Genomic DNA, 72,089 nt, shown 5'->3' on the forward strand with positions numbered 1-72,089 from the left:
AGATGAGCTGATCCTGCATTTCTTTGAGTTTGACGGTAATATCAGCTTGCTGCTGTTTATAAATCTAACAGACATTTTTTGGTTTTTTACTTGCAATTCAATTCAGGCAGGAAGTGTCTTACCTGTCTTGTATTCATGACATATTCATCTGTGTAACAACTGATTTTTTTTTCTTGTCTTCTCTTTCTTATGTTCTTTTTTATTTGTTCAAATTATTGAAACATGACTGATGCTTTACAGAAGTGGGACAAGGAAGCATAACCCTACAAGATTTAAGGAGAGTAGCTGCTGCCCATGATTTTACTTGGTCAGACAAAGAAATGGCATATATGATTCAGATATTTGATAGTGATGGTGATGGAAAGGTCATTACCTGCTTATATAGAGTTTTGGACCCTTGATTTCATTTGTGTGTGTGTTGTGTGTGTGTGTGTGTGTGTGTTGGGGGGGGGGGGGGGGGGGGTGTACTGGTTCAAGTAGATAAACTACAAAAAATGGCGGGGGCAAGAGTTTTCCCTTCTGGAGATCCAGCACTGTTGCAAAATTGTTTGTTTAATATATTAAGATAAATTAGAAGTGTTAAGTCTTCCTGCAACCTCTTTCCATTTTAATAGCTCATATTTGGAATTTTTCTCTTTGTAGCTAAGCCTTGAAGATTTTACAACTATTGTTGGTCGGTGCCAGATGATGCAACCAGTGACAGGCTCATAATCTGATTAGGCACAGGTATATTTAGTTTATAGTCTTTTAATTTACAAAATTTTGTTTACTGCACCTGTCTTTTCTAAGCTATTTCAAATCTGCAACACATGTTAGCCCAGTCTCATCAACTCACTTGGTTCTGGTTATCAATTATAAGTTTTGAGTCCTAACATATTCTGTTTACATACAGTATACATTGTTGATTAGTTTTGGTGTTTTTTTTTGCCATCAAATGAATTAAGTAATTTTTGTTTCCAAATTTTGAAATCTCTATGGTATTTCCAAATAAAAATGCTTAGGCAAGTTTGGTTGATATAAAATTCATGCAAGATTTGGTATAAACTTACATGGATCATCAACATAGAAGAGTTGTGATTTATCCAGAAAAAGAAGCAAATTGAGACTTTACAAACATATTGAAAAAAGAAACTGGTTCTGGAATTTAGTTTATAATTTGAAACTTTTTGGAGATATGTATGTGGTGGCACTGCATCATTCACTCAGTTCTTCTTGCATTGCAAAAGAAATTGATGTGTACTCTATGCTTGAGTTTTCCTTTAGTATATGTAACCTGTATTAGATATAGGGTTTGTCTAGTGTGTGCCCATGGGCACATGCTAAGCATGGAAACTCATAAATTTGGTGTGTTTTTATTGGTGTGGTTGGTGTGAATGCAGGGGGGCCATCATTATTAAAGGAGTGTAAGCCAATCAAAACACAAAAAAATTATCAAATTTTGTGCTTATTGTGTGCCTATGGGCACACACTAGAAAAACCGTAGATATATATATTCATTTATTCAGCTTTGAAATTATCCTGGTAAAGAGAAGTGCAAGTTTTGTCAAGGTTTAATATGTAAATGCGTCTCTGGCACTGCAGCATTTCATTTAGGTCGTGATTTGTAACTCAAGGGCCAAAAACCAGTTCAATTATGCGCAGCACGGGATATGAGTTATTTGTCTATACCTCTCAGAAAATGACACAGATTTGTGTATATGGGTTCTTGTGAACTTGTGCATTAGTCAATATTTTTAGCAGTTGCTTATAGTAGTTTTAAATTGAACGTTGAACTAATCCAAAAGTGTTGTTTTTTGGGCTTCTGAATTCTATTGACTCTGTATATTAAGTTCATTCGTAACTAATGTTGTTTTTATATGCTTTTGTTGGTCGGACATTTGAACAAACGGTTTGTTTTTTCATGACCTACTTGGAAAAAGGAGGCCGAACTCAGATTGCTAATAATGCAGTTCTAAGTGGTAAATCTTTTTCGGCGTCTCGCTAAGCTTTTTTTTTTTCAAGGGCTTATTTATTGATGAAAGTACATAAAACTCTATTTATTTTTTCTAACATAAGCTCTTATTCTTTTGTCAAATAAAGAATATGAAATACATGTTCAATATTTATATCTAGACATATTATTAAAAAATTCATTTTTTTGTAAATCTACATTCTACCGAAACTGAATTAACTGCATTCTTTATAAAAGGGAGGCGAATGGAGAATATAAAGACATCTTTTATTCCCTATTCTTCGTTCGATGAAATAATAAGACATGTCATTGTTAATGAGATAGGAATTAATAGAAATATTTCTTAAAAAAAGGAATCAATAGAAATCAAATATTTAATTAAAAAAATTGTATATGGGCCTGCACTGGAAAATCCATAAGCTTTTCCCTCTCGGCCCAATCATTTTTTGAGTAAGAAGGACGTTGCTAAATACATTAAAAAATAGAGCAGTTCTTTGCAAAATGGGTTTCGATAACTTAATCATCGAACTGTTTATGAAATGTGTGACTACAGCTCGATATAAAATCTCATATGGCGGCAGGGAGTTTGGAAATATAATACCGGAGAGGGGCCTTCGACAAGGCGACCCACTCTCATCTTATTTGTTTCTTGCCTGTATCGAGGGACTGTCAGCTATGGTGAAGGAGTACGAAAACAGAGGGTTGATCAGAGGTATAAAAGTGGCTCGGGGGGCTCCAACGGTGACACACATGTTTTTCGCCGACGATAGTTACATATATTGTCGTGCTAGCAAGGAGGAAGCCATCCAAGTAATGAATTTGTTAGCAAAATTCGAAGCAGCATCAGGGCAGAAAATTAATGTGGAAAAATCCAGTGTGTTTTTCAGCAGGAATGTACGACCAGATACAAAAAATGAGATCTTAAATGTCTTGGGGTTTCATGAAGCAGGCGATAATAGTCACTATCTGGGCTTACCAAACTGCATAGGGAGGAATAAGTCAGCTATGCTTGGTTATCTAAAAGAGAAGATGAGGGCTGGTATCCAAAGTTGGGATGGAAAATTGCTAAATAAAAGTGGTAAGGAGATCTTATTAAAAACTGTTACGCAGTCGATGCCAAATTACGCTATGAGTGTGTTTCTCCTTCCGCTTGAGATGTGCAAGGATATGGAAAAGATGATGTGCAAATTTTGGTGGAAAACATCTAGTAAGAAAGATAAAAACATTCATTGGATGAGTTGGGAGCGGATGAGTAAATCTAAGTTGGTTGGAGGCTTAGGTTTCAGATGCTTACATGATTTTAACGTCGCTTTACTAGGCAAACAGGGATGGAGGTTAGTAACTAAGCCGAATAGTCTGATGGCCAGAATGTTTAAAGCAAAATATTACCCTCATGATACTTTCCTGGGTGCCAAGTTGGGGGCGAGTCCTAGTTACGTTTGGAGGAGCATGTTAGCAGCACAAGACATCTTAAAGCAAGGTATGGGGTGTAGAGTGGGTGAAGGAAGCAGTGTGAGTATAGTAGATGATCCTTGGCTTCCTGATAGCGAAAATCCATATGTTACTACAAGAAATGAAGCCATTATGGGAAAAACAGTTTCAAATCTGATGGTAATGGGTGAGAGGAGGTGGGATGTGGACTTAGTACGAGACATTTTTGAGCAGCGAGACACAAGCCTAATCTTAGCTACTCCGGTAAGCGAGGATAATGATAGTTGGTACTGGAGAAAGGAAAAGCTTGGTCAATACTCGGTAAAATCTGCATATGTTCTTATTCAAGAAAACAAGGGCCAGGCGGATACTATTGGCAGTCCAAATTTTTGGAAGAGAATGTGGAATCTAAAAGTGCCACCTAAAGTAAAGAATTTTATCTGGAAAGCGTGTACAGGTTGTCTCCCCACTAAAGATATGTTATGTATGAAGCAAGTGAACGTTAATATTCTCTGCCCATTATGTAATATGGAGTCTGAGAGTGCAAGGCATGTTCTTGTTTCTTGTACTTTTGCTCAGTCTTGTTGGGACCTGATTGGAGGTAATGGAGATTCAAACTATACAGGCGATTTTCTTGCATGGATAACAAATGTTCTTGATACTTGGGAGATTGAAAAGAAGTGTACAGGAGTCCTGCTATGTTGGTCTATATGGAAATGTAGAAATGATTTAGTTTGGTCGCAGAAGGGTATGGAAGCTAGGGAGGTAGTAGAGTCGGCTAGAGTGGTTCTTAGTCAGTGGCGTGATGCTCAGGATAAAACTTTCAACCGATCGTGGGGATTGCTAGAACCTCATGATGGGGACGAGCACTGGACACTTCCAGAGTTTAATAAGACTAAGGTAAATACCGACGCTGCCATTTTTCTTGCATCTTCATGCTATGCTTTTGCGTTTATAGCCAGAAATCATCAAGGAGATTTAGTGGAGGCTAGATCGAGCTGTAAACCAGGAACCGTGGCGCCAGAATTTGCAGAAGCAGTTGGGATACGTGAGGCACTGAGTTGGATAAAGTCCAAGCATATGGTCGATGTTGCTGTGGAAACAGATTGTTTGGTTGCTGTGCAGGCCATTAGAGGTGCAACAGCCCTGTTTTCATATTTCGGGAAAGTTATCGAAGAATGCAGAGCTCTGTTGAAAGAGCTTAAAGGCAAAGGAGTTATCCTTAAGTTTGTTAAGCGATCTGCGAATGGTGCAGCTCACTCTTTAGCGAGTTGTAGTTATTCAATAGCTGACCGCGTTTGGAAAGCAAATGAAGCTTGTCCAGATTTGATTCATGTACTTGCAAACGATTTGAAGTAATGAATATTATTCTCTTTTCCGGCAAAAAAAAAAAAAAATAGAGCAAAATGTAGATTGTGTACGCAAACGTGTGTACCTGAACTAGTGATTAAACACATTGTGTACCTCTGTAAGTCTAAATATAAAGACAACCCTATTTGTTACATAGGGATGATAACTCAACAATAGAACAGGACAAGTAAATAACACTACGCCTGCACCGGAATCGGAAAATACGAAGACAAAGGTTGAAGAAGCCATCTACAGTCTTGAAGGAATAAGTTCACTGGAAGAAGTTCATCAATATGTTCATGCCTCAGTGAAGAATAAAGATTGAAGTATTCAAGATTGTGGAAGCAATGAAGATGTTGTCCAAGTACTCGAAAAATTTCAGTGCAACCCCTGAAGCAAGATATGTCTATATCTTGGTTGGTTATTTATAATCAACAAACTGAAGCATAAACTAACCCGGAACCGACTGATCAATGTTTGCTGACAAAGAAGGTACAATGTGTGACTTCAGTGTTAGTCGCTTGTGAACCAGACCAGTGCACTAAGCGTCAGCACGTACGGAGCTTTGCAAAGTATTTATCGATCGAAGAATTGATCTAGTTATAACAAGTCATTTGTTCCAAAGCCAAGGCAAGTCAAATGTCTAGTCTCCATCATCTATGCCAAAGTCTCTGCTCAAATGCCATATGAGGAAGTGACCTATCTTATATATGTGTGCACTTATATATTTGTATATGTACAAATATATTTATATATATATATATATATGTATATTTAATTAAATATAATATATATAGTATATATGTATATATGTTTTTAAACATATGTATATGTATATTTATATGTATATATATTTAAATAAATATATATGTATATAATATATGTATTTATATTTTACATAAACATTTATATATTTAAGTGTATATATATATTATATTATGTGCATAAATATATATGTATATTTAGAGAGAGTTATATATATCTTTATATATATATTTATATTTATATTTACACATAGTTATATGTATATTATATATATTTAAATATATGAGAATATATTTAAATATATGTGTATATATATGTTACTATATGTTTATATAAATATTATATATATGTATATATATATACTTTTCTTTATATATATTTATGTTTATATTTATATTTATAAATAACTATATATATCTCTATATATATTTATATATATATTTTTACATTTGTATTTACATATAATTATATATTATATATATTTAAATATATGAGAATATATTTAAATATATATATATATATTATTATATGTTCATATAAATAAAATATATATATGTGTGTATATATTTATATATACTTTTATTTATTAATATAATAACAACATAATATATTATATATATTATGCATGCATGTGATGATGTCAGGTGTCTAGGGCAACCTAGGGTTTGCATATGGTCATGTGTCTAGTACAAGCTAGGGTTTCACTCTCTCTGAACGTAATGGAGGCCATGCATGCATTGTAGCATCAGTACACACTCTATGGTGCGAGTTGTGGATATACTAGCAGGAGACTAAGGCAGGGATCACAGTGCACACTGTATGTGTAAGTTGTTGGCGCAACTTGCATGCTGATGAGAGATAACAAGGAGATTCACTCAAGGGGCGCAAGTTTGTATATCTTAGAATTTCTTCTAAGTACACAACAATGAGAGCATCACCTGTGGCGCAACAATTGACCTCACTAAGCGCAGGTGTTGACTTTCTTTATTTGGCGCAACTTCATTCTCCTGTGAGAATTCTAAGTCATGGCCACAGTGGTGATCTTGGCGCAAGTTTATGTGAGCGCAAGCTTTGACCAAAAAGTCAAAGTTTGCGCCACTAAAATGTTCCAGGCGCAACTTCTGAATTACTTAGATTTATCTAAGTTAATTCCACTGTATCCACTTGACTAGCGCAACATTTGACCAGGTCAAATGTTGCGCCACTTGCCTCTAAATCTTGTACTGGCGCCATTTCAAGACTTGTGGAGTTAGATTTATTTTTATAAATCGAATCCGTCCAGGACGAACTCAAGTCGTCCAGGACGAACTCGTTAACCATGGTTAGTTTATGAAAGCCTATAAATATGTGATTGTGGTTCTCACAATTAACACATCATCCTTCGGGATGGATGGCCAAGTGCTATGCACAAACTCTCTCAAATATACACACACCCTAGCCTAGTTTTGTACCATAAATATTTGTAGTGGATAGGGCTTGTAATATTTAGAGGAGTGGTAATTGTAGCCAACCTTCGGGTTTGGATTTGTAGCACCTTCGAGGTATTTATCAATATACAGATATACCTTGGAAAATATTGTGTGTTGGTTTAATATTTTTTATATCCTCAGAAACCAACCCAATAATTATCCGGAACACGAAACCCATTACAGGACTACAATTTGTTTATCCGCAAGATTCGAAAGAATTTTAAATTGTAGTGAGTATCGTATTCAACCCCCCCTTCTACGATACTTTGGACCTAACAATTGGTATCAGCGCGAGGTTGATTGATATACAAATCAGGATCCTAATCGTACGGAAAATCAAGAACCTAGCTTTTGATATTTGATTAGGGGAAATGTTCTTCCGGTTTGTGTTGCTGAATTTGTCCGTAGGCCTAAGCAAGGAAAATCTGTCGGATACTGAACTTTGGACCGGGACTTATAAATTTATACTTTAAATTTTAATAAGTTTATTTTATAAATTTGACTTAATTTATTTTAAACTTATTAATTGAGTTTATTATGAATTAATTAAATTTATCTTATAAACTTAATTAAATTTACTTTATAAACTTTACTAAATTCAATTATTAAATTTGTTTAAATTTATTTTAGACTTGTAAAGTTTACTCTTAGACTTACCAAGCTTATCATAAATTTTTATAAATTTATTATTTAAATTTGTATAGTTTATGATTTAAATTTAAGTTAAAATCTAGAATATAAATTTTAGAGGATTTTAACTGATTATGGATATAAGTTCAAGTTCAAGGGTTCAATTTAGTTTGTTCTAGGGCTGAGCAAAACCGAACCAAACCGAACTAACCGAACCGAACCGTCCGAATTCGGTCCGGTTTGGTTTGGAGTTTTCTAAAACTCCGGTTAGTTCGGTTTTCGGTTATAACCGAACTAAAAGTTCGGTTCGGTCCGGTTTTTGAAACACAAAAGTTCGGTTTAACCGAAATAACCGAAGTTTTAAATATGTATATAATTTTTAAATTATATTTATGTATATAAAATATAATTCATACTATGAGCAGAATATCAGATCTAAACACTAAACCTAAACACTCGCCACGCTTTGCGTCTCCACTCCACCACATCTCCGATCTCCGATCTCCGTTCTCCGATCTGATAATTGCTGCTACTTTGCTTCACATCTTATTCAAGACGATACAAGACAGAATCAAACACGATTCAGTTCGCGCCTCCACTTCCAAGTTTCGATTCAGTTCGCTACTGGGAAGATTAAAACTGATGTGTATGGATTCTGGATTTGTTGTGATTGAATTTCTGTGAGCAAGAGTAGCAGACCTTGTTTTCCATGGGTACTGATCGCTCATATGGTACCTACTTTTTGATGGGTACCACTTTAGTTACCTGCTTTTTCTATGCTGAATTTTTTTTATGCTGAATTTCTTTTAATATAAAATTCGGTTTTAACCGAACCGAACCGAAAAAACCGAAGTATTTTCGGTTCGGTTCGGTTCGGTTTGAACGCCAATTACGGTTCGGTTCGGTTTCTAAAAATCTGAAAGTTCGGTTTTCGGTTATTTCGGTTCGGTTCGGTTTTCGACCGAACTGACCGTTTGCTCAGCCCTAGTTTGTTCTGGAAGCTATGATTTAATTGGAGACGAGACACTTGAATATTTTCAAAAATTAAATTTATCTAATAAATTTTAATATATTTACTAAATGAATTTGAAATAAATTTGTTCTAAACTTATTCAGTTTATTATGAATTTATTTGGATTTATTTTTTAAATATAATTAAATTTACTTTATAGATTTAACTAAGTTTATTTTATACTTTATTTTCTTTCATATTTTAAAACTTATTTTTAAATTTATTTTCTTTATAATTTAAACTTAGTTTAAATAATCAAGTGTCCCGTAACCTTTTTAATAATTCTACTCCAAGACAAATCAGATTGACATTTAGTTGAGACAGATCAGGCTGACAGATTACAAGACAAACACCGGGCTTTCAAATACCAGATTCTCAGAACCGGTAATGGAAGTACATTGATGACCCAATCCAATTGATTACTCAAAGGATTATTAGAAGCAGTTTTTCTATGTTCAACAAAGCTGATTGTGATTCGAAGAAGATTCTATTGAAGACTGATTGGACACTATTGACAGTGAATTTGAAGAAGGTACTTCAGGCCTTGATCTGAGTAATTACTCCGACTTGATTATCAGATCACCAGATCAGGATGGAAATTTGCTACATATGCAGTGAAGCATCTTTCTAGGGCTCGGAATGTCAACTTTGAATGGCACCACTGGTAGTAGGAAAAGAGAAGTTTTTACGGACGAATCTTCAAGGGATTTCAATCTAACTCAGTGATTCAGGGATATACAATTACCTAGTGAATTGTATCAATGCTAAATCCATCCAGAATCAACTGAATCAAAGACATAGAACTGTGGAGGTTTAAGGATATAGTTATCGAGTTACTACCGCACCAAATCAGTTTCGTGCATTTATGTCAAGACCTTAGGATTGAACAGAAGAGTCTGTAACTGCTGAATTTGAGGAAGCTCAAGTCGACGAAAGTTAACACTTTTGAAGAATGTGAGGACAGAACTTCAAGGATTAGCATAACACTGTCTGAGAGGTTTAGTCATGTCAGATTCAGATGGAATCCATTGGTTTCAAGTGGTGACTCTTCAGGGTTCAGTTCGATAGGTTGTTTGAAAACTGAGTTGGTCAGTATACACAATATTGATTAGTATCTTTAGCAAAGAAGGGTTGCTATATATATTGAAGCCTCGACAAACAAGGATGATAGGGCTTGTCTGAAATTCAAGTGGATGGTTTGAACGAAGCATCACAACAAGTTCTTATGCTACTTAAGGAAAGGTGTGAGCTGGATCAGTTGCTGATGAGAAGGATGATTATGGTTATCTGGCTCCTTAGCATTCTCTAAAGATGACTCAACTCGCACATCTCAAGTATGAATTCTTTCTAACTATGCAATACATATTTCTTAATATTCAAAGCATGTTATAAATTTCTGAGTAGAATTGTTTAACACACAAGCACAAGCATGATAGCATCACAATAGATAATGATTGGACTAGTATGCTAGATCACTATTCTGGTAACTAGGATTGATGATAATCTTGTGCATGTGTCTTTAGCAGATTCTTAACATGTGTATGAATATTTAGGATTTGATTATTTGCAATGGTGAGATTAGAAGCTTTCCTTTGGAACACGACTCTTAGTTTTAGGGGTTATGATCCTAGCATGTATAACTTTGTTAAAACACTTACTTTCAGATTCCCTAGTACAATTAGATTTGCTTATCTAATCTGAATTGTTTGTTAAGGAATTTATTTGTTCTATGATGGAATGTCTACCTTATGTCAGTAGAACTATTAGAACTTCATGTTAGATCTAAAACTGACTTAGGTAATAGAGATAGTATAATGCCATATAACAACAGATTGGGATTAGTATGAATTGATAATGTGATTATTAATTTCTTGTGTCTAATCCATATGCTTTTCGAAGATTATTGAATATATGTAATTCTACTTGCTACCTGTTGCACTTGTGTTAATTGGTTTAAGTAGAGAGTACTGAATCTTCTGAATTGCATAACTTCCTGTCTTGCTCTTGTCTTATCTTTGATTGTTTGCCATGTGTATTCAACATCATGTCTGCTTATTTTCATGAATGCATGTCTTTGCACTTGCATTGATTTTAGAAAAGCATGTTTGAGAATCACATTAGGGCAATGTCTAAATAAGAATTAGCATGTTAAGGTTGCTTCTGTTGTTACCACTGTTAAAGAAAAATCTCTAATCCATCCGGACCCAGTTATGATTGGGGACCATAGAACTCTTTCCATTTGTGATTGCAGATTACATATGATCCATATGATTTTTGGTGCACTCTGTTTGCTGAGTAGCTGAAATCATATGATTCACAAAAAGTACCCTGTTAGCAAATGTGATTGTGTGAGCAGTTCCGTCAATAATCTTTGAAAGATGACAACAAAGATTCTCTTACGGGACATGCCTGTTTTCCTGGAATGTCATCATGAAGCATATCTTTCTTGGAAGAGTCAAAGCACACAAATTCCTAGTATCAGACTGTTCTCTAACAAATGACAGTATGTCAGTTCATGGAATAGTGTTTTATCTCAAATCAGGAAGGATGTGAATTCTGCTCGTAGCTAATATGGAACTTCAACTGAAGATGGAGTGAGCTGTTTTGATAGTGAAGCCTCATCAGATGAGTATTAGCTATGGCACTTGAAGCTCTCGCACTTGTATGTCAAAACAAGGAGCTCTTTTTATTAGTAAGAAGAGATTTGGTGAGAGGACTGCCTCATCTGGAATTCATTATGGATGAAGATTATGAGGTATGTCAATAGGGAAGTCAAAGGAGCATCGCACAGAAGCAAAGATATGATCTATATTACTGAGCCGCTTCAGATGATACGTATGGATTTCTACGGATCAGTTAATGTCATGTCTACAACAAAGCCAAATATCTTTTTGCGAAGATCATTGACTACTCTAGATTCTTTCGTGTTGTTCGTATGTGTTCGAAGGACAAGACGTCACAAATGAAGGTTGATCAAGATGAACCCTGATCATTGATAAATCCAGAAAGGTACCATTCTTAGTGGCCAATCAGAAGCAAACACTAACTCTTGGTATGTGTTTGGAGGAAAATGCCTCTTTGCAAGTCTTGCATTTGAAAATCAAAGAATACTTTCCTCGGCTACTCAATGGAGTCTACAGTCTACAGGGTGATTATGATTGATCAATAGAAGGTGATTGTAAGTCTAGACAGGACATTGAACGACATTTTGCTCCAAGCTGTTAAAGGTGATAGTATTAGTTTAATAATGATTCAGATCCAAGCAGAATCTCTTTGCAAGGATAAGGATTATTAAGGAGATCCCAGCAACAGCTTAGGGGGAGCATTTGGTGGATCCACTAGTCAAACTCAACACCACATTGAAGATGAACAGGACATATCAAGAACGTATCTGCTTAGACAAAGGGTTTGGAGTCAATATCATTCCCGGGTTCTAGTTCTTAAATGTTCCGAATGGTGAAGTGAAGACTAGGAGAGCTATTGTAAAAGGATGTTATTTCTTTGGGTTTCAATCTGAAGTGAAACTTAAGGAAGATTCAGAAGCTCTTAAAGGGATCCAGATTGAGTGATTGCACAGCAAGATGATCTCAATCAGTTTGAAAAGCAGATTGTGCGGATTCTGATACCTTGACCTAAAGACAATTCTATACCTAGTACTTGTCGGGTATTCAGATCCCAACTGGATGTTTTTGGCTCTGTTACGAGGGACAAGCCGATTTGGTTGCTTAGGGTTATTACAAAGGAGAAGGTTATGAAGATGATGGAAATAGAATCTTCAAGTTCAGAACTCTACATCTTAGAGGACTCAACGACCTTCATGATTGAACTAAAGCACCATTGACGAGACTCGGGTTCAGGATATTACAGTGAGCTAGAAGATGAAGCTTCATGCAACATTTCGAGGACTTTGCAGTTGCAGATCCAACGGAATTTGTATGCTCTTTCTTCACCAGCTCTCTATGAGTTTTTATCCAAGACTTGATGATAGTCACATACATGGTATGACTTCTGACTAGCATATTATTTTAAATATCTGTTTGCTAGAGTCATATTTGGTATTCAAATCATTCTCTCTCATGATACAAGGCACACACAATATAACTATTTGTGCTGTGATACCATGATTATATTATATGTGGACTAACGTCACTTGTGCAAGATAATTGCTAAGTGAATGCAGATTAGTGACATGATGAATTTGTTGGAAAGTTGCAATTCTTTATGGTCTACTAGTTAGCCTAAAGAATGATGGCAATAAAAGGAAGTCAAAGATCTTTTGAATATGCGCAATTTGGAAGATTCTAGACCTGCCAAGACTTATGCCAACAACCACTGGACTTGATCAGTACAAGAAAGGTACATCAACTGAAATGTCAAGTCTCAGAGGCATTCAACTCATCACTTTACTCAACTGCAAGTGGATCACATACTATATTTTTCATAAGGTATTACTTCTTTCATGAGCATGTCTATCGTATTTCTTGAATGAATTCATGAGTATTAAATTGTCTATACATAGGACTTGTGAATTTATTTAAAATCCAGTACCTCGTGCTTTTTGCTATTATATATGATTGTCATGTTTATTGCTTTGCATGCTTAGATGGTGATTATATGTTTTAGCATGAGTGTTTGTTATTTCAATTATTTAAATTGTGTTGCATGACAATTAAGTGACTTATTTGTTCATGATTTAAATAATTAGGGATGACATGAAGCATGACTTAATTATGTTATTTTTCTTGATCTATACCTCTTCAACCATTGGTATCTAGTAGAGAACTTTGTCATAATCTAGTCGTGATATATCTGTATTTGTGAACATACTTAGGATTATTTTCTAGGTTGAATTCATTTTTATAGGTATAAAATCTGAAGCATGACTTATTTGTTTCTAGACTTATGACTTGTATCAGTAATTGGTATCTAGTTTGAATCTATTTAGAATTTAGTCATGATATACTAATATTTGTGGAGTTACTTAGATTCTCTCTAGGCTGAATCCATTTATATTAGTGTATATACTTGAAGCATAACTTTTTGTGTTGGATATTTGATGATTTATTAATTGATATTTTGTTTCATGTCTAACTGCATTAGTTGTGATACTTATAGTGTTAGTGATATTTTTGCATGCTTATATGTTGATCACTAATATTAATTGTTAATATTTTCTGCGAGGAGTTGTGTGAGTTTACTTGTACTTAAATGCTTACATGTATAGGACTTGTGAACTTTTCTTCAACTTTCCCTCGGGTTTCCGAATATCATTGTATGATTGTCATGATTTTAGTTGTTATTTGCTTATCTGATAATTATATGATATTTCGTAAGTAATTTTTATTTTATCTTAGTTAAATTGTGATCCATGACAATTATATGCCTATTTGTTTCATGATTGACTTTGATAGAATAATAGAAGCATGATTAATTCATTTTTGAAATATTTAATTGGTATCTATTTCTGATGCTTTATTGATGTTTTATTTGTGAATTGATTGTGATGTATTGGCACTGGTGATATATTGTTGCATATTTCGTAAAACCACTGGTGCTAATATATTTTAGGTGTTTAATATTCTGAGTACAAGGGAGACAACATAATCTTTATTCTGTCTCATATTTATGTTCTGGAGTGGTGAGTTTCTTCAAAGAAATTTTCTTATCAATTGATTTCAACAATTGGTATCCACTACTCTATTTCATAAATACTTCTTAGAATATTTTGCATCTATACATGTAGCGTCATAAGACGAGATATTGATTATCTTGTATTTGTGTACTTGGTGATCTTTGTCACTTGCAGCGTCTGTTTTGACGATGTGCTAGTATGTGGCCTTTTCACTAATTAGTGTGGCGAGTGCTTTATACACTGTAGCGCATAAATTTTCTTGTTTCCTTTTTAAAATTGTAGTGAGAAACAGGAGTCTGTGTCTTTTTCAAAGACAAGCTCATTTAAACCTTTTATGCATAGATTCAGACTCTCGTACTCAAACCAGTTTTTAATGGAAAACTTTGATTCTTTCATCGATTGTGATTGTCATTCTTTATGAAAATCATTTTTTACAATCACAACTGATTCATTTTTCCTAAAAAGATTAAATGCAATTGCTTTCATTCAAAATCATAGATTTTCTAAAATGCATTTATATCTCTTTCTGTTCTTTGGAACTTAATCAGCCTCTTGGCTTTCCTAGATAGTCATAAGGTTGAAAACCAACAATCTTTATCCCAGACTATAAAACCAAATTCAGAACACATTCCAACTTTCCTCCTGGTGTTATAAGGAACTTTTCAAACAAAAAGTCAATGAGGGAGAAACTGTACTTGTTGCAGCAAATAAGGATGTGAGGGATAGTGTACCCACAGCTCTACCTCTCAAGGAGAAAAGGTGTTTTCAAACATGAGGTAACTGTTGCTCATCTGTATTCTCTCAAAAGAATATAGAGCTGAAAAGGCAATAAAACAGTCTCTGGAATCATTCTCTCAACAGGATGAGTCCATTGAAATTCGCTCGTCAGCCAGAGCATCTTGTATTGATTCAAGCACATCATCAGTAATCACTCTGATGAAGAGCCTAAACAAAAATCTTATGGACACAATACAAGAGAGTGCACAGTAAGGTTAAAGGTTTTGTTCCAGAAGCAACTCCTTCATTTACCATTTTACGGTAGATAAGATGGTTGATGCCTTTACAGGTGTAAGGAGGAAACGAGGATCTCAATTGCCAAATCTTCAGGATTCTCGTCTCCCTCCCTAGATAAGAACAGATCTGGATCCAATCGGAATGGATTTCCTATTTATAGGAGATCGGCAACTCTCTGACTATGAGTCAATTTATTGATGAGTCAGTTGAGGATCGGGGATTTACGAAACCCCATTGCACCGCCAGTGACCTCTCTTGAAGGGGCTATGGTGATTTTCTCATGCAGGTACAGAAGACCATACTTTGAGTGCTGAAAGAAACACTGTGAGCCAAACACTGAGAGTTAAACACTTGGTGAGATTCTGAGAAGGACCAGTGAGATATCAGAATGAGAAATATGTGAGCATGAGTGAGGGCAAACACATAGGATTTTGAGAAGAGTGAAACACTTGTGAGGTACATATAATAATAATTGGTATTGAAAGCTCACAAGTTGTTGAAAGAATTGACGGAAGCAACTACGGTTCATTCCATTTCACGTTGTGAACTTATGGTTGATGATTCTCTTGAATCAAGTGTCTTCACAGACATTGAGGAGGACTTAGGCCTTTGCCATAATTAAGCCTTTGTCTAACCTCCCAGAGCAAACAACTCTGGATCCTTAATTGGATAAGCCACTTAGTGGTTGGCAACTTGTGGACCATGATTCGGATTTATCTGATGAGTCTGCAGGGACTGGGAATTACGAACTCCCATTGCACCACCGGTGACCCCCTTTAAGGTTGGCTAAGGTGATTTTCTTGCAGGTACTCAGCATTTTGGAAGCTCAGTATTTGTGTGGAGGGATACACTTACAGATCTCGTGAGTGACACCCTTACCCAAAAACCGAGAGAAAATTGAGTGTTGAGTGATACACCTGCAGAACATTTTAGTGAGACACCTACTAATTACCAAATTTATACCTAAAGACAAAGTGGATGTTGTTACTGGAATGTCCGTTTTTATTCCTTACTTTTCCGTTTGGAACCTATTCTTTCAGCATAGGGACCAACCCAATCAAAGTAAACCCTTCTTCTGAACTCTTTCTTCGACCCCAGCTTTAGCGTTGTTTAGTTCTCTATGGGGAGATTATCTTTTGGTACAGGAAGTATTGTACACGTTCCTTGACCTATTTGATACCACATATCCTCGGAGGATTCCACAACTAAGGGGGAGAATATATTTAGGGGGAGAATATATGAAAGGGGAAAGAAAAAGTAAGTTAGCTTTCTTCTGCTGTCTACAACTAAGGGGGAGTAAACTACTCTTTAGTGGTGTACTGCTGAGGGAAGATTTATCTTTCAACTAAGGAGGAGGATTGATCTTTCATCTAAGGAAGATAGCTACTTATCACTAAGGGGAACCTGATCAAGGTAACGGGAGGAGAAGTATAAGGTGATACAATTATTCTTCAGTAAGTGGTAGACAAGAACTTATTCATTACCACTGAAGAATTCAATGAAGCTGCTGATTGTTCTTTGCATAATGGAATGTTTTGAATTCTCTTCAAGACAGACTATGAGGATACTATTGGCAGTCCAAATTTTTGGAAGAGAATGTGGAATCTAAAAGTGCCACCTAAAGTAAAGAATTTTATCTGGAAAGCGTGTACAGGTTGTCTCCCCACTAAAGATATGTTATGTATGAAGCAAGTGAACGTTAATATTCTCTGCCCATTATGTAATATGGAGTCTGAGAGTGCAAGGCATGTTCTTGTTTCTTGTACTTTTGCTCAGTCTTGTTGGGACCTGATTGGAGGTAATGGAGATTCAAACTATACAGGCGATTTTCTTGCATGGATAACAAATGTTCTTGATACTTGGGAGATTGAAAAGAAGTGTACAGGAGTCCTGCTATGTTGGTCTATATGGAAATGTAGAAATGATTTAGTTTGGTCGCAGAAGGGTATGGAAGCTAGGGAGGTAGTAGAGTCGGCTAGAGTGGTTCTTAGTCAGTGGCGTGATGCTCAGGATAAAACTTTCAACCGATCGTGGGGATTGCTAGAACCTCATGATGGGGACGAGCACTGGACACTTCCAGAGTTTAATAAGACTAAGGTAAATACCGACGCTGCCATTTTTCTTGCATCTTCATGCTATGCTTTTGCGTTTATAGCCAGAAATCATCAAGGAGATTTAGTGGAGGCTAGATCGAGCTGTAAACCAGGAACCGTGGCGCCAGAATTTGCAGAAGCAGTTGGGATACGTGAGGCACTGAGTTGGATAAAGTCCAAGCATATGGTCGATGTTGCTGTGGAAACAGATTGTTTGGTTGCTGTGCAGGCCATTAGAGGTGCAACAGCCCTGTTTTCATATTTCGGGAAAGTTATCGAAGAATGCAGAGCTCTGTTGAAAGAGCTTAAAGGCAAAGGAGTTATCCTTAAGTTTGTTAAGCGATCTGCGAATGGTGCAGCTCACTCTTTAGCGAGTTGTAGTTATTCAATAGCTGACCGCGTTTGGAAAGCAAATGAAGCTTGTCCAGATTTGATTCATGTACTTGCAAACGATTTGAAGTAATGAATATTATTCTCTTTTCCGGCAAAAAAAAAAAAAAAAAATAGAGCAAAATGTAGATTGTGTACGCAAACGTGTGTACCTGAACTAGTGATTAAACACATTGTGTACCTCTGTAAGTCTAAATATAAAGACAACCCTATTTGTTACATAGGGATGATAACTCAACAATAGAACAGGACAAGTAAATAACACTACGCCTGCACCGGAATCGGAAAATACGAAGACAAAGGTTGAAGAAGCCATCTACAGTCTTGAAGGAATAAGTTCACTGGAAGAAGTTCATCAATATGTTCATGCCTCAGTGAAGAATAAAGATTGAAGTATTCAAGATTGTGGAAGCAATGAAGATGTTGTCCAAGTACTCGAAAAATTTCAGTGCAACCCCTGAAGCAAGATATGTCTATATCTTGGTTGGTTATTTATAATCAACAAACTGAAGCATAAACTAACCCGGAACCGACTGATCAATGTTTGCTGACAAAGAAGGTACAATGTGTGACTTCAGTGTTAGTCGCTTGTGAACCAGACCAGTGCACTAAGCGTCAGCACGTACGGAGCTTTGCAAAGTATTTGTATATGTATATTTATATGTATATATATTTAAATAAATATATATGTATATAATATATGTATTTATATTTTACATAAACATTTATATATTTAAGTGTATATATATATTATATTATGTGCATAAATATATATGTATATTTAGAGAGAGTTATATATATCTTTATATATATATTTATATTTATATTTACACATAGTTATATGTATATTATATATATTTAAATATATGAGAATATATTTAAATATATGTGTATATATATGTTACTATATGTTTATATAAATATTATATATATGTATATATATATATACTTTTCTTTATATATATTTATGTTTATATTTATATTTATAAATAACTATATATATCTCTATATATATTTATATATATTTTTACATTTGTATTTACATATAATTATATATTATATATATTTAAATATATGAGAATATATTTAAATATATATATATATATATTATTATATGTTCATATAAATAAAATATATATATGTGTGTATATATTTATATATACTTTTATTTATTAATATAATAACAACATAATATATTATATATATTATGCATGCATGTGATGATGTCAGGTGTCTAGGGCAACCTAGGGTTTGCATATGGTCATGTGTCTAGTACAAGCTAGGGTTTCACTCTCTCTGAACGTAATGGAGGCCATGCATGCATTGTAGCATCAGTACACACTCTATGGTGCGAGTTGTGGATATACTAGCAGGAGACTAAGGCAGGGATCACAGTGCACACTGTATGTGTAAGTTGTTGGCGCAACTTGCATGCTGATGAGAGATAACAAGGAGATTCACTCAAGGGGCGCAAGTTTGTATATCTTAGAATTTCTTCTAAGTACACAACAATGATAGCATCACCTGTGGCGCAACAATTGACCTCACTAAGCGCAGGTGTTGACTTTCTTTATTTGGCGCAACTTCATTCTCCTGTGAGAATTCTAAGTCATGGCCACAGTGGTGATCTTGGCGCAAGTTTATGTGAGCGCAAGCTTTGACCAAAAAGTCAAAGTTTGCGCCACTAAAATGTTCCAGGCGCAACTTCTGAATTACTTAGATTTATCTAAGTTAATTCCACTGTATCCACTTGACTAGCGCAACATTTGACCAGGTCAAATGTTGCGCCACTTGCCTCTAAATCTTGTACTGGCGCCATTTCAAGACTTGTGGAGTTAGATTTATTTTTATAAATCGAATCCGTCCAGGACGAACTCAAGTCGTCCAGGACGAACTCGTTAACCATGGTTAGTTTATGAAAGCCTATAAATATGTGATTGTGGTTCTCACAATTAACACATCATCCTTCGGGATGGATGGCCAAGTGCTATGCACAAACTCTCTCAAATATACACACACCCTAGCCTAGTTTTGTACCATAAATATTTGTAGTGGATAGGGCTTGTAATATTTAGAGGAGTGGTAATTGTAGCCAACCTTCGGGTTTGGATTTGTAGCACCTTCGAGGTATTTATCAATATACAGATATACCTTGGAAAATATTGTGTGTTGGTTTAATATTTTTTATATCCTCAGAAACCAACCCAATAATTATCCGGAACACGAAACCCATTACAGGACTACAATTTGTTTATCCGCAAGATTCGAAAGAATTTTAAATTGTAGTGAGTATCGTATTCAACCCCCCCTTCTACGATACTTTGGACCTAACAACCTCTAATATACAATAAGCAACAAAGTGTGTACTAACTCACTTTTGCTGCTAACAGGAGCTTTTTTTTTTTTCTTTTTTTTCAGAAATTCACGTCAATACTCCGAGAAGTTTTTTTCATTAAAAAAGTTTATTATCTAACCGAAAGACAATAAAATGTCTCCGGAAGTTTAGACAATAAAACTTAATTTCCAAAATAAAACGTCCCAAACTCTAAATCCATGCTACTTCCACTTCATCCCTGAAATGATACGATTCATTAATAACTGGAAAATAAAATTTAATTATTAAAATTAAAAAATGTCAAAAGATGGTAAAGTGGAAGAATATAAAATAAAAATAGTTTGTCAAAAAATATGATAAATATAAAGAAACACAGAAAATATATACCTAACCAAAGGGAGACCCTTTGGCTAAATATATAACAAGCTGAATAAATACTAAGAATATAATTAATAATATAAGTAACCAAAGTATAAAAGTTAAAAAATAAATTTTAATCTACAAAATAATATGTAAAATTTAAAGAAACAAGCTAAATATAATAAACGAGCCAACAACATGGCACCAAATTGCCGTCTACTAGGCCAAGAATATACGCCATCAATCATGGCCAACCATAAATGCTACAAATAAAATCCATTAATCAAAATGCAAGTGATCATACACCAATTAACAAAATGCATTAAATTCTAATCAATGAGAATTAAAACATTTAGAACATATATTTATTAGTCATTACTCAAGAAATAAAATAAAAATAAAAATCAAATCAACGACAATCAAGCTCTGCTAACAGGAGCTTAACTCTGTTACTTTAGTTCCCTACATTTCCCCCTCCAAAACCTCTCAACAAACTATTTTAACCTTATAAGGAATATATGGAAAGTATGCTGTTTTCTTCGGACCCTGACATACCCTTTTCTGCATTCATTACTAGATTTCTTTATAAAGATGGAAAGTTTTCGGGAGTCCACTTCTCTGGGGCTTTTCCAATTGATTTTTGGATATAGCATAGGTTTTCTGCCATGGTTGGGCCAAAGAGCAACTTTCCTGCTTTTGAGGAATAAAATTTAACAATTTCAGGATTTATGTAGAATTTAGAAAGATTTGTTTTTGAAGCTAGAAGGTCCTATCAGATTGTCGAATCTGTATTTATTTATTTTTTCTTCTGTCTTTGGACACTTCCTCAATAAATAGCTTCTCACTGAACTTACTTTTGCAACCAAATGAAGAAAATATGTTCCTCAGGTTATAAACATTAATAAAAATATTTATATTCACATACCACATATCATTCTGTCTTGTTTAGCTAATAGAACTTCTACACTCTACCAAACATACAAGAAGTACAGTGTGTTTCTCATAAACACACTGATGGCTCCCAGACCTTGTAGCGTTGTTTCGTCTCTAACAGAAGATATGCTATGATTCAAGAGTGCTTCAGCACTGAATCTACTAGATTGTCCCCTATTAACATTTGCATTAGCCTTGAACGAAAAAAGCTTTAAAAACAGCCATGTTTTGTGGCATTGTATCAGATGTCCCAATTGATGCATCCAAGTATAATGCAGACGAGTCACTGGCTGAACGCCTATGCGTTTTCGGCTACACTTGCTGCATTTCTGGCTCATCGAGTAGGTCAGCAAGCCAAGAGGACTGCTCCTCAGTGACCACACTCTCGGATCATGGACAACAACAAAGACATGTAAAGTATATCAGTTAATTGCTATATTACACCATTCAAAATCAATATCAATCGAATATAAAAAAACCCAAATAAACAGCAGGAATGAAACAACAAAGCAAATCCATCATACATACAAATACAGAGCATCATACATACAAATACAGAGCATCACACATAAGTTGTTATGAGAACAATACTATCATTACAAAGCTGCATGAGCAAGGAGAAGTGCGGTACCAGGGCCGGCTCACTTAAATTTGAGGCCATAAGCAAAACTTAAAAATGAGGCCCTTGCATACTTATATATAAACTTTTTTAATATAATATAAATTTGTTAATAAAAAGATGCTTATAAAATACAAAATCAAAACTAATTTGGACAATAAAACCATAATAACTAAAGATTCCAATTCTTTCTTCAATCTTCAACTTGATACATTGAAATTTTTGTATTAAGTGCTCCTTTTTTTTGATTGAACTTGTAAGTATATGTATATATCTCTTACTATTACGTTACAATCTCAATATTTCCAACTCCTTTCTTAGGTATACATGCTCTCTATTTATTCTAGTTGTTTGTCTAGTACTTGTGTGTAGTTTGGATGTAGTGATCTTGCCACCCTTCTTGTTACCGGAGAACTTGGTGCGGAACTTATCCTTTAATACCGTCAAGAGTCGATGGAGCGAGGTGGCAAACTGTTGAACCACTTAAGTGCTGTGCCCTTGAGGCATGTGTAAAAGGAGTGACACCTTGTCACGTCAGAATTTCCGAAGAAACTCATTATGCCATCGTATAAGTTAATGAAATCTGATGGGTCTGTCGATCCATCAAACTGCTCAATCGATGGGATCTTCAAATGTCTGTCTATTTTTGCATTTTATATGTCCTCTTAGCGAGGGCTTTTTTTAGGCACCTCCATACCTCCGGAGTGGGTGCACATAAGGTCCTTGAAAACAACGATGTCATCTTGTCATACCTGTAGCCTTGTACTTGCTTGCTTCAGCGGATCGGGAGCTTACTACCTGGTACGCCTCGTCAGTCTCATCTGTCCTTTTTCTTCTGTGAGAACTATATGAGCTTGCGGAGTCACCTCTCCTGGAGTATACACTGCGCGATGGCGCTTTGTACGAGTAATCCTCATCACAGGTTTAATACTCTGAAGAGGTTCCATGGAGTGATGTTTTTCTTAGCTCGGATTTGAGACTCATTATTTCCTTCATTTGCCTGACTTTAGCCTTCCTAGCGGCCCTCAACCTCTCTAAATGGAGAGCGTTTTCTCCGGAGTCACAACAGAAACTACGGTGATGCGCACGGCGGAGTCAGAGTCGCGGAGACAGCGTACAACGGCGGCTAGCAGCTTGGAGAGATGCAAAGAGAGAACGAGTGTAACATCCCGACTTTTCGGAATATTAAAAACTAAATCCAAAACTAAAATACAACACAATTTTAATAATCAAAAATACTTTACAAAGGTGACTATTACAAAAGCGCAGCTAACGGAAGTCCAAACGTCAATCTACTCCAAATCTAATATCCTCAAATTTCAAATCCAATGCAGATCAACTTGCTCTTAAATCAAACCTGAAAATTGTAAGTAAAGGGATGAGCTACACAGCTCAGCAAGTAACAAATTGACTCACAGTTAATCTCGAAATCAGTGGGCGTTTTTAATAAAACATTGTTCCTTAAAACAATAATAATTTTTAAAACACTTGTAAAAGCAAATCCAACCCACAGTTTATTTTTTTTTAAAGCAAGCAGATTTTAAAGCAGAATAGAAACAAAAATCTTATCAATACCACAGTCTTGCTCTACGGCCACACTTACCCAGTGACCGGGATCTTATTCTTATTATTTTGCCACACTTTCCCAGTGACCGGGATCTAAAGTTCAATAATCACGCGCCCTTAATAGATATCTGAAGTTGCACACTTGGGCGCCTACTAAGGGTATCTAAGGCTAGTTCCGGAACTATAGAGTAAATTACGAACGGGTTCGAAACATAGAGACTGGGTCTTCAAAGATTCTCATATCTTATATCTTATAAATTTCGAAACAAAATTCTTATATCTTATACAAAAATCCGAAATTCACATAGCTAAAATATCTTTTCGAAAATAAAACTAAGTCAAAAAGTACTTACCTCACCGACGCAAACTCAAAAACTCACACCATCCTAGATCATCCATCAAATCCTTAGCAACCAACCAAAATCATCTCATCTTATACTCCAAAATCCTCCATGAATCTAATCTGCCCAGACCAATAATCACCTGTTTTGACCCCCTAAACGCAAAAGTTGTAGAGTACGAAAAGATCTTTCCGAAAAGGTAAGGCTCATCAAAAACAGACTGCTAACGAATCGGGAATTAAATAAAACGTTTGCTGCTCAGATTCAAAGCGAAAAACAGGGTCTGAATATGATTTGGGATTTTGAGAACAGTTCGAAAAAGAATATAAGAAAACATTGTGAACGAAAGTTGTAGACAATCGAAAGAGCTTTCCAAAACATCAAGAATCATCGAAATCAGATCAGAATTGAATTTACTACGAATTTTACAAGACAACTGATTTGCGTGAATAAAAACCCTACGAATTTTTGTAATAAAAACGAAGAAAAGGTCGGGCGGCTCGCACAAAATAATAAAAGAATGAGGAAATAAATCAATATATAGAGCGGGTAAAAACCCTAATTCTAACCCTACCAGTTATCTGAATACAAGTCCGATCCATATTTTAAACCCAATATCCTAATTCAATTTTAAATCCTAATTTTAATCCAATTTTAATACCTTTATTATTACTACTATTAATCAATTAATATTAATCTAAAAATCACGGGATATTACATTAGGCTCTCGAAAGCTTGATTCGTCAAGTTGCCGGAGGTGGGGACACGAAGGCTGGTGGTATTATCCCGCAATGGACAGAGATCCGGAGGCGGGGACACGAAGCCAGCCGGTATTATCCCACAATGGCTAGAGAGGTTCGATCTGGGCTTATGAGCTATCCGTTTCGGCCTGACGAGGACGTCAGGAATTTAAGTGGGGGAGTTTGTAACACCCCAGTCCCACATCGAGGAGTGTGGAGACTTTAGTTCAGTTTATAAGCATAAGTACTACTACCAATTGCACCAACAAATCATGATCTTTTGGGGGCCTGTGGTGGTCTTGTGGATTATCCAAGTTTTTGCAGTTGGGCCAGTATATTTGGGCTTATTTTCGGATTCGGAATTCGGGACTTGACCTGAATTTTCGGAAAAGACTCGGGATTTGACCCAGGTTGTCACAACGAGTCATGACTAACTGACTTAGCGATGGATTCCAACTCGATAGTTGCCACAACGAGCGTGTCTCGATCGGAGAGCTTGTTGATACGAGTAATGACTCGGTGCTTGAGATCAAACTGCAAGCTCGTGGAATGTCGTTTCATCATAGATTTTGTGTAATGTGTGTTTGTTTTGGTGGTGATAGCTTCTCAAGAACAGGCGGCACATCTCTCGTCGCCGTTTTCGGCGACGAGTGGTATTGCTCGTCCTTGTTTCCGATGGTAACCATGCTCGTGGAGATCGAATTTGTGGTTGGAAAGATGAGATCCTCTCCTTCTAGCGCCAAATGTAAGTATATGTATATATCTCTTACTATTATGTTACAATCTCAGTATTTTCAACCCTTTTCTTTGGGATACATGCTCTCTATTTATACTAGTTGTCTGGTACTTGTGTGTAGTTTGGACCACACGTCCTTGGGTCCGTAAATGGGCTTCTAGTCTAGTGGGCTGACAGAACTAATTGCTCTTCTCTTTTTTTCTTTTTTCATTACCAGATTCATACTTTCTAAACATTGCTAACTGTTAATAAAAATAAATTAAAATCAATCTACCAAAAATTGAAACAAGAAAAGATTAAGGGATAGATCTCACTGAAAGATTTGAATAAAAGAAGATATGTATTTGGATGTCAATGAATTATCAATGAACAAACATATATAAGTGTTCTGAAGAAACAAACAACAAAATGTTATTTAAATAATAAAAATTGAAATGTCATGAAAAGAAAAAATAAAGTAAAAACAAAATATTAATTTAAAATTATTACCTCAATGGCTCAATATTGGATGTTGAATAATGAATATGAGAAAGGTATCCAAAGAAAGATTAGAACACAGTAGTGAAAAACGTAAAAGACAAGCTGAAGGGGTAATTTTATGTTCTTAATATTTGATCATTTATATAGATAAAAAAAGATGTTAGTAGCCTTAATATTGATAATTAATATTTACTATATACACAAGTTATCTATGGCACATAATAAATGTAATAATATTTTTCATCACAATTATTGGTGATATCTATTTTAAGTTTTTTTGTACAAGTATTTATATAAATATGATAAATATTATTTATAGTAACATGATAAAAATAATTTATATTTAAAAAAATTATATAAAAAAATAAATTATTTAATTATTCTCATTTTTAAATAATAAATCAATTATTTTATATTAATTAAATATATTAGAAAAAAACTGTTTGGTAAAATTTTGTTTTCAATAATTTTTTTATAAAACAAATGCCAATATTTATGTTTGTGTGTCTAAAGGGGTTTCAAAAATTTGGAGGCCTTTTAATGGTGGGGGCCCTAAGCCACCACTAAGTTTGCTTTAGTGTAGAGCCGGCCCTGGCGGTACCTCCGTAATCGGGTGTCTCTGCAGTGCCAAGCCTTCCTCCGCCGTGATTGATGTCCTTTATCAACCATGTCATCACTAACAATCGCTCATGATTAGCGGCTGATTCTCTGACAAATTAAACACACAGAGAGAAGATGAGAATTAGGGCGGGAGGTAATGGAGCTTGTGTGTGTTCTTGTGTATATAGAAGATCAGTGTTGTGTTATCCTAAAACCACAAGCAAAAGACAAGAAAACTCGTATCCTCTTTACTATATTACTAACGGAACTGACGCCAGTATACTAACCGCAAAGCCTAGTATATTATAGGTACTCAATGTCAGTAATTAGTAGTTGAAGTATACAATGTGCATAAAGTACATTCTTTAGGTACATATTTTGCATTTTGCTCTAAAAGATATTGATGAATGAAGAAAATTCTACTTGAACAAAAGTAAAAACAGATTGAAGAAAATTTGACGAGTCATAGCTTGTATAAAACATATGGTTATATGAGAAAACTTGAATCTGAATTACCAAATATAATCCTGTTAAATGAGGAATGAGCTTACAAGTAAATTGTGATTAATAAAATGTTAGAAATCCCAAAAAAAGTCTGAACTTTTAACATAATACGAAGTTATGAACTATTGTAAGTCACACCACCTAGGATCAAAGCTCTCAATTTATTGCTTATAGAATCTGATAAGTCTGACAGCACAACAACTTCTGATAATTCTGCTGAACAAGGGACGAATAAGGAAGGAAATCAGACTAAGACAAAGGTAACTTTGGTACTCAATGTCTGACTTTACTTGCAACTAAATAATCTCTCTCTCAACAAACTGATAAGATTATGGAAGTTGGAGATGAATCAAATAAATACATGCAAACTCTGAAGCTAAAGGGAAGGAAGACCACATTTTACTACTAGGATCCTAAGATTCAATCTCTAGATGCAGAAATAGCAAGAAGATTATTCTTAAAGGATAATCCTAGAATGGAGCTTGATAAACCAAAGGAAGAAGAGGAAAAGCTTTCCAAGATGTCTAAAGTAGAATATGATAAATCAAAGAAGCCTCCGAGACCCAAGGCAAATGGTATAGTCATTAAAGATGTAAACAACTCAAATCTGAATAAACCAAGAAAAAGATCACAATCAAACTCTGTGGCTGATCTGAAGAATAAAGGCAAAGGAAAACTTGATGAGCCACCTTCTCTGAAAATCATTGTGAAACCAAAGCTTCCTAAAGTAACACTTCATTCCACTACTCAAGTTCTGTATAGTCATGATGATATATCTATACAGAAGGAAGACGTGATTGAAAATACAAAGAAGCGGAAAAGAATTGGGGAGTCTGAAGATGAGAATGAAAAATCTGATGGGTTAACCTCAAGCAATGTTCAAGTTAATAAGGTTCAAAATATTCAGACTTCTGAAAAACCAAACTATGAAGTTACAACCTATGACGATACTAAGAAAGTAGCCTCTTATATTACACAAGCTATTAAATCCTTCATAACCTCTGATCAAGCTCAAGGTAATCTGGAAAATCTCTCAGTTGTTGAAAAGAGGAAACTCTTATGAAAGAATGCCAAGCATGCACCTGCCAGATAAAATCGGATGCTGAAAGATTTTCTAATTATTGGGACAAAGGCAAGGGAAGGAAAACACAAAGCTGGCCTTGGATGAAGACATGCCAAGATCAAATTGGACAACAAATTGTAATTAGAGATTCCTTTCCCATTACTGATAAACCTGGTGAGCAGATGACTCAGAAACATCTTGATAGAATAGAGTCAGCTCAAATCCTGATGGATACTTGGATGGAAAGAAAGACATGGAGAAGCCAACATTATTTTCAGAAAATGGCAAAATTCACCAAGAAGACTTTGGAAGATAAGAAAAGATTTTATGGAATCAATTCTGATGAAGCATACACTCCAAAGTACATATCAGATGATGGCAAGGAGGTGAATATGAAGAAGGGAAGTGCAAAGTTGGAAACTATTCTCAAAGAGCAGTGCCTAGTGTACAATGAAGAATCTGAAAGACCAAAGGTGATCATATACGGGGTGATAGTATGGGCAAGAGCAAGATAAGTGCTTTGACAACAGCCATCCATCAAACTTGTGAAAGTGATCCAAGAATTGAAGATTATCAGGGATCAGATGATTCGGACACTGAGGACTGCTGAAGAAAGACTGATTTCAAGTTATGTCAAAGACAACTTTGGACATAAGCTGATTTAGTAATTTGGTAGTTAAAGTTTTGTAGGTTGTAAATAATTGTCATGTTTTAAATTCCATGAATGCATCTGTACTTAATTCTTTTGACATCATCAAATATATATGTGAACTTGAACATTTTAACTATGCACAAGTTAGGGGAGATTGTTACATATTTGATGATATCAAACTTAACTACTTTGATTAGTTTTAGATGAACAAATTAGAGTTTAATATAGAAATCAAAGATTGTTGAAGATAGAGGATATCAGAGTTTACTCAATAAAATTATTTTTTAGAGTTTGCGGCGGCTGATTTTCAGGATTGGAGTCTAGACTGAATAAAGTAGATATACATCATGGATATACGACAACTAAGAACTTTAGAGGAGTTTAGTACATAATCTCTGATTGATATCTTTTAGGAAGAAGATCAGTATTATATCAATCAGTAGATATCATGTAACGGTTTGTCTATATAAACACAAATAGGTTTTGTGACGCCCTCCAAATCCGGGTCATAGACTTGGGGGTCACACCACAATATAAACCTGTAAACAATAATAATATATGCAATGACCCTAAACATCCACGGACCGCTCCAGGTTATAGTATGAAACAAGCCACAACTTAAGTTATATTACAATACGTCGAATCCCAATCAATATCTTACAACTTACAAACCTCAACGCAATGCTTACACACAAAAGATACTCAAAAGTTTATAATATCCGCAACTCCTAGCAAAGCCTCCCAACACTCATCCTTATACCTTAGCTTGCTGGCTAGTCTGTGGGTCCTCGCTAACAGTAGTCTCTTTCTTCACTGGAAAAGAACATAAGACATCGCAAGAGTGAGCTTACAGCTCAGCAAGTAATATAAACAATAAACTGAAGTTCAACATTTATCAATAAGAATGGATCGAGACTTCAAATTCCCTTTTTAAAGCAGTGACTAGAATTGGATATTCAGATTTTTATTTAAAAACCAAGGTTAGGCTGCTGATCAGTCACGCACTAACCCCGAGCCAGGTACATACCAAGCTCTATCACTGGATCCAAGGCACACATTGGCCTAATGACCACGAATCTGGTCTGACCACGAATCTGGTCCACATTTATAAAACAATCCAATTCTTTAACAATATAATGAAATCAACAATATTTCAATAATCAGAATCAACACCAACTGAACAGAAGCAATATTACCAAAACAGAATCATAATCGTCAAATCAGAATCATTACAACGAGGGTTGCAGTATTTATCAAGATTAAAATACAATTCAGAATTAGGTTCAAGTATCACCACAATATGTTTAAAGAATGGCTTGAAGTCGAAAGAAAGATTAAGTATATGGTGAAAACAATCTGATGTTTGTAGAAGAAATAATGCAATTGAGATTGACTTAAGGTTCCAAATATGTTTATCTTGAAGGAAATCCAAGTGTTAGGGTGTATATGTGTGAACATTCTTCGAAAGAATAATACAGGTATTTGGTAAGACATTGTATAATTTGGTGAAGTATTGTAGCATATAGGTTTGTACTGTTTGGTCATTCATGGATGAAAGAATATCAAAGTAAATGATTTGTGTTTCCAGGTCTCAAAGAAATAGGTACAAGTTCAATTGAAATCAAAGTCAAGGTTCAGCTTGTAATTTAGGTGATGACAGGGTTGAATAAGGTTTACCAATAATCAGGATCAATAGCTCAATATATCCACAGAGGCATTTCCAAGTTTATCCAGGATAACAACATTATATACAGAAAAGTAATTCAAGGAGTTTATAGAAGTATAAGTTGAGAATAGAGCACTTGCCTTATTCTGAAGCTTTACTTCTCTCTATAGCTTTCACTAAACAGAATCACTCCAACACTACCTGCTTTCCTTTTCTAAGCCTGTCCTTCTCTGATAATCATAATATTCATCTATCAATATTCATTCTCATGTCATCCTATTTGTTTCATAATTGAAACAAGCTTCTATCTACCCTTCGTTTCACTTAAATCCGATATACGGTTCAAAAGATACGCATAAAACAGTCATACAGTGTTCATATAAGCATTTCACATATCAATCAAGTAACACATAGCACATAACACATAAGTTAATCAATAAAATAGTCTTTCAGAAAAGGTTTGGGGTAAAAATGATTTTTCTGGTATTTGTTATGAATTTTTAAACATTTTTCGGAATAAAAACGGGTAACAGAATCAATTTATAACTGAATAAACAAGTCCGAATACTCGAAATAAGGTTCGAAATCATTTGAAATCAATTAACGAACCTTCAACATATTTTAGAATAATTTTCTAAAGCTTGAAACTATTTTTCTGGATTTTTAAAACATTTAAAACAATTAAATCTAATTAATAAATCAATTAAAATCAATTAATAAATAATTAAAACAATTAATCAATTAATATTTAAATTAATTGACTAATTATAATAATTAATTACTAATTAAAATTAATTAATAAATTAAATCAGATTTGTTTCTGAATAAAGAAGTAATTAAAAACCATTTTTGAAAATAATTAAATGATTTTCGGAATAAAAGAAATTAAAATAAATCAAAATTGAAAGTTTTTAAAGCTTCAAGGTTTAAACTGCAAGTTTTTAAAACTCCAGGGTTTGAAACGCAACTTTTGAAACATCAGGGACTGAATTGAAAAATCAGAAAGTGCAGTATCACCACTTCACCACCTCCAAAAGTCCAGGGGCCAAACTGCAATTTTGCAGCCGCCGCCCCTGGCTTTGCCGGAGGTGGCGATCCCGGCAGCCAGAGGTGCCCAGGAGGTGCAGATCGACCCTCCTGGCCACCCTGAACCTTCTCCAACCAACAATTTCACCGTGTAAGTCCGGAATCGACCGGAAAAGCTCGAAGAAACTCGCCGTCGCCGGCGAGTCTTCTTCGCGTCGATTCGTCCGATTCCGGCACCTCACCTACAATCTAAACATACATACACACTCCTGGAGACATGACAAACATGATGGTACCCTCTGATTTCTCTTCTACCTCCTGGATTAAAAAGCCCTAAATTTCAATTGAAAATATTCATCGCGCATAAACCCTAATTTCATATCCGAATAATCAAACTCGATTTTGAACATGTTATTGAACTCCAAATCATGCATATAATATACCAAAATGATCAGGAGAAGATTATCTACAACATGGAAGCATCAAATCACATAAAACACATCAAAATCAAAAAGCCCTAATTTAACCCTAATTAGTTCGAATCTTCAAACTTAAATTACTTTCTAACCGTGAATCTCTACCTGTTTTTGAGACTTGATATGGATTCTACTCCTCGATACCTTCGTCTGGACTACTTGTATGCTTGATTCTGAGTCCGATAACGCCTTCAAAACTTCGATTGAACTTCAAGAACGCGAAGAACGAATAACTAGTTTCTCTCGATTCTCGTGTATTGAAATGATAATTATGAAAAATAAAATAGTAATTATCCTATTTATAATTACGAATAACTGGCCCCTATTTGGATCATACCGGACATAACATACACTTCTTAATCATTAAGTATTAATAAAACTGATCCGTTCGGGACCGACTTTAAAGATAAATATCAAATACACACATTACGAGAAACTTATGGGGCTCCGAGCTTTGATTGGCACGAAATACGAGAATATAATGCTTTAGCCACAATAATTTGGGGGTTAAAATATCCGGCGTACACGTTTATCGATACGATAAAATAATAATAAAATATTCATAAAATCATTCCGAAAATCTTTCACGTAAATCCGTACACCAGATGGGAAAAGTTAAAACACGAAAGTTGTTCAGAATATCACGAATAACAAACCGGCGAAACTTCCCCGGAAGCCCCCCGGGGTTTAATTATCGAGTAAACGGGTTTAAAATCAATTTAATAATAATATTTTATAATATACTTAATTAAATCCTTAAATCAAATATCAAATCATATATTAATCCATAATTTATCAGGTAAGTGCCAAAATTCTCCATATTTTGATCTGATCATATAAAAATTATCAACTCACAAGTCATAACACACATAGACGATCATACAGCAAGTCACTTAACATATAATTTACAATTAATTCACATAAAATTCACAAAATATTCTCATACTGACATAAATAAATACATGCCGAAATCCCGGATATTACAGGTTTTACTCTATAAGAGTTACTTTTTGCATGTTAACAATTTTGTTCTTTATAACCTAGCAACTCTTAATGATAAACATATACCAATAAGAGATCAGTTGTTCTTCTACTGTATCAGTTTGTATATATTGAATGAAAGCTGTGTTTTATTTTATATTGTGTTCTTAGTTCGATTTGATTGTATCCACCATATTCAACCCCCTTTATAGTGGTTCTAAGCCTAACTTTACTTATGTTTCATGCCCTACGATTTTGAAGGTTAATATCATATACTCCCTCTGTCTCTCATTTGTTTTATAGTTTTTTTTATATTGTTTGGCATACATTATAAGACTCCTATAAAATATATTTTCACAATTATTTCTAAAATTTTCTTTTTTTTTCGTATGAATATTTCAAAATGAAATTTTTATTCAGAAGAATTTATTATAAAATAATTTGTGAAGCAACAATTTATGGGGTTTTTAAAATCCGTACCATGCCCCGTCGCCAAGGTAAACCCGTCTCCCAAGGTAAACAACCTAGGGGGACAGAGGGAGTATCAAATAATAAGAAGAAATCTAAAATTTTGCTCTGAACAGAAGGCATCAATTTATGATCTGCATGATATAAACGTTTAAAATTGTCAATGACATACTTTATACTCCCTTTGTCCACTAGGTTTTTTACCTGGACGGAGACTTGACACACATTTTAAGATTCCAATAAAGTGTAATTTCACTACTCCCTCCGTCCCACCCAATTATATAAATTGGGTGTGGATACAGAGACCAAGAAAAAGTGTAAAAAATGAGTAAATTAAATGAAAAGTGCGAAAATTGGTAGGACCCATTTATATTTAATAATAGATTTGAGATAGTGGATGAAAGTAGTGGGTGTAATAGTGTTTATATTATTATAGAATGGAGATAGTGGAAGAAAGTAGTGGATGTAATAGTGTTTTATATTATTAAAAATTACTATTTTTGGAATGTATAGACATGATTGGACATCCCAAAAAGGAAACTGTATAGAAATAAATGGGATAGATGGAGTAATTATTTAAAAAATTTTTTTAATAAAAATTTAACGTTTAAATATTTATACAAAATAGAAAATTTTAAAAATAAGTTATCAAACTGTATACTTTGAATGCATCTTAAAATTCGTGCCAACTAATGTAAAAAACTGTAAAGAAATGAGAAGGACGAAGGCGGAAATAGCTTTCCACTCTGAATCGATATATTAATTAAGTACAAAATAAATGATGACAAAGATCAACTTAAAATAGATTTTCAAATAATCTATATAATTCTTAAAGCATGAGTCATTTTTTAAGGCTGCTTTGGTAATTTCACTTTCTCTTGGATCAACCCATTAAGCTTCGGATCGACCCGGCAGCTTTCTCATTCAACTTAACACTATGAAAGAATATTCCGGGTTTTTATGCGACCCACCCGATTTCCACTGGGCATGCAGCAAGTTCCTGCCATATCAGGAGCGTGGCATTTATTGCTGTTCCATTGATCAAGCCACTCATTGAGCTTTTTGGATCTCATAGCATCTTCCAACCATATGAGAGTTTGAAAAAGGTATTGAATTCGGTAGAGTTTGAAAAAGGTATTGAATTCGGTTCCTCCAATCATGGCACTCATTACTACGTCTAATTGATTTCAAATTCAAACATGATAATTAATCATAACAAATCCGTGCTTATTTATCTAAATCAATCTCTTCCTCCTCCATTATGCTCTCTCTGCTATTTTTTATTTAAAATTTGAAATTCTTATTATCTACTTGCATCTGTAATCATTTGATCATTTTTTTCTCTCTCGATTTGTAGAGTGTATGGTAGTAACATTTATTTTATATTGCAGTGATAACGGTGGTCGTGTTTTTTTAGCATGAAGACGGATTCAACGTCGTGAACAGGTTTTGCAATCCTTTCGATGATAATGTTGCAGTATCGAAATCCTCGATTATAATCGTAAAATTTTGTTTCTGCAGGTGTGAAAAGAAATGGACGTGGATCGTGGTAAAAGTGTTGAGACAATTTCCAAGAATCAAAAGAAAGCACATGCATCAGGTAATTGATTTCCGCACTAGAGTAAAGTTTTCATACGCATTCATTTTCAAGATACAGTACTCTTGGTCTTGGTTCCTCAAAAGTCTTGGACGCGATCGTATTGTCGTTAACGTCTTCATGTAGAATCATTAGTGTGATATACAACAATTTGTAATAAGTTTGTGTCTGTTATTAATTAATAGGTATTCTCATGTGGGGAGCTCATATGATTCACCTAATATTGGATTAAGGTAGTTATTGGGTGAAAGTTTGGAAAGCTGGAGAGGCCTTTTTTGAAAGTAACGACCTCCACATATGGGATTGTAGCTTAGCATTGGTGTATGTTCTATTTTTTTGTATTTTTGTTCCGGTTTTTAAGTTTTTTATATTGTATAGATGACATGATATTTTGTAATTAATTTTTTTGACATTATTTTTGCATAATTTCCTTTCGTATTGATAGTGATTATGATGCATATATGTCCACTAATGCATTTATTGATCCTTTTTTTATGATTGAGTTTTCTTTGCAGCTGCTGAAAAGAGATGATTCGTCCAGGCCACTATCGGATGCTCACCGTGTGAAGATTTATATTCACTTTTTCTCAACATCTGATCAAGGCTTTTTGTTTACTTCTTATTGCGTGTCATTGTATTTTGACAAGAGACACCGAGAATGAATACGACCCAATTTCCGTCCAGATACATGAATATAGCCTACCATAACTCATATGTGTATAAGGAAATGTTGTCAAAATATATTTGATTTTCGATGATTTTGGCATTAATTCTTTTTTGTATAATATGTAGTGGTTTCCATATTCACTATATTCAATTTTCAAATCTAGACCTTTTGTTATAATTTCAAATTAATGGAGTACTTTTTCACTTCACAATTTTAGCTCTTGATAAGAAAGTTTTTATATATTAGATTTTTAAATATTCGGATACATAGATCTAGACTGTTATAGCTCGCTCATATGCAAATAGGGAAGTCAAACTTTATTTGATTTTCATTGATGTTGACATTAATTACTAAAATATCATTTACATTTAATGTTTGTGGTTTCCACGTTCATTATATTTAAATTTTCAAATCAAGACTTTTTGTTATAATTTCAAATTAATAGAGTTTTTTTTCACTCCATAATTTTAGATCTTGATAAGAAAGTTTTTATATATTTGACCTTTTAAATTTTTGGATATATGAGTCTATCATGCTATAACCCATATGTAAATAAGGAAAAATAGTCGAATTTTATTTTATTTAACTGATTTTGGCCGTTATTATTACAATCCTTTTTTGTATAATATATATTGGTTTTCATATTCAATACATTTAATTTTCAAATCAAGACTTTTGATATTTTTATATATTAATTATTATTTTTGAATATTTTCTGATACATGGATATAGACTGCTATAATTCATAACAAAAAAGGAAACGTAGTCAAACATAATTTGATTTCCACTTTTTTTAGCATTTAATATTACAAAACTTTTTCGTATAATTTGTGCAGTTTTCATATTTACTATATTCAATTTTCAGATGGACTTTTTGTTTTAATTTCCGATTAATGGAGTATTTTTTTTCACTTCACAATTTTAACTCTTGATAAAGAAGTTTCTATATATTAGACTTTTAAAATTTTCAGATACATGAATCTAGCCTGCTATAACTTATATGTAAATAAGGAAAAATAGTCAAATTTTATTTGATTTTCAATAATTTTGGCATGTATTATTACAATCCATTTTTGTATAAAATGTGGTGGTTTACATATACACTATATTTAATTTTCAAATCAAAACTTTTTGTTATAAATTCAAATTAATGGAGTCTTTTCTCATTCCATAATTTCAGCTCTTGATATATAAGGAAGTATTCATACACTCGGTTTTACAAATTTTCGATACATGAATCTGGACTGTAATAGCTTATATGCGAATAGGAAGTCAAACTTCATTTGATTTCCACAGATTTTGACATTTATTACTACAACAATACTTTTTCGTTTAATTTATACAGTTTTCATGTTCATTACATTCAATTTCCAGATCAAGAATTTTTGTTATAATTTCATTATTAAAAGAGCATTTTCTTTTCATACCTGTGTGTGTATCACGGGCCAAAATGCTTAAATAATTTTCATGTGGTAATAAATGAGCATATATTTATTTAAATAAATTAACAATAAAATATTTTACATGCGGTTTATTATAATTTTTTGTTATTCTATTCAAGATACGAGGTGTTGCCATTAGGCAACAACGAGAAATTTTAATTATATAGTCATTACTATTTTCATGTCTTTTATAAATATTTTTGAAAAAAATTTATTTTTTAATTATTTTAACTATACAATTAATGATTTAATAATAGATCCATAAACTTATAAATTTTTATTCCAAACATAAATTATTATTATTATATTAAAATTTGGTTATATTAATGATACTAATGAAAAATCTGTTCCGTTATAAAATCGATACAGAATCTATTCCATTATTGATATTTATGACGTATATAATCTTATTGTCAATTTCTAATATAGACAATAATTGTAGCATATAATTTTGGTAATGTAACTCAATTATGACTACATATGTATTTCTTTTTTCTTTTTAAATCACGTATGTATATCTTTATTGATTATTCCTTCAAGGTTAATTATTTTTTAACATGTTTATCAATTTTTACTAAGGACGGGAGGAAACTCTATCATCAGCATATTCACTTTAATTAATGATACTAATGAAAAATCTATTACGTTGTCTTTCATAACTTATATCTCATATCATACTATTTGTTAATAAAAAAATGTATAGCTTAACGGGAAAAAAAAAACAAAAAAATCCTATCTGTGTACGTAGCACGGGCTAAAATGCTATGAGCATTTTTTTATTTGAATTAAAATTTGATAGATGAGCATCGTTTTATTCAAATAACTTAACAATAAAATTCTTTGCATACAGTTTATTATTATTTTTTTGATATTTTATTTAAGGTATGAGGCATCGCCGCTAGGCGACACCGAAAAACTTTAATTATATAATCATTACTATTTTCATGTTTTTTTATAAATATTTTAGATAAAGATTACTTAATATTTTTTTATTATTTTAACTATACAAATAATGATTTAATAATATATCCATAAACTTATAGATTTTTATTCCAAACATGAAATACTATTATTATATCAAATATTTGATTATATTAATGATATTAATGAAAAATATATCCCGTTATAAATATTTATCAATTTTTATTAAGGACGGGAGGAAACTCTATCAGCAGCATATTCATCATAATTTTATAATTAAGGAATGGAAGGAAGCTTTATAACTTGCATAACTGTGTTAAGTTTATTGTTATTTATGTTTCAAAATACAAAAATTTATATAGTACGCTTCGTTATAATTTCTGTTGTGTGACTTTATTTTTTTCATTCGACATTCGTATATATTACCTTTAACATCTACAGCGTATTGATGGCCAATAACATAACTCGGGTATTTTGACTGTTACCTACGCTGCCTTTCTGAACTTATATCTCATATTATACCGTTTGTCAATAAAAAAATGTATAGTTTAACTACATAAAAAAATCAAAAAATCATACCCGTGTGCATAGCACGGGCCAAAATGCTATGAGCATATTTTTATTGAAATAAAAATTTGATAAAGAAGCATATTTTTATTTAAATAACTTGACAATAAAAATTTTTACATACGGTGTACTATAATTTTTTGTTATTTCATTTAAGATTCGAGGAGTCGCCGTTAGGCGACGCCGAGAAATTTTAATTCTATAGTCGTTATTATTTTGGTGTCTTTTATAAATATTTTAGAAAATAATACCTGATATTTTTGATTATTTAACAATACAGATAATGATTTGATAATAGATCCATAAAGTTATAAATTTTTATTCCAAACATGAAATATTATTATTTTATTAAATATTTGATTATATTAATGATACTAATTAAAAATCTATTTCCGTTATAAAATCAATACAGAATCTATTCCATTATAAATATTTATCACGTATATCTTTTTATTATCAATTTTCAATATAAGCAATAATCGTAGCATATAATTGTAGTAATCTAACTGAATGATGACTACATATGTATTTCTTTATTGATGTATTACCTTAAAGTTATTTATTTCTTAACCTATTTATCAATTTTTTTTAAGGAAGGGAGGAAACTCTATCATTTGCATATTCACCTTAATTTTATAATTAAGGTATGGATTGAAGTTTTATGATACGCATAATCAGGTTAAGTTTATAATCATTTATGTTTCTAAACACAAAGATTTATATCGTCCGCGTCATTATAATTTTTGTTGCGTGATTTTATTTTTTTCCAATCGACATTCGTATATATTATGCTTAACATCTACAACGCACTGATCGTCAATAACATAACTCGAGTATTTTGACTCTTACATACGTTGTCTTTCATAACTTATATCTTATATCATACTGTTTATTAATAAAAAATGTATAGTTTAACTAGATTAAAAAACAAAAAATTATATTCGTGTGCGTAGCACGGGCCAAAATGCTACGAGTATATTTTTATTTAAATAAAAATTTCATAAATGAGCATATTTTCATTTAAATAACTTCACAATAAAAATTTTACATATAGTTTATTATATTTTTTGTTATTTTATTTAACATTCGTGGCGTCGCCTTTAGACGACGCCAAGAAATTTTAATTATACAATCATTACTATTTTCATATCTTTTATAAATATTTTGGAACATATTACCTAATATTTTTGATTATTTAACTATACAAATAATGATTCGATAATAGATCCATAAAATTATAAATTTTTATTCCAAACATGAATTATTATTATTATATTAAATATTTATTTATATTAATGACACTAATTAAAAATCTATTCCGGTATAAAATCAATACAGAATCTATTCCATTATAGATGTTTATCGCGTATATCTCTTCTTATTATCAATTTTCAACAGAATCTATTCCATTATAGATGTTTATCGCGTATATCTCTTCTTATTATCAATTTTCATTACAGGCAATAATCGTAGCATATAATTTTAGTAATATAACTGAATTATGACTACATATGTATTCTTTTATTGATGTATTACCTTAAGGTTAATTATTTCTTAACTTATTTATCAATTTTTATTAAAGAAGGGAGAATACTCTATCATTTGCATATTCACCTTAATTTTATAATGAAGTATGGATGGAAGAATTATAATACGCATAATCAGGTTAAGTGTTTATAATTATTTATGTTCTAAATACAAAGATTTATATAGTCCGCGTCCTCATAATTTCTGTTGCATGAGTTTATTTTTTTTCAATCGATATTTGTATATATTATCTTTAACATCTACAACGTACTGATCGTCAATAACATAACTCAAGTATTTTGACTCTTACATACGTTGTCTTCATAACTTATATCTCATATTATACTGTTTGTTAATAAAAAATGTATAGTTCAACTAGATAAAAAAACAAAAAATCATACTCGTGCGCGTAGCAAGGGCCAAAATGCTACGAGTATATTTTTATTTAAATAAATTTTTCATAAATGAGCAAATTTTCATTTAAATAACTTAACAATAAATTTTTTACATATAATTTATTATATTTTTTTTTATTTTATTTAAGATTCGAGGCATCGCCAAGAAATTTTAATTTTATAGTCATTACTATTTTTATGTCTTTTATAAATATTTTAGAAACAATTACCGAATAGATTTTTATTATTTTAACTATACAAATAATGATTTGATCATAGATCCATGAAGATATAAATTTTTATTCCAAACACGAAATATTATTATATTAAATATTTGGTTATATTAATGATACTAATGAAAAATCTATTCCGTTATAAAATCAATGCAGAATCTATTCCATTGTAGATATTTATGATGTATATCCTCTTATTATCAATTTTCAATAGGCAATAATTATAACATATGTATAGTTTTAGTAATGTAACTGAATTATGACTACATATGTATTCCTTTATTGATGTATTACTTTAAGGCTAATTATTTCTCAACATATTCACCTTAATTCTATAATTAAGGAATGGATGGAAGTTTTATAATACGTATAATCAGGTTAAGTTTATAATTATTTATGTTTCTAAATTCAAAGATTTATATAGTCCGTGTCGTCATAATTTCCGTTGTGTGATTTTTTTTTAAAATTGACATTCGCATATATTATTTTTAACATTTGCAACGTATTGATCGTCAATAACATAACTCGAGTATTTTGAATGTTACATACGTTAGTTTTTATAACTTATATCTCATATCATATTGTTTGTTAATAAAAAATTTATAGTTTAACTAGATAAAAAAAAAATCATACCCGTGTGCGTAGCACGGGCGAACATGTATATTTTTATTTAAATAAATTTTTCATAAATGAGAAAATTTTCATTTAAATAACTAAACAATAAAATTTTTACATATAGTTTATTATAGTTTTTGTTGTTTTATTTAAGATTCGAGGCGTCGCCGTTAGGCGACGCCGAGAAATTTTAATTATATAGTCATTACTATTTTTCATATCTTTTATAAATGTTTTAGAAACAATTATCGAATATTTTTTTTATTATTTTAACTATACAAATAATGATTTGATCATAGATTCATGAACATATAAATTTTTATTCCAAACATGAAATATTATTATTATATTAAATATTTGGTTATTGTAATGATATTAATGAAAAATCTATTCCGTTATAAAATCAATACAGAATCTATTCCATTATAGATATTTATCACGTATATTCTCTTAGTATCAATTTTCAATATAGGCAATAATTATAGCATTATATAATTTTAGTAATGTAACTATATTATGAATACAGATGTATTCCCTAATTGATGTATTACTTTGAGGTTAATTATTTCTTAACATATTTATCATTTTTTATTAAGGACGGGAGGAAACTCTATCATCAGCATATTCACCTTAATTTTATAATTGAGGAATGGATGGAAGCTCTGTAATCTGCATAATCAGGTTAAATTAATAATTATATATATATTTCTAAATACAAAGATTTATATAGTCCGCGTCGTTATAATTTCTGTTGCGTGATTTTATTTATTCAATCGACATTTGTATATATTATTTTTAACATCTACAACGTACTGTTCGCTAATAACAAAACTCGAGTTTTTTGACTCTTACGTACGTTGCTTTCATAACTTATATCTCATATCATACTGTTTGTTAATAAAAATGTATAGGTTAACTCGATAAAAAAAACAAAAAACATAAACGTGTGCGTAGCACGAGACAAAATGCTAATAAACATTTAAAATTCTATAATTTAAAACTCATAATAAATAATTTGACTGCGCTGATTACCCGCCAGATTTGGGGTTAATCACGACATAAAATATAGATTAAGTTTTTTTTTAAGCAAAGTATAGATTAAGTCGATAAAAATCAAAGAATCAATACCCGTATGCGTAGCACGGGCCAAAAAAGCTAGTAAAAACAAACACACAAGTAGCAAGGTATTTCTTATTCATAAATTCATGTAAAGTAGACCGCCCCCAATGCATAAAACTTTAACCAAAGAAATGATGATAACTAAAACACTCCTTAAATATATTTATAAATTAAATACAACTCAAAAGTTAATTCCAAAGGTTAATATATCATATATTAAATAAAAAATAAAAGATTTAGAACACAGTGCACAATAATTGTAAAACAAGATATAAATGTGAAACCTAATAAGTCAAGTAATCTAAAGTTACTCTCCAAGTAGGCAACAGTTGGCCACAATTTAGTAAGTACAAAATAAATGATAATCAAGAGCATCTTAAAATGTATTTTCAAATAATAAAACATTAACACACAAGTAGTGTTAGGTCCAGATACGATTGTAGAAGGGGGGTTGAATACAATCGTCACAAAATAATCGCGGCGGAATAATCTGATTGGAGTTTAACATGTTAATCAGATTTTAATTAATTAATATAACAATTTTTAAGTCGTTATATAATTAATATGGTTCGTTTTAATGTCCACTAGTTCGTAGAATAAATTTGACAGGAAGTATTCTAACTTAGCGGATTAAAACAACCGAGTGATCAAAGCACAGAAAACTGTGGATATAACGAATAGCAAGTTACTAACAACTTGAAAGTTTTACAAAGTTTTGAACATTTTCAAATGAAGGAGGTGAGGCCATATTTATAGGCAACACCTTGAACTTGTATGACAAACCTTGGTATGACAATGCTACAAAGATCAGTATGACAATCAGAGCTAATGTCATGCTATAATTGGATCAGTATGACAAACTGAAGCATTGTCATACTATACAAATCTCGGTATGACAAACAGGATAATGTCATGCCAAGTGATAAATGGAACCTTCCAGGTGCGGTATGACAATTAGATTGTCATACCGTGCCCAAAATCAATATAAATTGATTTTTCTTTAATATAATTAATTCAATAATTATTCACTTAATTATATTAATCATATAAATTCATAAATTAAATTAATTCAAGTGTGAATCAATTTAATAAATAAATTACATAACTTATATAATTATTTTGAGATGTGAATAAATTAAAAGAATAATTATATTGAGCACATTCTTCAGCAGCAGGTCTTCTGACTTCCTTTAAAAGATCTGATTCTTTGTCTTGATTGAACGACCACCTATTGTTGATGCAGAATATTTAATCGGAGTAGCTGACACACAAATGTATTGTCTGGTTCATCTGTATCTAGCTGAATCAAATATATTCTTTATCAATTAAACATTTGAGAAGTGGCTTGTTCGTCGAGTCTTTGTCTTCGTAGTTCTTCTTCATAAGTAGAAATAGTTTGGAATCTTCTGAATAAATAAAGTATTAAAACTTTATACCTTCTGGACTTCTGGACGTGCTACAAATATTATTTGTACACTGAGGCTTGAACATATTAATGAACTTCTTTCAGTGGTGTGCAGCAGCATCCTGAAATTCTTCAGACATATGATTTTAATAAATCACTTGACGTTCTTCGTACGGATTCCTTCAGTAGAGCTTGCTAATTTACTTTCTTTCTTATCAGAGTTGAGTTAATACTCTTAAATACAAATAGGCTTAACATATGCCTTTCAATCTCCCCCTATTTGTTTGTTAACATAACATGCAAATTATCGAGAGGATAACTCAACTAACTGATAAGACAAAGGATTAAACATGAATTGTAAATAGCAAAAAGTTTCTGGTATTTCATTAAACATTGACCAGAATTCAAACAAGTACATTAGATTACACAAGGATGTTCTTACTGAACATATATTACAAATTTCTTATCAAATCTAAAGATCAACTTCTCCTTCTTCGATATCAGAATCGTGAAGAATAGGGTTTGACGGTTCTTCTCTGGTTGGCACTTCTGATGTAGTGGACTCACCACGCTTCTTACATTCCCTTGCCAGAGCCAGTTGATGTAACACTTCCATCTCTACAGGGTCTTCCCGAAAGTCTGCTGGCTGAGATTTAGTAACACCCTTCATCCTTCGAAAGTATTGAGAAACATTTCTTCGGGTGCAATAAGACAAGATCACATCATCAGCATCAGACTTGGCTTTAGAAGCGAAGCCCTTGGTTCGTAGTAGAGTGGATGCTAGAGCCAGTTGCTTAGCAGGATACTTAGGTAAAGCCTCTTCATTTAGATAGACAGTGCTTAAGAGCTCCTTGTGAACGAACTTTACACAATATGGATTTTTGACAACCTGTGGACTATTGAAGACAGCACAATATAACAGCTTGTCACGAAGGAGTTCGTTCAGGTTGGAGCATCGCTTTACCTTATTGCGAAGTACCCAGAGCTCAGATACAGAGAATGATTTAAGAAATTCAATAGATAACCTGAATGAACCATTTCTCCATGTATATACAATCAGCTCCCATTGTTCTAGCAAATTATTGACTCCAACAGTCAAGTAATCAATTTCCAAAGCAAAGGCATGCATAAAGATATCCTCGTCAGGGTTTACCTCTCGAAGATCGTAGATCAGAGATAAGAACTTTCTGTCATTGAAAGGCTCCCTTTGAGGTCCATTGAAAATCCTCTTTGCGATGTCCCAGCTTTTTCCAACTTTCCTTTTGACATCAAGATTCTTCTGCTTGCACGCAACATCATAGATTTTCTGCTTTTCAATCTTGATTTGATCCTCAGTGATCAGCTTGTCCTCTAGAAGCTTTTGGTAATCACGAAGCTTACGCTTTCTAGCTTCATTCTCAGCTTTAAACTTCCGGACATTTTCTTCATGTTCCAAGTCAACAGGTTCTTCATCTTGAAACAGATAGCTCTCCTCAAATTTGCCTTCTTCCTCTGCTTGACGATAAGTAGCATCGAAGACGTCATCATCATCCATGTCTTGTGGAAAGTCATCATAATTATCAGAATTGAAGACATTCTCAGATTGATGTAACGGCTCTTTGCCTTTTGACTTTTCAGAATTGTCAGGAGCAGATTCAGAAGTATTCCCTTTGTTACTTTGATTCGAACTATTGCCCCGGTCATCCGTGTCACCTTTGTCTCCACCTCCTCTATCTCTTCTATTCTCCCCCTTAGTTGAGGGATCCTCTTTGGAGGTATCAACATCTGACTTTGAGTTCCTGAGGAGTTGATCCAGTTTACTGTCGATATCATCAAATTTGGCCATGTACAGAGCATGGTTAGATCTCATCTCGACAGTCAACTCATGAATTTCATCTTTAAGCTCATCCCTGGAAGAACTGGATGGCCTTTCATCAGCTTTCTTCTCTAGGGTCACCAATTGTGCACCCTTCAATTTCTCATTCTCTGCTATCATCCGGGCTAATTCAGCTTTCAGCTTAGCCATTTGTTCCTCCAACAGAGCTGTGTTAGTGTGTGCACTCACCTCACGTACACTCAAAGCTGTTTCACTAGCCTCACGTGCATGTGTATCGCTCGGTGTTTGCCTTTCTTCACTCATTGATTGCACTCTTCCAGCTGTACCTGAATAAACTACCAATGTCCCCTGAGATGGGTTCAAAGGTAGTGGAGGAACAAATTGTCCTCCGGATGCCTGTGAGGGCAGATTTACTTGCACGCTGCCAAGTACCTCCTGATCATAAAAGAAAGTGCGATCAGCATAGTTTTCATACATATTAACTGGGTTTTGAAAATCTGTGCAATCAGTAAACATAGTAACCTGTGTATCTATTTGGTTTTGCACTAGCGTGAGTGCTAGCGCAGTGCTTGACTCTGTACAGGGTACCGTGGCAGGGTGGTCAACTTCAATGGCATCATTCTGTTGAGAGAATGAGTCCAGAGACTGTTTCATTGCCTGTTCCAAGTCCAAGCCTTTTTGGGAAGGCAAGGATGAGGCTGCAGATGTCTCCAGGGCTTCCAACCTAGGCTTCTTGATGGAAGACAGAGCTGCGGGCTGACTCGACAAACTGCTAGTGCTTCTCTTTCTGGCAATCTTACGAATCGGTTGAGAAGTAGTGTTGATTGTTGTGTTTGCCGAAGAAAGAGTTGGTTGAATGAGGTCATCGGCTTGGTTATGAACCTGTGTGTTGTCAGGTTCATTGCTGGTAGTCTGGAAAACAAAATCAAGGTCACAAACATAATCTGACATATCAACAGTAAAGTTAGATGAGAAGTCAGAAAGTACCTGAGCTACCTGTATTTCCTGTCGAAATGACTGCAACTCTGGATTGGAGGTTGAGTCAGCAGGTAGTGGTTGTGAGGTTGATTGTGTTTGAGGGAAAAAGTGGGTGTGTTGTTGTTGTGGTAGTGGTTCAGATGAAGACGGTTGAGCTTCGAAGAAGTTGTATTCCTGACGTTCGTCTTCAACTGAGTGTGTATGATGTAGAGGGGAATGATGTGGTGATTGGTATGGTGATTGGTATGGTGATTGGTATGGAGATTGATGTGGTGATTGATGTGGTGATTGGTGTTGGTCAGGTTGTTGAGGTTGTGGGTGGTCTGGTTGTGGTTGAGGTTGTTGCTGTTGCTGCTGTTGATCTTGTTGTTGTTGTTGATCTTGTGCCACTTGAAACTGATGCAGTTGAGGTTGAGCATTGAACTGTTCCAACAAGTATGGAGTTACGACAAGGGGAACATTTTCATGTTTTCTCTTGTTGGTCAGAGATTTCATCAGTTTAGTACAGACACGCGGAGTTGGTGCAATTGGAGAATTGAAATATGAGTTCTTCTCCGCGTCTGTCATCTTATCATTCAGAAAGAGCATTAAGAACCGAGGGAAAAAGCATACTACTTTGGCATTCTGTGCAACTGATCCGCTGCTGAGTGGTCCCAACTTCTTGAGAATCGACTGAAGAAGCAACTTGCCAAAGTTGATTGGTCGATTGTAAACAATACAGAATCCAATGATCTGAAGAAGAGAAGATATGATGTTGTAGTTGCTTCGAGTGGTAGGTGAAAAGTCTTTCGCCAGCGTATCGAAGAACAAGTCCCACTCAGGTTTCAGATTCCCTTTCAGCATTCTTGGTAGATGAATCTCTCCTTGATAGTGAATGGTCTGAAAGAACTGGACAATCTCATCATCTGTAGGAATCTCAGCAAAGCTGTCGCGTGGAAATCCAAGAATCCTATTTATATCATCCACAGATATGGTGATACTTCGTCCACCAGCAATATTTCCCGAGACTCTGAAGCTCTCTAGCAGTGTAGTGTTGATGGCAGAAGAGTAAAAGTCCTGGAGTGGTCTAATCTGCAAATCAGCAGCTGCAGTGATCGCCGTGCTGACTAAGCTTTGACTGTTCAGAAATCTCACCCAAGGTCTGAATCTTTCTAAACTGAGATCAGGGTCTAAGTACCCATTGTAGTTCGTCTCCCCGATCACAAATTGGCCAGCCATTTTTATAATTAAGAATTGAATTAAGCGAGAATTTTTCAAATAAAATGTTAATTCTCAAATATCTCGCAAATTTCAATTAATAATTAATTAACAATTAACCAATTAATTAATAATTCGAATTAAAAGATTAAACTCGAATTAAGATTAAATTGTAAATGGCCAATTTTAATTCCACAAATATCCAACTAAGTCCCAATTAACTGCCAACAAACCAAACAAGTCCCAAAATTGCTTTAAAGCCCTAAAATTTCGAAATCCAAGTTAGGGTTTCAAAAACTTTGAATTAATCCACCAATAATCAATCCCAAAACTGAGTTACACAAGCAATGCACGACGTCTCAGTCACAAACTCGGTCAAGAATCGGTCGAACTCGTTCAAACTCGGGGAACCCAGTTAACTCAGTCAAACTCGGTGAAATCAACGAAAAATCGGGCAGAGTAACGGCTTAGAAATCGAAAGATTAGTAACCAGCAAGGAAAATGGTGCTTGAAAAGAGTAACCAACAAGTTTTTGAAGAGAAAACTTGAAAAACCGAGAAGAAATCGCGAGTGTATGTGTGTGTATCGAATGGGGAAGATGAAGTGAGTTGTATGACAATAGTTAAGTATGTCATACGGGTTTAGACTTCGGTATGACAATCTAATGGATTGTCATACCGAGGTTTTGAACGAGGTAGGTGGATAATCTCGGTATGACAATCATATTGATTGTCATGCCGAGTTTAACCGAAGCTTGTATGACAAACTTCAATTGTCATACCGCAAAAACTAAAACCAGTATTCAAACTCGGTATGACAATCTTTTAGATTGTCATGCCGAGTTAATTAAAATTGAAAACGGTTGATTTTCTTTTGAAATAAAACCTTTTTACACATAAAATCAAAAACCTAATACAAATAATATATAAAATATTACACAAATATTTTGTAAAATTCAACTTTAATTAAATATAAATATTTATGAATTTAACTTTAATTCATAAAAATGAATTAACTTAAAAACTAATATTTATGCTTAATTAATTTTGAAAAATACAAAATAGACACAAATAATTATCTAAATGCTTGAAAAATAATACAGGGGAGTGTGCAGCACTTAGAAAATTACAGATACATATATGTACATGCATAATTATACAAAAAATTATCAGATAATTATATAAAATCTAATAAAATAGATATAATTACACAGAAAATTCACAAAAATATATAATAATATATAAAACAAATATATAATATATACACAGAGAATCATGGTATATTTAACATCCCTAGCTCACAAACCAACTTAGAGAAAGTGGATTCATCAAGTGGTTTAGTGAAGATGTCTGCAATTTGATCAGCCGTGGGTACAAAATGTAACACCATAGTACCATTCATGACATGTTCTCGAATGAAATGATACCTGATATCTATGTGCTTGGTCCGGGAGTGTTGTACTGGATTGTTTGAAATGGCTATGGCACTGGTGTTGTCACAAAATATAGAAATTTTGTTAACATCAATACCATAATCATTTAATTGATTCCTGATCCAGAGAATCTGAGCACAGCAACTGCCATCAGCAATGTACTCAGCTTCAGCAGTAGAAGTTGACACTGAGTGTTGCTTCTTGCTGTACCAGGAAACCAACCGACGTCCTAGAAATTGACAGCTTCCAGACGTACTCTTTCGATCAATCCTGCAACCTGCATAATCAAAATCTGTATAGCCGGTTAAGTCAAAACCAGTATTCTTAGGGTACCAAATACCTAAACCAGGTGTACCCTCAAGATATCTAAAGATTCTTTTGATGGCTATAAGATGTGATTCCTTAGGATCAGCCTGAAACCTAGCACATAAACATGTTGCAAACATGATATCTGGTCTACTTGCAGTGAGATAGAGTAATGAGCCAATCATACCTCGATAGCTTGTGATATCAACTTTCTTACCAGATTTATCCTGGTCAAGCTTTGTGGCAGTGGCCATGGGTGTCTTTGCCGGAGAAGAGTCTTCTAGATTGTACTTTCGCAGAAGATCTCTGACATACTTTGACTGGCAAATGAAAATGCCATCTACCTTTTGGCTTACTTGAAGACCAAGAAAGTAGGATAGCTCACCCATCATACTCATCTCATAATTACTCTGCATTAACTTAGCAAATCTCTTGCACAAGTTATCGTTAATAGAACCAAATATAATGTCATCAACATATATTTGAACAAATATCATATCATTATCATGCAATTTGTAAAAGAGAGTTTTGTCTATGACACCTCTAGTAAAATTGTTTTCAATTAAAAACTCAGAGAGTGTGTCATACCATGTCCTTGGTGACTGCTTGAGCCCATAGACAGCCTTGAATAGGAAGTAAACAAAATCAGCAAATTCTGGATTTTCAAAGCCAGGAGGCTGTTCCAAATATACTTCTTCTTCTAGCTTTCCATTCAGAAATGCACTTTTCACATCCATCTGATAAACCTTGAAGTTGGAGTGTGCAGAAAATGCAAGAAATATTCTGATAGCTTCAAGTCGAGCAACTGGAGCATAGGTTTCATCGTAATCAATTCCTTCTTCCTGAGAATAACCTTTTGCAACCAGTCTGGCTTTGTTTCTTACAACAATGCCATCACCATCTAACTTGTTACGGAAGACCCATCTAGCTCCAATTATAGATTTTCCTTTTGGCCTTGGAACCAGGGCCCAGACTTCTTGTCTCTCAAATTGATTGAGTTCTTCTTGCATGGAAAGAACCCAATCAGGATCAGCAAGTGCTTCATCTATTTTCTTTGGTTCTAATTGTGATAGAAAACCAGAGAATAGACATTCATTTGTCGTAGCACTCCTAGTCTTGACACCAGCATCAGGATCACCAATAATTAAATCAAAGGGATGATCTCTGCTCCAAATCCTTTGCCTTGGAAGTTGTGTCCTTGATGATTCAGCAGTATTGTCAGTAAGCTGAAGTGTATGACTAGTTGATCCACCAGCTCCCTCTGAGTTGTTGCCAGGTTGACTTGATGATCCACCACTAGCATCAGTGGAATCTCCAGCATTATTGCCATTTCCTCCACCATTGCCTGGATCATTATCATTATTGTCATCACCTGTTGCAACCTCAGGTGGCACATCATCATCTGAATCAGAATCTGGATAGTTGTCAAACTTCAGAGATTCAGATGGATCAGCAGATTGTAAACTTGGGAGTTTAGTGTCATCAAATGTAACATTGACACTAACTTTCACTGACAGAGTATCAATTACAAAAACTCTATAAGCATTATTATTATAACCAACAAAGATTCCTTCAGATGCCTTTGGCTCAAACTTGTTCAAGTTCTCTTCTCCATCTTTGAGAACATAGCACTTGGCTCCAAAGACATGAAGATGTTTGACATAAGGTTTCTTGTTGTTATATAGATGAAATGGAGTTTTCATATGATCCTTATTGATCAAAGTTCTATTTTGGGTATAGCAGGCAGTAGACACAGCTTCAGCCCAAAAGTACAGTGGAAGCTTTGCTTCAGCAATCATAGTCCTTGCAGCTTCAATCAAAGTACGACTCTTTCTTTCGACGACTCCATTCTGCTGTGGAGTCCTTGGTGCTGAATACTGCCTTCTAATTCCCTTTTCAGAGTAAAAGTTGATTAGAGTTTGATTCTTGAATTCCATGCCATTGTCAGACCTTACAGCTTTCACTGGCACACCTTTATCCAATTCAACTAACTTTATATGATCAATCACTGTCGTCGGGGTTTCATCCTTAGAAGCCAGGAAGTAAACCCAGGTAAATTTCGAGAAGTCATCCACAATGACTAAGGCATATCTTCCTCCATCAATTGATGCAACATTCACGGGGCCAAACAAATCCATATGTAGTAAGTGAAGTGGATTTGTAATGGTATTGATGGTCTTGCCTTTGTGAGATGCTCTCTTCGCTTTTCCTTTCTGACAAGCTTCACAGAGATCATCAGTTGAGAATTCCAGGGAAGGCAAACCTCTCACTAGATCTCTCTTGACAAGAGAGTTCATGGTTTTGAAGTTGAGGTGCGAGAGTTTCTTATGCCATAACCAACTATCTTCAGCAGAAGCCTTTGCGTAGAAACAGTGAACTTCGTTTCCTGGTTCTGAAGACAAGTCAGCTACGAATATATTGCCTTTCCTTATGCCACATAGTGAAGGACGCTTATCCTTGATATGTTTAATGATACATATCTCCTTTTCAAAATGAACATAATATCCTTTGTCACAAAATTGACTAACACTCAGGAGATTATGTTGAAGTCCTTCAACTATAGCAATTCTTCTATGATGATCTTTCCAATTTTGTACTTGCCATATCCCACAGTACGACCTTTGCTATTATCAGCAAAACTGACTGTTGGGCCAGCTCCTTCTCTTATGTCTTCCAGCAGGGATCTATTGCCAGTCATGTGCATTGACGCTCCACTGTCAAGCACCCAGGTAACACGAACAACTCCACTGGCACCCTGCAAAAGACAACTTGATTAAACATTCTTTGGGACCCACACTTGATTGGGTCCAGCAAACTTAAAGAACTGATTTCTATCAGGTGTAACAACAGAGCCTCTTGGACTGATACTTGGTTCAGATTTGACTGAACTTACTTCCTTAACAACAGCCTTATAAACCTTGGTTTTAGGCTTTGGAACATAAGTCTCCTTCCTAACACGAGGAGGACTAGCAGTCTTTGATCTAGCATGCTTGTTGTTTTTGTGTTGTCTAGGTGATGTGTTTTCATTTTTAGCATGCAAATTTTTAAAATAAGCAGACATCAAATTGAAAGCACAAGTCATACAATTATCAACACTACAGGATTTATGACATGCATCAAAAGCAGGAACAACAGGAGTATCAGTCATAGTAGTAGGAATATCAATAGATTCTACTCTAACCTTGTTATCAGATTTAAAGTTTTCAGTAGAATTATATCTATTGTTCTTGTTCTTACTATTCACAAAATTATTAGGCTTGTTGAATTTAGTTCTCTCAGAGTTGACACCTAAACCAGCTTTAGGCAACCTAACATTGCCTTTCACTTTGATTGGTTTTAGTGATGTCGGGATCTCATCTCTCTTCTCATTACTCTCTTTCAATTTAAGGTCTTCCTGTTTGAGTTCATATCTAATGACAACAGGAGTCTCTAATAGAGGTTCAGCTTCTGAGGATTTAAACAATGGTTTAGGGGAATCTTTCAAAACAAAAGGAATCCCTCTCTCTTCAGCACTTTTCTTAAAGGGAGTAATGTTACTAGCCTTACCTACAGATTTGTTATAGTCAAAACCTATTCCAACAGTTCTCTTGATCTCTTGTTTATCATTAAGTTCTTTGACTATAATGGAGGCATCCTTAAAGGCTTTACATTTCACTTTCTCTTCGTCTAGCTGAAGTCTTAAAGCAATCTCACCTTTCTCTAGAACTTTGACTTTAGCACATTGTAATCCTAAATCCATAGTCAATTGTTCTATTTTAGGTTTTAATACTTTCATCTCATTCATCTTATAAGCATGAATTTCTAAGACTAAAGTATCAATTTTAAGATTGACAGCTTTCATCTTTTTAATAGCATCATCTCTTTCGAGTCCTAATTGCATAAAAAGTTTAGGGCAAGTAGGATCTACCTGAAAGCTTCCAGCAGGAGGAGGTGAGGATGATCCAGCATTAGCCATAAGAGCAACATTCCCAATCTGCTCTTCTTCATCACTATCTGTATCATCCTAGCTTTTCCCTTCTGCCAGATAAGACTTGCTTTTGAAACTTTGTCCTCCAGAAGTACCTTGATGCTTTCTCACTAGTGCATCATACTTCTGCTTCAGCTCATCGTACGAATCTTTTCTTTTTCCTTGAACCTTGGGCTGTTTGCATTCAGTTGCAAAGTGTCCAGGTTCACCAAAGTTGAAGCATTTGAACTTGCTTCTATCCACCATCCCAGTCTTGTATCCTCCTTTGCTTGTAGAAGATGAATAACCTCCTTTTTGAAACCTGTTGACAGTAGGTTTGTACTTGTAGGAGGGGTTCTCCCTGAATCTCATGTTTCCAAACTTCTTGGCAAACAGTGATAGAGATTGATCTTCTAACTGTTCAAGCTCTTCCATTGTATAGAACTCTTCGTCACCACTGGAAGAAGCAGTCTGACCCATCTCAGGTACAACAAATTCCTGAGTAGTCTTAGAAGGAACAACGACATCCTTCTTTTCTTCCGGTACAGGTGACTCAACTACTAGAGCTCTTGAATGGTTCTGTGTTTTACCCCAGCCATATCTCTGCTTACTTTGAACTTGCTCCAGTTCATAAGTTTTCAAAACTCCGTAGAGTCTTTCCAGAGAAATCTCATTCAAATCTCTGCTTTCCCTGATGGCAGTGATTCTGTGTTCCAGATGTTCGGGAAGTGTTAAGAGAAACTTCATGTTGACCTCTTTCTTGTCATAGAATTTCCCATTTAGATTTAAATTATTTATCAAATTATTAAGTCTGATAAACACTTCTGAAATCCCTTCTCCGGGATTGGAACCAAACTGTTCATACTGAGCCATCAGTATCTCTTTCTTGTTTTCCCTAACTTCTTCTGAGCCTTCATTGATAATCTCTAACGTATCCCAGATTTTCTTGGCGTTCGTACAATTTACAACAGCATTGTACACCACTAGATCTAGAGATTCAACCAAAATTAGTTGAAGAGCGTCATCTAAGTTCATCTGTTCACTCTCTTCATCTGTGTACTCAAAAAGTTCTTTCGGAATAGTCTGATGAGGTATTAACACACCATCTTCTTCGTGTGCTAATATGACATTCATCGGAGTAGAAACACCCTTGTTTAATATCCCGATATATTTTCTGTTGGCGGTGCGGAGGAACAATAATATATGCCTCTTCCATAGGCCAAAGTGTTCCTTGCTGAACGGTGGGATTTTAATGCTACTGATCTTTTGCGTACTCATTTTTACAGATTTAAAGCGAATGGTGTTTGGATGAGATTTGGATTTTTGAAAGAAAAATATTTTAAATCAAAATTAATTTTTGGAAAAAAAAATTAATTCGAATAAAAAATATTTGGACGTTACAGAGTGTGTATAGGATCTGATACGGAAAATGGTATCAACTGCTCTGATGCCAATTGTTAGGTCCAGATACGATTGTAGAAGGGGGGGGGGGGGTTGAATACAATCGTCACAAAATAATCGCGGCGGAATAATCTGATTGGAGTTTAACTTGTTAATCAGATTTTAATTAATTAATATAACAATTTTTAAGTCGTTATATAATTAATATGGTTCGTTTTAATGTCCACTAGTTCGTAGAATAAATTTGACAGCAAGTATTCTAACTTAGCGGATTAAAACAACCGAGTGATTAAAGCACAGAAAACTGTGGATATAACGAATAACAAGTTACTAACAACTTGAAAGTTTTACAAAGCTTTGAACATTTTCAAATGAAGGAGGTGAGGCCATATTTATAGGCAACACCTTGAACTTGTATGACAAACCTTGGTATGACAATGCTACAAAGATCAGTATGACAATCAGAGCTAATGTCATGCTATAATTGGATCAGTATGACAAACTGAAGCATTGTCATACTATACAAATCTCGGTATGACAAACAGGATAATGTCATGCCAAGTGATAAATGGAACCTTCCAGGTGCGGTATGACAATCTATATGATTGTCATACCGTGCCCAAAATCAATATAAATTGATTTTTCTTTAATATAATTAATTCAATAATTATTCACTTAATTATATTAATCATATAAATTCATAAATTAAATTAATTCAAGTGTGAATCAATTTAATAAATAAATTACATAACTTATATAATTATTTTGAGATGTGAATAAATTAAAAGAATAATTATATTGAGCACATTCTTCAGCAGCAGGTCTTCTGACTTCCTTTAAAAGATCTGATTCTTTGTCTTGATTGAACGACCACCTATTGTTGATGCAGAATATTTAATCGGAGTAGCTGACACACAAATGTACTGTCTGGTTCATCTGTATCTAGCTGAATCAAATATTCTTTATCAATTAAACATTTGAGAAGTGGCTTGTTTGTCGAGACTTTGTCTTCGTAGTTCTTCTTCATAAGTAGAAATAGTTTGAAATCTTCTGAATAAATAAAGTATTAAAACTTTATACCTTCTGGACTTCTGGACGTGCTACAAATATTATTTGTACACTGAGGCTTGAACATATTAATGAACTTCTTTCAGTGGTGTGCAGCAGCATCCTGAAATTCTTCAGACATATGATTTTAATAAATCACTTGACGTTCTTCGTACGGATTCCTTCAGTAGAGCTTGCTAATTTACTTTCTTTCTTATCAGAGTTGAGTTAATACTCTTAAATACAAATAGGCTTAACATATGCCTTTCAAGTAGTACTGTTGTTCTTGTTTATAAATCCATGTAAAACAAACCACACAATAATGTATAAAACTTGTACTTAAGAAAGCTAGACATCACAGAAATAGCAAGGTTTTTCTTGTCCAAAACTTCAAGTAAAACAAACCTCCTAACAATAGATTAAACTTCAAATTGCGTATGAATTAAAATTCCTTCTTAGGATTATAGTCCTCGTCCTCATCAATCTCAATATCAAACCAACAGTCCTTTTCATCTTCTCCTGAAATAAGTAATCAAAGTAATTAATCAATCAGTTGAACTTGAATTCATAATTATTAGAGTAATTTTGGCTCCAGTGAACTTACTCCCAATGTTATCGAACCAGCTTCCATCAGTCTTTTTTTCACCATCCATTTCCTGCGTGTACATTAACACGATCATAGACTACTCCAATAGATAACATACTCTAACTACTTATGTAGAGGCAGTGGACCTAATTATTTGATCTAGAGGTAATTCTCTTAATACATTAACTATACATCAAATGTATGATTAAAAGATGGTGTAAAATGATTCACAGTTTTTTTTTGAGATAAAGTGAAACTACAATACATACATGTAAATTCATAGCTGGGGTGTTTCCAAAATGATTTGCCCCAGATGAAATGGCCATACTTGGATCTTCATGGTTATTTCCTAGCTGAATAGGTATTTTTAAAGACAAATTAATTAACTGAAAATAACACTACTTGAAAAAAACAAAGCATATATATAGAAGCTATGTTATGCATCAAACCTGAGTTAATTGATCAGTGTTGATGTTGTTTCCATAAAAGATATAATTGCTGTTCTTGTCACCCACATTGATTGATTGTTTAGATTGGAAGTTTTCCCAAAAGTGAGAAAAGCTGGAAGGCGTAACATTGTTTGTAGAAGAAAACATAATATTGTTAGCTCCTCCATGTGCTCCACTATTTCCAGTATTGTTGTCATTCTCATCAGCAAGAGTATTCTGATCAGAATAGTCCATCTGATTGGTCGTATAACTCAGATTCTTGATTAAATTAGAAGTGTTGTTTCTAATAAGACTACCCATGTATTCATTCTGAGCTTTTGGTAAAGTGGCATTTCCAAGCACCCTTGAAGCTACATTTGTAGATGAATCATTAATTTGCATCAAAGTTGCATTATTACTTCTGCTTGAGGACCCGTCTACACAATGACATAACAAAGTTATTTAAGTAAAATAAAATAGTTCCCTATTAAATTCTAAACCACTACCAGTTATGAAATTTATTTACATACCGCCTATGGTAAATGGTGGCAACCGTCCAAATGATGACTTAGATCCATTAGGAGTTCGAGTGTTTTCATGCTTCGTTGGTCGTAAAAGATTGTCGGATGCCAACGTCCTTTTTTGCTTCCCATTTATGAGTTGCTTAAGCAATATTAAGTCTGGATTTCCAGATGCAAATCTTGAGTGATAATCAGGATCTATCCAACGGGAAAATTCAATTCTTTTCTTCCCATCCAACACGCTTTGGAGGAACCTCTGATATTTCTACAATTATATTATAGTCAACATTAAGAATATGTATGTATGTATGTATGTATGTATGTATGTATACACACACACAATGATTACTCGCAAGAAGGCTTCTGTTTGTTTTTCATATTGATAGTGCATTTCTTTGTCTTGAAGACACATAAAATCATGTATATAACTGATTTAACTTAAGAAATGTGTTCATTGAGGCATTATATATATATATATATATATATATATATAGAGAGAGAGAGAGAGAGAGAGAGAGAGGTACAATCACATAAAAATGTTGTATTATTTAGAAACCTGCAAGTGACTCGCTACATGTCTTCTGGTTAGTCCCTCGACATTCATGACCTCCAAAATGTTTGTTGGGACAGCTCCTGCATAAAAGTTGGTTTATAAAGTGAGTTATCTCCACTTGTCCCCTCATGAACCTTTTTTTACAGGGATACCTCCCTAAAATCATCTTTTTAAAATATAAAAATCATGCCCTGTATATAAAAAATTGTGATTGCAACTAGAATTAGGATTCTGAGACTTTACTATGATAACCAATAAGTAAGATAGCTTCCACGAAACGGCTGTGGAGGTCCCAAGTCCAAACAAGTCTCGTATTTTTCCCTGTGTTGAAAACCAACAAGTATATAACAACTCTAACTTGCAGGTTCTTACCAGTTGTATTATCGAGATGAGTACTTTCAGAAGCTAGAGAAAAAAACACATATAGAGATATATTATAGTTACCATTGTGACTATCAACCATTGTCACACTTTCTTGAGAGCTTCCACTAATTTGACTAGGTGGAGCTGAGATAATATTCTTGGTTCTCTTCCACCACTTAGCAAATTGCCATATGTCTTTCAAGTCATCGGCCATTACAGGCTTCACTAAGAAGCGTTGAGCCCCGTTCTTGAGTCCATTGCACATAACTTCTGCTCTAGTATCTGCTGATATCACTGCTCCAGATAAGTTCAATTTTAGTTAGTACATAGACTATTAACTTAATTCAATGTTTATATATGAATGTTGACACATAAGAGTGTAATATAGCTATGTATACATACAGGGACTTACAGATAACAGGAAGACTAAATTCTTGAATTATGCATCGTTGAAGTTCGAAACCGTTCATATCTGGCATATGCACGTCTGTTAGAACCAGGTCGAAAGATTTGTTCCCAAGCATGCTTAGAGCCTCATTTGCGTTCTTCACAATCGTCACTGAAATTTATAATACCCAAAACAATTAGTGTACATATAATATCAACAAACAGGATCATGTAATTTTTACATTTAAAATACTTGGTGCATAAACTGTTGTATGGGGAAAAAATTGAAAATTAGAAAGTTATCATTACATTTCACAGATTATATTATATAATAACTAGGATTATACACACATCTTGTATTTAACAAGGTTTACCTTGGACATATACTAAGAGTCGTGAGGGAGATAGCATCACAACAAAAGACGCAATTGGTCATTACACAAATTCAACTTTAACAAGATCTTAACAAAATATTGCAGAAATTCAATTTAACTCTTGGAAGAGTAAGTATATCAAATTTACTGGTTTGTAAACATCTACATATGTGTCGATAAAAACATAGTTACCAAACATCGAACAACAAATTACTAAAAAATTACGATAACATTTCTCTCAGCCAAGCTAATAATCTTCCACAAACGTATTGGTTTTATAAAATCAATATAGAATATCACACAAAAATCATACAGTTAAAAATTTCATATATGATTGGCCGAAGAAAATAAGATTTGCATAATTTACCTTGATAATTCCATTTTTTCAGGCATGCTTTCATTATAAATAGACATGTTCTGTCATCGTCGACGGCTAGAACACTGTACATTTTATCACCCTGATATTAGCAACTCTTACCAACTCAACAAATTTCTTGTCTCTCCGTACATAAATATATAATCAATAAGTACATATATTCATCAAATCTTTTTTGCTTTTTCAATGAATCTGTGATTCAGATTTTTTCCTTATTTTCTATATGTATATCATTATATATATTCATTAGTTGATCATCATATATCTCATATTACTAGAAAATATATTATTATCAATACTCAAGAAACATAAAAAATACCCCACAATTATTTTTACTTTTTTTAAGATTTCACATATCAGTCTCTTATTCATCATATCTCTCTGACTACGGAATATTCAAATACATGATTTTAAAGACCAAAGATTTATCGACAATGGAATCTTTGACTAGATAAAAGTATTCACAAGATACTACTTTACCTCAATTTGAAATTACTAAATTGGTGTACTTGTTGATTAAGTTGCAAAACATATTTTCACTTTGTCGAATGTCTAAAAATATTGTAGAATAAAAAAGTTGAAATTATAACTATTAGATTATGTTTTATCCGATTTTGAAGAATGGGGCTCCAAGTTTACTTAAAGGTAGACTCCATATAATTTTTCTCTCTAAGTATATAATTTAAAATTATTATTGATGTTGCTGGATACAATCGTCAAGTTAGGGTGTTAAAATTTTACTTACCCAAAACTTAAAATATAATTTGTGTGTATGGTGTGGTAAACATTTACCAAATAAACTCAGTCGAACTCTTGTTATCTTAAAAAACCCAAACTTGATCCGATATATTATAATTTATAATATATAACTATTTTGATATATAAACACATACACACTTATTTTCTTTGGCAAGGTTTAAAACTTCAACATCCGTAAAGAGAGCAAATCATAAGAGATATCATTAAGCAAAAAATTTATTAGTATATCTAAAATATATACAATAATAAGTACTAATTTTTTGTTTGGTCACATATTTTTGATCCCAAATCACCTTTTTCTCCATTTTAAAAAAATAAAGATAAATAATTATGTAAACAATATTTCATCTTTGGTATAATGTATTCTACTTGAAAATAAACTCAAATCATCATGTAACTCTTCTTAACTCCAACTCTAATGTATTTTACTCATATACAAACACGAATCATGTATCTTTTTTTAATTATAACATTATATATTTCAAAACAATATGAAGTCTATACAATATAAATAATATATTCTTCCTTACAAAAGAAAAATATGAAAAATATGATTTGAAATTAATTAAAAAACACTTTATCACATATTAATATTAGATAAATATTTATTGATAGATAATAAAAATATTTATAATTTATACCATCCGTTTACAATATAAAAAAATAATATAAAAATTGAATTTATAAGAGAAAATATAATCAAACGGTTCATATGATTTAATCAAATTTCAATTCATTATCATAGAATTGTCTATTCAAAAAAGTTATTGCATCCCCAATACTTAATAAATAATAAAATAATACTAAAAATTAAATTACAAATAATAAATTTCAAATTATATAATCGGTCGTGCTTCGCACAGCTTTAAGGCTACTATATAATAAACATAAGGAGGATTTTGGTTGTATGGTCCTGTTATTACCAAAAATTTATCATCCGTTGGATCATATACATGCAAATAAGCACCGTTCGATTAGAAAAAAAATAATTCTATCCAATAAGGCAACTGATCTCTACTTTCATATTTATGATTACTTTTCTTAATCCAAAACAAATTCTGTTTTTTACATGTTTATGATTTCTTTTATAATTCAACATAAATTTATTAGCTGCCAATTTTAATTCTAAAAATATATAAATCCCACAGTTACAAAATCACTTTTATCTAATATTTTCTTTAAACAACATACTAAACAAAATAATAATATGCACAATATTAAACTTAATAAGCCGGATTTAATCTCTACATAATAAATAGTTAATATCATAAAAAAATTATTCAAAATTTTGAAAAGAAAATAATAACTAGACAATATCACAATATTATTTTAATGAAAAAATTTCAAAACATAATCAAATTTGGTAAAAAAGAAATTATTATAACTTGACTGACGCAAAAGATGGGATTCTAACTTGACCAAACGGGAAAACATATAAGGATAATATCGACCTTAAAGACGGAATTTCAGTTTAACAAGTGTAATAGCGGATGTAGTAAACGAACACAAGCACTTTTTCTTAGTACAAAACAAATTTTTTATTCTACTAACATGTTTATGATTCATTTTCTTTACACAAAACAAATTATGAATACCAATTTTATTTCTAAAACCATATAGACATTTTGAAAATAAATATATTACATTAGATATCATAGTTTTAACATTCAACACATTCATAAATATAATCTCATAGAAATTGACAGACACATATATATAACCTGTCATATGAATACATATCAACAAAAAAACATTAAAAGAAAGACGTGAAAAATATCGTAATTGGAGGTGATATTATATATAAAACCATCTTATACAAATACAAATCAACCAAAAATATTATACAACAGAATTTTCAACATCATCAGGCTCATCAACTTTCTTCCTCATCACTGTAAAAATCATTATATATAATTCTGTTAATACCAAAATATGAATATGTCAAAGAAATATAAACAAACATATGATATTTGATGAAGAATATGTCAAAGATATACAAGATGATCAACAAATAAATGATCGTAAAAAATGATGTCGCAAATAATACAATAATGCTACTAAACAAGGAAAAATTCAAAAATAAGACATGACCAAAGGACCTGACATGATTTTAGTACTGCACAAGTAATTCTGACTTATAAAAAAATATTGTTTCATATTTTATTATGATTTATTATTAATAAATATTTTTTTCTTCATTCTAAATACATTAAATATAAAAATTGATAAAATAATTAAAAAATCCCGTGCATTGCACGGGTTATAAGAGTAATATATAAATTCACATCACACAATTTTATACATACGTGATATATTTATCATTTAGATAATTTTATTCATGTATATTATAAAAAATTATTTTATATTTCATTAGTTTATAAATAAATTTTTTTTTATAAAAGTAATTCAAATTAATTTTAGTAATTTATTAGTCAAAACAACTCGTCATTAGGTTGACAAGTTACGCTGTAAGTGTGAGATGCATACTCTAAGGAAGTACGATTTACAAAGTTGGGTCATATCCTACTAAACAGTCCATAGTAGATTTCGATAAAATTTCAATATGAACATACATAGATAGGCGAATTAACATCCTTGTAAAAGTAAATGAATCATCAAGATTATATAACTTAAGAAATCTTTTGTAGTCAAAAAGAAAATATATATGTGGATGTAAAGAAAACTTACAGCAGCTTCAAATGCTGCTCGATATTCCTCATTGCAAGAAAATTGATCAATTGAAAATTCGCCGCTAATATTATCCAACATTGCTTGTTTTAGGATCTTGATTGTCTCCTTTGATGACACGATATTTCCATCTTTGATCATGTTCCCGATAGAAGATGGCATGGATTTCTAAAGTATCATATGAATATAATCAAGTTACAATGTAACTAACAGTCTTCCTGTCTATGATGAGTAAATTAATGTTCTGTTCCAAAAACAACTATCACTGAAATCGAATTTATACCGTACTGTATATATCAGTTAACATTGATTAGTACATTCCACGTTAAAAATGTTTCAGATTCTGATTACGTATAATTAGGTTAACGGTACTGGAATCTACTAACATTTCATACTAAATCGGTGGACAAATTGTAGTCCTTGAATCAACTTGTACTTTAATCTTCACTGAGGCCTGAACATATTCTTGAACTTTTTTCAATGATTCTGTTATTGTTTCGTTTTACTTGATTGTCTGATTTTGTATATACCGATTTAGGTATTGTTATAGCGTTGAGTTATCATTATTACAATCTATATTACGTTACATTATACCTTACTTTTTAGCAAGGTTGTAAAAATCGGAACTCGGTCCAACTCGGTTTGGTTTCGGAAAAATGAGTACTCGGAACTCGGGAGAGTACTCGGAATGAGTTATCGGATTACTAATCGGGTATTTTTTTTAATTATTTTTTTCTCATATATGGTTATATACTGATTAATAATAAAACTATATGATAATATTAATATTTTAATAACACACTTGAAATAATGAAGTTCAAATAAAAGTTACTTGTTTAATAGTTTTTGACATAATAATCATTCACGGGTTTTAATGATAAAACACACATACTTTTTAATTAATGTCAATATTTTATAAAGAAAGACCAAAACATATATAAATTTACGTTTATTCTCTTTTAAAATAATTTTCAAATAAAACAATAAAAAATTGATAAGTCAAACTCGGATTTGACCTCGAGTACTCGGAGTCAAACCGAGTTTTGACCGATTTTTTTATAAATCGGTTTTGAACCCGATTACTCGGAACTCGGATCGGACGAGGGGTTAAAAACGAGTACTCGGAATGAGTACTCGGCTGACTCGGCGATTTTTAGAACACTGCTTTTTAGCAACTTGTAGACATGAGAATTTACATCATATGAAAATTTTGTATTTGGATTTACATTCGTATCCTGTAAGATATACAAACATGAAGAAAGACACCTCCATTTCATTTTATGTTTCAGTTTACCTTTTAAATATAGGGCATTATACAAAATACACTACATAATTAATCAAACAAAAAAATAATTCATAAATTATTTACGATAAATTATTTGATATTAATAGCAGAATTCTGTAGGATAATGATGTGCTAGAAATAATAAATTTAAATCGCAAGCGCACGATCACCGTTTTAATATTTAAGATTCGTCCACAGAGATTAAAATAATTTTCGCAAACCTTTAATTCTAAACTAGGCGAATTAGAACGATTTTTGTGAAGAGGGGTTTTTACTAAGATTTAATCTAAATTGTCTAGTCTAAAAACAAGATTAATCAAATTAATTAACACTAAATAAATTCAACTCTTTAGTTAAGCTAATTAAACCTCTCGAAAGAAAACAAGAATAGCTTAGAATATTTTGAAAAACTATCGAATAAAAAAAATATTCAAAGGCAATGCAACAAAATTAACTCTAACACTACATCTATTATATATATAATACAGCAACCATGAGTAATTTAATTCAAAACGACCAATTTACCCTTTGCTCATTATACAATATTTATATATATAAAGGTTATTATTGACTTTTAACACTAACATATTTATTAGACATTAATATCTAATCATTGTAAATTAATTCGATATGACTAATATACCTTTTGCTTAATACACATATTTTAATATATATAAAGGTTATTATTGACTTTTAATAGTAACGCATTTATTATACATTAATGTCTGAGCAATGTATTTATTATACATTAATGTCTAAGCATTTATATACATTAATTATAACATGATCATTATTTGAAATTATTTTAATATTATACATACAAATAATATATTTCTAATCATTTTTAAAATTTTAAATTTTCCCCACAAATTTTGTAAATTTTAATATTCTACCTGATTTTTGACTGATTAATCCAATTTTGACCAATTAATCATCGATTTAATCGAATTTTACCAAATCGTATTAAAAATTCGTCTGTTATCGATTATTAAGTTAATCGGCCGATTTTTAGAATATTTAATTATTGTGATTTAATAAAATTATATATATGATTTAATAAAATCATATATATGATTTTTTAACTATACGACAAAGACTCTGATTCGACAAGAATCTTATTTGTTTTTATCAAATTTTCAATAATTTTAGGTGCATGATAATTTAATTATATAATAAAATTTTAAATAGTGTATATTTTTTATATTTACATTTTAATAAATATCATCATAGTAAGGATTTATGTACATTTAAACATCAAGATGATAAGACTTAAAATACAAATAAATATAAATTAAAATTATATCTAGGGAAATTCTTGATGGTACTCTCGAAGTGGTTTTTTTCAATGGTACCATCGCATTTTTGATTTCTATCGATGGTAAGCTCGTATTTTTAATTTACTCTCTATGGTACACTCGTGTACTTTTTATATACTCTCTATTGATTACAAACTTAAAACAAATTGTATATTTGAAATCCTTGCAAAAAATTACATAAAATAGACCCTTAAATCATGTAAAACAGAGTCAAAATGATGGTATTCTTTCTGAGCAGTTTAATGTTCAATCGTAGATAAAGGTATACTCTTTTGTCATAGTCAAAACTCTAAGATGACGATTGCTACGCGGCTGCTGACAAAACGAGATCTTATATTTCCAATTGTGTTTAAACATCATGTAATATACTTTAGTTGATGATAAAAGAAGCAGTTTGGCCGGGATGACAAGGGCTAATGACCAGAAGCCTGAAACAGTGATTAGCCGGTAACTATCTTTTTTTATTCTATATATCTAAGTATCTGACACATAGTTGTAGCAGTAAAATCGAATCTTGATCAATTTAATCCAAAATAACTAAACTATCCTTTACTCAAAATACATTCAGTTTGTTCGACTCGATCATTGGTGTAGATGCCGTATAGCTTTCTATTATTATATTAACACCTTTGTTTCAAATAAAAAAAAAAAAATTCATTCACAAAATTCGTACGTACGTCTATAAAAAAAGAAAAGATGAGGAAAATAAAATTATAAAAAAAAGAAAAGATGGGGAATATATATATATAATCATTTTTAAAATTTTAAATTTTCCCTAAAATTTTTGTAAATTTTAATATTCAACCTGATTTCCGACCCTATTAATCCAATTTTCGACCAATTAGTCATCGATTTAACCGAATTTTAATATATTTTTTGTATTTATATTTTTAATAGATATCATAAAAGTGAGGATATATGTATATACAGACATCAACATACTATGATTTAAAATACAAATAAATATAAAAAAGCTAAATAACAAGATATAACATATATTGAAGAAAGTGATTTAAAGCAACCCGTGCTTTGCACGGGTTAAAAAGCTAGTTATAGTAACATGGCAACAAAGAAATCAAAAACAGGGGAAAGGGGATGGGTTGCTCGACTCGGCGACACGGATACACAGCACCCAGGAAACTAAATTAATACTAAAAGAAATGCAGAATCCACCCAACAACTCAAACAAAAATCAACCGAAGCCAAAAACTAACACTCGCTTTACAGACTATAACTAAACTAAAAACCAACCTATACTGATGTATATATACTCGTCAGACTCTGCATTACAGGACTCGGCGACATCAGAACAAGGTTGTAAAAATCGGAACTCGGTCCAACTCGGTTTGGTTCCTGAAAAATGAGTACTCGGAACTCGGGAGAGTACTCGGAATGAGTTATCGGATAACTAATCGGGTATTTTTTTTAATTAATTTTTTCTCTCATATATAATTATATACTGATTAATAATAAAACTATCTAATAATATTAATATTTTAATAACACACTTGAAATAATGAAGTTCAAATAAAAGTTACTTATTTGATAGTTTTTGACATAATAATATTCACAAGTTTTAATGATAAAACACATATACTTTCTAATTAATGTCAATGCTTTGCAAAAAAAGACCAAAACATATATAAATTTACGTTTAGTCTCTTTGGAAATAATTTTCAAATAAAACAATAAAAAATTGATAAGTCAAACTCGGATTTGACATCGAGTACTCGGAGTCAAACCGAGTTCTGACCGATTTCTTAATAAATCGGTTTTGAACCCGATTACTCGGAACTCGGCAGAAAATGAACTCAGCGAATACTACAAAAGCAAACGAAATTAACGAAACAAAAGCACTGAACTCGGAAACAGACTCAGTGATAACTAAACAGAACACGAAACGAGACACAAACTCAGATTTACACCTCCACAAACGAAGGGAAAACAGCTAAAACTCAACTCAAACCACACTAAAACTAAGCTATACAGGGGTGAGAACAACTCAGCAAACCCAGCAGCACAACCTCGACAAAACAGGACAAGCAAGCGACTCGAAAATGAACTCAGAAAACGCAACAAATTCCAGCAAATTAATAGCCTACTCAGTGCTAGACTGGAACTACAAACATAAAATGACACCACAACAACTCAGCAAACAACCATAACTCGGAAACCAGAACTCAACACACTCAGCAACTGACTCGGAAAAAATGGTTACTCGACTCAGTTGAACCCAGCAACGAAAACGCAAATAAAAGAGGAGAAAAAAAAGAGCAATAAAAAGAAACAGGGGAAGGGGTTTGTATATATTAATTAAGAAAAGCAGATCGTTTAGTAAAATAAACGAAACAAGGGAGTTGATTTTTAATTTTAACACTTGCACTTAGGTTAATAAAGCTAGTAATATGATGAATTTGGGGTTTTAAAATAGAACCCTAACACAAATTAATTTTGTGCTAGAATTTTAAGCTTCTTCCAAAAAAAATTAGATCTAAATAAGAGATCTATACTAATCACAAGCTCAATGATTCTTCATTTCCCAAAAGCTTAAAAAGCATGTGGTGGTACTAAGAAACAACATTTCACTTGGAGCAAGAAAATAGAGACAATACAAGATCAAGCTAAAAAAGGATTTGCATTAAAATAAAAGTGTTTACAAATGTAGTATGAAATTGAGAGAACAAAAGAAGATCTAGCACTATACTACCTACCAACTAGGAAAAGACTAGGTTAAAAATATGGTGATTACAAGTAAAGGGGGTGGGGGTATTTATAGCTAGAAGTGTAGGGTTTAGGGGTAGGGTGGCTATGTGATGCACAGCAATACAAGAAAGGAGCCGTTAGTGTATTCCAGGAAACACAAGCAGACAAAAGGGTAAAATGGTCTTCTGAAGGTTGAAGGGCTTTTTAGTAAATGAAGCAGGAAGCACATAAGATGGGGGAAATACGAGCAATGAGGGTTATCAATTGAGTATTCTGTTTTGTATTACTTGTTAAGGAGTGTACTGGCCACTCGAATGTCCAGATTATCGTTGTTGCTGTGATTCCTAAACGATTGTCTATATAATTCTAGTACTGGTGCTTGTTATTTCTGCAATTATATAAGTAATCCATTACAAGTGGTATCAGAGCGTTCATCCTCTTATGGGTCCACCGACCATCAATCAACGCGTCGAGGCACTGGAAGAGCGTCTCGCAGATCTGGGTTCTTCTATATCAGATCTGGTGGCGAAGGCAGCAGAGAAGTCGATGGAGGCGTTACGCCACTCTCTCACTGAACTTTTGTGTGAACACCAAACCCTAGCCGGCCAAAAATTGGGGACGGAGGTCGAGGCTCTCGCGAGTCGGTTGGAGGGCCGTGTCTCGCGAAGTAGGGAGTATCAGGAGTCTCTCATCAACACCATGAGGAACGAACAGATTAAGTTCCAAACTGAGATGCGTAGTACCCTATCGGAGCTCCAGTCAGTGCAGATCCCCAACCTGGATGGGAGTGTGAATCGACCCCCTCTACACGTTTCTCCTGGAGCTGGGGAGGACTTTGACAGAGGAATGGGGGGCCGAGGTGGTGATTTTGGGGGACGTCGGCTGGAAGGCCATGGATTTGGTAGTGGGGGCTCTGGAGGGGGACCGGGAGGATGGCGTTACCGGAAACTAGACATGCCGGTTTTTGATGGGGATGACCCGGATGGGTGGATCTTACGAGTGGAGCGATATTTCAAATTTTATCGCCTGAATGAAGAAGAAATGTTGGAAGCAGTGGCTGTTGCACTGGAAGGGGATGCTCTCAGGTGGTACCAGTGGGAACATAAGAGGCATCCAATACGGCGTTGGGCTGACTTCAAAATGTTCATCCTACGTCAGTTTCGCTCCCTTAATGGAGGCTCATTGTACGAGCAGTGGTTGGCTACAACTCAGACTTCTTCGGTGAATGAATTTAGGCGACGTTTTATTGAAACTGCAGCACCGCTAGAGCGGGTGCCGGAGGATATTTTGATGGGGCAGTTTATTAATGGGCTTAAGGAGGAGATCAAATTGGAGGTCAGGTTATTAAACCCTGTGAGCTTAGAACAGGCTATGGAACTCGCTATTAGGGTGGAGGAGAAGAACAACAGTTCTAGTGGTAAGAAAGGGGGTTTGAGTGGATTCAAAACAGGGTCGTTCAGCAGTGCCAGTAAAGGGACACCCTCTGTAGCAAGCTATCAGTACGGGCCACCAACTAGCCCTCCGGTTACGAGGCATTGGGGGTCCAGTTCCGCCGAATCCCAGGCATCTGTCAGCAGTGCCAAGGCAAGTTCTGTTTCACAACCCACTACTGAAATTCGTCGATTGACTGAGAAGGAGCTCCAAGAGAAAAGAGCTAAGGGGTTGTGCTATCGTTGTGATGGGAAATGGACCGTGGGTCACAGATGCAGGAAGCGAGAGCTTAGTGTGCTGCTGATTGAAGAGGAAGATGAGGGTACTGAAGGCGATGATAGTGCACCACCATCCCCAACAGAGGAGCTGGTGACAGAGGTGTCTTTGAATTCAGTGGTCGGCTTGTCTAATCCCAAGACATTGAAGCTTAGGGGTATTGTGGGCGATTATGAGATTGTTGCCCTCATCGACCCAGGGGCAACCCATAATTTCATTTCCATGGAGTTGGTTAAAGCTTTGGAGTTACCAGTCGATATGACAGAGAGCTTTGGGGTGTCCTTAGGTAATGGTGATGCAGTACGAGGGGAAGGAATATGCAGGCAGGTGCACCTGAGGTTGAATGGGGGAGTTGAAGTTGTGGAGGACTTTTTACCACTGGCTTTAGGCAGCTCGGATATCATTTTGGGAGTGCAGTGGTTAGAAACACTAGGGCCAGTCACTACTAACTGGAAGACTCAAGTTATGAAGTATGAAACACATGGGCAGCTAGTGACACTTATAGGGGACCCTTCACTGGTGTGTGCCAAGGTTTCGCTCAAAGCCATGATGCGAGCTGTGAAGAAGGCAAAAGGGGGATTCTGGATTGAATGTGGCAAGATGGAGGTGGGAGTGGAGCACAGTGGCAAGGAGGAAAGTGGTATTCCCAGCAGCTTAGCAGATACAGTCAGTGCGTTTCCGGGGGTTTTTGCTGAGGTTACAGGACTACCACCCAAGAGGGAACAAGATCACTCGATTGTCATGAAAGACGGGAGTAACCCAGTCAGTGTAAGGCCATATAGGTACCCGCAGTGCCAGAAAGATGAGATCGAACGTATGATTGGGGAAATGCTCACTGCCGGAATAATAAAACCATCCACCAGCCCCTTCTCGAGCCCTGTTTTATTGGTTAAAAAAAAAGACGGCTCGTGGCGATTTTGTGTAGATTACCGCGCTCTTAACAAGGAGACGGTACCGGATAAGTACCCAATTCCGGTGATCGAGGAGCTACTTGATGAGTTGCATGGGGCAACTACATTCTCTAAACTGGACTTGAGGTCAGGATACCACCAAATTCGGGTTCGCGAGGAAGACACTCACAAAACGGCGTTCAGAACCCATGATGGGCACTATGAGTTTCGGGTAATGCCCTTCGGTTTAACAAACGCACCAGCCACATTCCAATCTTTGATGAATGATATATTTCGCCCCTATTTACGTAAATTCGTGTTGGTATTTTTTGATGATATCTTGGTCTATAGTCGTAGCATGGAGGAGCACAAACAACACCTAGCAACAGTGTTGCAAGTGCTACAGGACCACTGTTTGGTTGCAAATCAGAAGAAGTGTGAGTTCGGCAAAACAAAAGTGGGGTATTTGGGTCATGTTATATCCGAAACAGGGGTGTCTGTGGATTCGAGCAAGGTCGAGGCTATTTTGGAATGGCCTGAGCCCACCAATATTAAGGAGTTGCGGAGTTTTCTGGGTATGACAGGTTATTACCGGAAGTTTATTTGCAGATATGCTCAAATAGCCCATCCGTTGACTGAGCAGCTTAAAAAGGATAATTTTGGATGGACTCCTGCCGCAACTACAGCCTTCCAGCAACTCAAGGCAGCTTTGACTTCGGCTCCAGTTCTGAGCATGCCGGATTTCTCTCACGCTTTTGTTATAGAGACTGATGCCTCCGGCTATGGTATTGGTGCTGTGCTAATGCAATTTAATAAGCCCATAGCCTTCTTCAGCAAACTCCTAGGGCCCAGGGGACAGGCCAAGTCAATCTATGAAAAGGAGTTATTGGCGATAGTGCTAGCTGTTCAGAAGTGGAAGTGTTATTTGATGGGTAGACACTTTATTATACGCTCTGATCAGCAGAGTCTGAGGTTCTTGACACAGCAGAGGGAGGTAAATTCGGAGTACCAAAAGTGGATGACGAAGTTGTTGGGATACGATTTTGAAATTCAATTCAAGACCGGGGCAGCAAACAGGGTGGCAGACGCCTTGTCACGCAAAACAATTGGAGGTGTGGTTTTGAATACTCTGGTGACTAGTCAGGGGATTGATTGGAGCAAGTTGGAACAAGAAGTGGAAAATGACAAGGGCCTTCAGTTAATCAAGGTTGATCTGCAGTCGGGAAACCGAGAGCACAACCATTTTAGTCTGATTAACC

General features: G+C 33.7%; 4 protein-coding genes across 5 annotated transcripts in view; 2 read left to right on the forward strand and 2 right to left on the reverse strand.

The window, feature by feature from the left end:
* LOC108215630 (uncharacterized) overlaps positions 1-1,857 on the forward strand; it is a 3,083-nt gene extending 1,226 nt beyond the window's left edge. The window contains exons 4-7 of one of the 2 annotated variants that reach the window (XM_017388150.2): positions 1-35; positions 241-365; positions 643-726; positions 1,582-1,857. The exon at positions 1-35 is cut by the window's left edge and continues 26 nt beyond it. In XM_017388150.2, coding sequence (XP_017243639.1) covers positions 1-35; positions 241-365; positions 643-711 — 229 coding nt within the window. In that variant the 3' untranslated portion in view covers positions 712-726; positions 1,582-1,857. Of the gene's footprint in view, positions 36-240; positions 366-642; positions 727-1,379 lie in introns of both variants that reach the window. The other variant, XM_017388151.2, reaches the window with a different exon arrangement.
* Positions 1,858-16,979: 15,122 nt separating this feature from the next.
* On the forward strand, positions 16,980-17,810 carry LOC135152250 (uncharacterized). The gene has a single exon (XM_064092103.1). It carries the CDS (start codon positions 16,980-16,982, stop codon positions 17,808-17,810), a length of 831 nt encoding a protein of 276 aa, XP_063948173.1.
* An 11,610-nt stretch (positions 17,811-29,420) lies between these two features.
* Positions 29,421-45,776, reverse strand: LOC135152251 (uncharacterized). Its single transcript, XM_064092104.1, has 3 exons — positions 45,374-45,776; positions 45,152-45,262; positions 29,421-29,479 (listed from the first exon to the last, which is right to left on the reverse strand). The coding sequence occupies exons 1-3, from the start codon at positions 45,774-45,776 to the stop codon at positions 29,421-29,423; spliced, it is 573 nt and encodes a 190-aa protein (XP_063948174.1).
* A 9,884-nt stretch (positions 45,777-55,660) lies between these two features.
* LOC108217989 (two-component response regulator ORR24) lies at positions 55,661-64,694 on the reverse strand. The gene is made up of 10 exons (XM_017390907.2): positions 62,930-64,694; positions 58,758-58,904; positions 58,427-58,639; positions 58,226-58,303; positions 57,986-58,062; positions 57,439-57,694; positions 56,930-57,345; positions 56,750-56,833; positions 56,499-56,550; positions 55,661-56,413 (listed from the first exon to the last, which is right to left on the reverse strand). Exons 2-10 carry the CDS (start codon positions 58,867-58,869, stop codon positions 56,337-56,339), a joined length of 1,365 nt encoding a protein of 454 aa, XP_017246396.1. The 5' UTR covers positions 58,870-58,904; positions 62,930-64,694; the 3' UTR covers positions 55,661-56,336.
* Between the last annotated feature and the right edge of the window lie 7,395 nt (positions 64,695-72,089).

This window comes from Daucus carota, chromosome 4 (genome assembly GCF_001625215.2).
Source record: "Daucus carota subsp. sativus chromosome 4, DH1 v3.0, whole genome shotgun sequence".
In the NCBI taxonomy this organism is placed as follows: Eukaryota; Viridiplantae; Streptophyta; class Magnoliopsida; order Apiales; family Apiaceae; genus Daucus; species Daucus carota.

What these genes read in the sequence shown, in the direction of transcription:
- LOC135152250 (XM_064092103.1), top strand. Translation starts at nt 16,980, where the DNA reads ATGGAGTCTGAGAGTGCAAGGCATGTTCTTGTTTCTTGTACTTTTGCT.
- LOC135152251 (XM_064092104.1), bottom strand. Translation starts at nt 45,776, where the DNA reads ATGGCTAAGCTGAAAGCTGAATTAGCCCGGATGATAGCAGAGAATGAG. An exon ending in CAATTCTGAAAAGTCAAAAG is followed by an intron (nt 45,263 to 45,373) that starts GCAAAGAGCCGT and finishes ATCGTCAAGCAG; the next exon opens with AGGAAGAAGGCAAATTTGAG. An exon ending in TGAGAATGAAGCTAGAAAGC is followed by an intron (nt 29,480 to 45,151) that starts GTAAGCTTCGTG and finishes GTTCTTTTCCAG; the next exon opens with TGAAGAAAGAGACTACTGTT.
- LOC108217989 (XM_017390907.2), bottom strand. Translation starts at nt 58,869, where the DNA reads ATGCTTGGGAACAAATCTTTCGACCTGGTTCTAACAGACGTGCATATG. An exon ending in ACACTGATCAATTAACTCAG is followed by an intron (nt 56,834 to 56,929) that starts GTTTGATGCATA and finishes ATACCTATTCAG; the next exon opens with CTAGGAAATAACCATGAAGA. An exon ending in CTGGTTCGATAACATTGGGA is followed by an intron (nt 56,414 to 56,498) that starts GTAAGTTCACTG and finishes TACTTATTTCAG; the next exon opens with GAGAAGATGAAAAGGACTGT.